General features: G+C 42.9%; 1 protein-coding gene and 1 long non-coding RNA gene across 6 annotated transcripts; one reads left to right on the top strand and one right to left on the bottom strand.

Moving 5' to 3' along the window:
* Positions 1-29,185: 29,185 nt before the first annotated feature.
* Positions 29,186-32,806, top strand: LOC127340720 (uncharacterized). 5 transcript variants are annotated; one of them, XR_011754745.1, is made up of 6 exons: positions 29,186-30,025; positions 30,127-30,370; positions 30,447-30,541; positions 30,640-31,702; positions 31,850-31,941; positions 32,149-32,355. It is a non-coding gene; the product is annotated as an uncharacterized lncRNA (long non-coding RNA). The 5 variants fall into 5 exon arrangements; XR_007874800.1 differs by having other exon boundaries at positions 29,186-30,370; positions 30,640-30,739; positions 31,183-31,702; XR_007874799.1 differs by having other exon boundaries at positions 29,186-30,370; positions 30,640-31,356; positions 31,513-31,702.
* A 17,472-nt stretch (positions 32,807-50,278) lies between these two features.
* LOC127339051 (uncharacterized) lies at positions 50,279-51,542 on the bottom strand. The gene is made up of 3 exons (XM_051364950.1): positions 51,065-51,542; positions 50,961-51,007; positions 50,279-50,845 (listed from the first exon to the last, which is right to left on the bottom strand). The coding sequence occupies exons 1-3, from the start codon at positions 51,540-51,542 to the stop codon at positions 50,279-50,281; spliced, it is 1,092 nt and encodes a 363-aa protein (XP_051220910.1).
* Positions 51,543-72,089: the final 20,547 nt, after the last annotated feature.

Below are 72,089 nucleotides of genomic sequence, written 5' to 3'. Positions count from 1 at the left end.
AGCTAAGTTCCGAGCTTCCTTGATCAGGTCCACAGATAGCTGTCTGGCCTCGTCAGCTGTTTCTTCATTGTAGGCGGAAACTCGCGGTGAATCGTGGATGATGTCGGAGGGAAGCACGGCTTCGGATCCGTATACCAGGAAAAATGGGGTAAACCCTGTTGATCTGTTAGGGGTAGTTCGCAAACTCCACAAAACAGCTTCCAACTCGTCAGCCCAAGCTCCAGCTGCTCGTCGCAGCGGTTCTTCAAGGCGCGGCTTAATTCCTGATAATATTAGGCCGTTAGCCCTTTCAACTTGACCATTGGATTGTGGGTGAGCCACACAGGCAAGGTCCAGTCGAATCCCTACTGTCTCACAATAATCCCTCAACTCTCCTTGAGCGAAGTTTGTGCCATTATCTGTGATTATGCTATGTGGGATGCCGAATCTCATCACGAGGCTGCAGACAAATTTTAGTGCCGTAGCACCGTCGGCTTTTCTCACTGGCTTTGCCTCAATCCATTTGCTGAACTTGTCGACGGCGACCAAGAGGTATTCAAAACCGCCAGATCTTTTTAACTTACCAACCATATCGAGCCCCCAGACCGCAAACGGCCAGGTGATAGGTATGGTCTTCAGCTCTTGGGCTGGAGCGTTTGGTTGAGTAGCATAATACTGGCAACCTCGGCAGGTTTTTACCAACTTGTCAGCATCTTCTTTAGCTGTGAGCCAGTAAAATCCTAGCCGGAAAGCTTTGACAACGAGTGATCTGGGGGCGGCATGATGCCCGCAGTCCCCTGCGTGGATCTCTCTGAGGATCTCAATGCCGTCTTGATTTGAGACGCATTTAAGAAACACCCATGTTGCGCTGCGTTTATAGAGCTGTCCATCAACAATTGTGTAGGATCTTGCTCGTCTGATGATCTGTCGTGCGAGGACCTCGTCCTCTGGCTACTTTTGATCGATGAGGTAATCCAGGAAAGGCTGTGTCCAAGCCGGAGTGATAACCATCACCTCTCTAGCCGGAGAAACTGCCACCTCTGGGTTTTCCGGGTTAGCGCCCTGCACCGTGGGTATCCGTAGGTGCTCCAGGAAAATGCCAGGCGGAATTGGTTTTCTGCCGGATCCGAGCTTGGATAGCATGTCTGCCGCTGCGTTATCGTCTCTCCGGACGTATTTGACTTCGTATCCTAGAAAGCACTTGGCGATCTCATCAACTTCGTCTCTGTAAGCCGCCATGACGGAATTTCTGGCGTTCCAGGTTCCAGCTACCTGCTGTGCCACCAAGTCGGAATCTCCGCAGCAAATGATGTGTTTGATCCCTATCTCCTTAGCGATGCGCAGTCCGTGTAGTAGAGCCTCGTATTCCGCCATATTGTTTGTAGCTTGGAAGTGGATCTGCAAAACGTATTGCAATTCTTCTCCGGTAGGGGATTTCAGGGTGACTCCGGCTCCTGAGCCTTGATGCTGTTTGGATCCATCGAAGTGCATAACCCATGTCTCTGGTTCCGGCTCCAAGCTTATGTCCGGAGCTTCTGTCCAATCTGCAACAAAATCTGCCAAGACCTGGGATTTGACCGCGGTCCTAGCTTTGTAGTTGATGTCGAAGGCGGACAATTCAATGCCCCATTTTGCTGTGCGTCCTGTTGCGTCAGCGTTGTTGAGAATCGTTGACAGCGGAGCCTTGCTCACGACTGTTACTGGATGCTCCTGGAAGTAGTGTCGCAGCTTCCTGCTGCCTAGGAATACTCCGTAGGCTAACTTCTGAAAGTGCGGGTAGCGCTGTTTGGATTCCGTAAGGACTTCGCTAATATAGTAGACTGGCCTTTGGACTCCATATTCGTGACCTTCTTCCTGTCGTTCCACTACGATGACGAGGCTGATGACCCTGTTGGTAGCTGCTAGGTAAAGGAGCATAGGCTCTGACTCCCCTGGAGCTGCTAGGATAGGTGGGGAGGTGAGTATGTCCTTCAACCCTTGAAGAGCTGCATCTGCTGCCTCGTCCCGGACAAACTTGTCTGTTTTCTTCAATAGCTTGTACAGGGGAAGTGCCTTCTCGCCAAGACGGCTAACAAACCTGCTGATTGCTGCGACACAACCAGTGAGCCGTTGCACATGTTTGAGACAAGTTGGCCTTTTTATGCACAAAATCGCCTTGATTTTTTCCGGGTTTACTTCAATGCCCCTGTTAGAGACAATGAAGCCAAGGAGTTTTCCAGCTGGTACGCCAAAGACGCACTTTAGCGGATTCAACATCATCTTGTACCGACGGAGATTCTCAAAGGTTTCTGTGAGATCGCTGATCAAGTCGGATCCTTTCCGGGTCATGACCGCGATATCGTCGACGTAGGCGTGTACGTTCCGGCCAATCTGGTCCTTCAAGCACCGCTGCATCGTACGTTGGTAGGTGGCACCTGCGTTTTTCAAGCCAAATGGCATAGTAACATAGCAGTAAGTGCCAAATGGGGTGATGAATGAGGTCGCCTCTTGGTCAGACTCCTTCATCCGGATCTGGTGATACCCGGAATACGCATCAAGAAAACACAGAAGCTCCGCCCCTGCCGTCGAATCAATGACTTGGTCAATGCGCGGCAGGGGAAACGGATCTTTCGGGCAATGTTTGTTCACGCCAGAGTAATCGATGCACATTCTTAGTATTTCAGAATTCTTTTTGGGTACAAGGACGGGATTTGCAACCCAATCAGTGTGGATTACTTCTCTTACAAAACCTGCCTCTAGTAACTTTGCTAATTCCATTCCTATGGCGTGGCGCTTCTTATCTCCAAAGCGTCGCATAGCTTGCTTCACCGGTTTAGCCCCCGGGTTTATGTTGAGGTAGTGCTCGGCGAGTTCCCTAGGTACTCCGGACATGTCAGAATGTTGCCATGCGAAGATATCCATGTTAGCACGGAGAAACTCGACGAGCGTGTCTTCCTATTTGGGGTCCATGTTGGCTCCGACTGAGACCTGCTTGGTAGCGTCATCTTCCTTGAAGTTGACTTTCTTGGTCTCTATCGCGGCCTTGAAGGAGTTTTTCTGTTCGGAGATCTGCTTCTTGGTGGTCTGCATTTCTGTCGGATCCACCGCTGCTCTGTAGCTTTTCAGCTCTTCTCCAGATATCACGGACTCTGCGAAGGCGGCTTCGCCCAACTCGCACTCATGAGCCTTTTTGTAGTCTCCGGATACGGTAATCATACCCTTAGGACCCGGAATCTTGAGCTTGTTGTAGATGTAGCACGCTCTCGCGTGGAACTTGTGGTAGGTGGGCCTGCCGAAGATGACGTGGTAGGAGCTCTTGAAGGGCACAACTTCAAACGTGATCTTCTCTTCGCGGAAATTGTGAACATCGCCGAAGGCCACGGGAAGTGTGATGCTGCCGAGGGAATTCGCCTTCTTACCCGGAACCACGCCATGAAACTCAGTGTTGCTGTGTTTGAGCTGTTCCTTGGTGAGGTTCATCCGCTCTAGAGTCTCCAGGTACATGATGTTCAAGCTGGCTCCACCATCCATGAGGCACTTGGAGAAGTCATACCCGTCTATGCAGGGACTTACAACCAAGGCGTAGCATTCTTTTGGCACGGCGGCAGGGTGATCTTCCCTGTCAAATGTGCACGGGACTTCCGACCACCTGACATACTGCGGCACAGCCGGAACTGTGGCGTTCAGGATCCGGGTAGCTGACTTGGTAGCGCGGACTGTTGGGGTTCCGAGGAAAGTGTGGTAAGCCCCCACGCTCTTTTTCTCGAATGGGTTGGATTTACCTGCGGGCCCTGCCTTGAGGTCCGGCGAGTTATCATCCTCATCCATCGCCTCGGAACTGTCTTCCTCTTTGTCCTTGTTCTTGCCCTTGCCTCCTTTGCCGCGTGGGCGGTGCTTCCGGGCTCGCTTGTAACCTGCTTCCGGGTCAGATTTTAGATCGTTGACCCAGTTGCAGTTGCGATTGGTGTGAGTGGACTTCCCTGTAGCCGGATCCAGGTGGGCCAGGCAGGGCATGTCTCTGTACTCTTCATAAGTTTGGGGAGCGCGGGTTCCGGCTGCGGTGACTTCGTCACGCTGCTGGCCCCTGCCGGCTCCGCCTCCGCGGCCGCGTCCTCTTCCGCCTCCTTGACCTCCGCGTTGGAACGCCATGGCGATCATCTCGGATCCGCCGCTCTTCTGGTCATCAGGGGGATTTTTCCGCTTGCCGCCGCTGCTGTTACCGTTGTCACGGTTCTTTTTCTGCTGATGCAGGGGGATTGCTGTGGCTGCTAGATCTCCACCAGCGTCGTCATCGGCGGCAGTATGATCACTGGCAATGGATATCATATCATCCAGGGTCAGTTTATTTGCGTTATCTAAGCATGTGAGCTTGTGCCGCAGCAACCCTCCTCGCTGCAATCCTCCTATAAAGGCGTGCATAGCTGTGGTGTGATCGACGTTCTCACACTCGTTCCTCCATGCTAGCCATCGGGAGAGGAAGTTTCTTGACGTTTCTCCCTTCTTCTGGATACATGCCTGTAAGTCGCTTATCGTGGCTGGTCTTTTGTAGGTGCCCCTGAAGTGCTTTTCGAAGGCGTTTTTCAGGTCGAACCAGCAAAAGATGGAGTTCCTTTCGAGGTCGCTGAGCCAGATCCGGGCTGGACCTACAAGGTACAACTGAAGCATGCGGCATGCGATATTAGGGGTTCCTCCGGCGAAGGTTACAGCATTATAGTAATCCTCAACCCAGGTGTCCGGCCTTTCGGTACCATCATATGTCTTCAGGTTTTCGGGTAGCTTGAGGTTCATCCTTGGCATTGGTTCCTCTCGGATCATCCTGCCGAAGCACTTTGGGCCAATGTAGTCGGATCTGTACTCATTGAGGCGTTCTCGGGCGTCACGTGGGCCGCCTCCTGGGTTTTTTGAGCGGGAGCGGGATCTTCGGCCACCGCCTCCGCCGCTAGGTGGCGGTGAAGGGGACTTGCGAGGGGGCCTGTAAGATTTTTTGCTTCCGCCGTCTGAATCCCGGCGGTCTTCCCGAGGCTCGCTCCGACTTCGGTGGCTACCTTCACCTTGGTGATAGTTTCCTCCGTCGTTCCGGCTCCTGTGAGGCTCTGGCTCACGTTCCGCGTTCCGGCCCCTCCTGGGCTCCTGCTCGCGATCATTGTCCCGGCCCCTTCTGGGCTCAGGCTCATGATCGTTGTTCTGGTTCCTACGTGGTTCCGGCGTGCGCGCCCTGGTCCGTGGCGGCGGCATATTGTCGCGGATGTTAATTCCACCAGCCCCATGGGGCCTGGTGTTTCCGGCTGGACTGCGGCGGCGAGGTGGCGGGGTACGCGGGTACCCGTTAGGCGGAGGTGACGGATCCCGGTACTTGTTCCTACCAGTGTACATTGCATCATTTCCCTTCTTTGGGTCTGACGGAGGCGTCTTCGACGGCACTGGGATTGGATTTGGGTGCTCCCTTGCTTTTCTTCTGCGCTCCGTGGATCCGGTGCGCGATTCATCATCAGGGTGGCGATTAATACGGGCGTCCTTCTGCGTGGTGGATACACAGTGATCCGGATTGGATTCCAACCTGCGCGAAGTATCGGCCTTACTCTGCTGCTGCATTGCGGAAGCAACGAGCTTGCGGACGTAATCAATATCAATTTCCTTGTCCTTTTTGTTCAGGATTTCCGCCGCTTTCTGCATGTTATCCTTTGGAGTTGCGAGCGGCTGCTGTTCGACAGGGGTTGCGAAGTTGATCCTGCGGGGAGGGATTGCTTCTCTGACTATCCTATCAGCCTCCGCCTGTGCGTAGGTCATTTTCACCTCCCACTCTTTTTGCATGCTCTTGACTTGCTCGAGTGTTGCGGTGATTTCGCGATCCTGTCTTTCGAAACGGTCCATGAGATGCGCAGCTTCTTCCCTTTCATCCAATATGGCAGCTGCGGTATTGGCAAACTTCTTGGCTGTGGCCAGCATCTCCTTTCTGGTGGCCTCTAAAGCCTCCGGATCTGCGGCGTCGCCAGGCGTTATTGGCTTGTTGAGGACGTCTGACTTTGCGACCAAATCCATGCGTGCTTGCGCAACTATTTCTTCCTTGGACAGGACATCCTCGTAGGGTAGTCCCCGATCCAGCGGAGATCCTCTATTGGACGGTCCCGGATCGGAGGCGGTGTCTTCGTCCTCGGGTTCCTGCTGATCCGGCTGTGCCACGGTTGCGAGAACCTGCCTGGGCTGGGCGGACTCGTCGTCGGGCTGTTCACCGTATCCGTATTCCTTGACCTTCCGATCGAACTCTTCGGTGTCCATGGAATCCCCGGACATTGGGCTTAGGTTGCCAAGGATTGATTCCTCAGTGTTTCCGGCACCCTCTGGACCCGGAGCGTCGCTTTCTCCGACAGCCTCCTGCTGATCCGGAGCGACAGCGTTTTCCGGCGCCTCATCCTGCATGGGGCCAGCTCCGATCTCTTGAGGGGCGGCTCCGGCGGTATGGGCTATGAAGTGCACGAAGTGACACCTTTGCTTCTCTAACACCTGGGAGACCCAGGAGGATCTGCATTGGTCTTCCACCGTTGTTTCCTGCTCAGGGGCGGATTGGGTGGGTTTTGATTTTTTCACATCTAAGGCGGAATCCTTCTTAGGAAGTTCCTGCGACTCAGATCGGATCTTCGCGACTGCGTCCTGCTCAGCGGCGGTCGCGTCAGCGTTACTTACCAGTGGGTTTCCATCGGAATCGACGGTTCCCCCGATGAAGATGTGTATGCCACCAACTGGGACGATGGAGAGCTTGACGGGGTCGGTTTTAGCCGGAATCCAGCACTCATCCGGAGGGACGATCGACAGATTTCCGGCGTAAAGGACACGCCCCACAGCGATTGTGTCGTCGAAGCTTCCCATGGCGGAACCCTCCCGGTTCCGGCCTCCAGACGCCGCAGGCCCCACGGTGGGCGCCAACTGTCGTTGCCTAATCGACGGTACCTCGGAGGAGGGATCCTCACGAGGGGGAGAAGAAGTAGGGGCCATAGGGCGGAGTGCTCTCGGGACGGTGGTACGCGAGTTACCCAGCTTCGGAACACCTGCACGATGACAGGGCCTACTGCTGCTTGTCTGGAATTATCTGGGCGCTTTCGCGTTGTTACAATGAGTTGAGGTTGTGCCTCTAGGGCTCCCGGGATCCGGCTTATATAGGCGCACGGATCTAGGGTTTACACGGAGAGTCCTAGCCGGAATACAAGTTACCTAACTACGGTACAATATCTTGCCGTGTACGTCAAGGATCCGCCTTCCTTCTAGGTCGTGCTGGATCCGGATACTTTATGGGCCTCCACGGATCCGGCCTCCTTTGTAGGTCGGTTGAGATCCGGCTCCTCGTTCCTGGGCTGGACTTCATCCTTCATGATCTACAGCAACTGGACCGCCCGATGGGCCACATGCCTCACCACCAATTATGGGCCACCCGGGCTTGCCGGATCTAGGCCATACCGTTGATATACCCATAAAGTATACCCACAACAGTTAGGAAAGCCGTCCAAGGATGTGTCGCCATGGATGGCCACGAGGATGTGCTGCCGCCGCTTCCTGCTGCAGTTGTCACAAAGATCGCCCATGTGATGACGTCGTTCGTTCCCCAGATACCTAGCGATGAGAACGTCGCTTCTCGGAAACGTTGTTTCATGGTGGAATCCGCCGGAGAAACGCTTGTCGTCTTCAAGCTTTTGAATGGCATAAAGATTTTCAAGATGGAAATGAGCGGAAATGCTCTTCAGCCCGTGCACAGCATAGGCAGCCGGGCCTTATTTATCGGCGGTTGGGAGAGGTGCCTCTCTGTTGATTCTGATAAGTTCCCGTGCTTTAAAGCTAACTGCATATACTTCGTAGATCGTATCAAATCTCCGTCCATTGGCATATATCACCTCAAGGACGGGCAGCAAGGTCACGGAGCAAGCGCCAGCCAAGACGCACCTTCTGTTGATCTTCCCATCTTTCATTTTCATTTTCATGAAGTGAATGTGTATCCTATCACCATTATCCTGCTCCTCTCCATCTACACATTCAACATACAGGCTGCGGAAGCGACCAAGGTATTAGACTATGAAGACGGTATTCTTGAGCAGCTCAAGACTGGTCAACTGTCGTTTTCTGACCTTCTTCTACACATGGAGGATTCTGATTCTGACGATTAAACCGGTTGTTATGCATCAGAATATTTCGTTAAGCTTTTTATGATTTATCCATGGTGCTACTTTTGGTCTTTTCTGTCGTGGTTTATTTATGTTCTGTCTTCTATGCAACAAACAACTTGTTGAGTGATCGAGTTTTGAAAAGTATATCAATGCAGTTATGCGGTACCTGCTACCTTTTGGTATGCAAGCTTTGTTGCAGAGACATATATTCAGTATGACAGATTGACAGTAGATAATATTTGGCAAGAGAAAATACCAGTTTGTAACAGGTCGAGTTCTAAATGATAGATATTGTAGTACTACAACAACAACAACCCAATATGCATGTTTTTGCTGAAGGACATAGAAAGATCCAGCCCTAACCTTAATAAAATTTCAAGGCGTTGTCAAGAAAATGTGATCTTGGGGAACAAAACCAAAATGGTTGCATAGGTCAGAAGCTAACATTATTACAACATCCTTTACATAGGATTTTGTCTATTAGATCTTTCACCACATTTGTAGAAGTTTATGTGCCTCGTCATTTCCGCAAGTGATCAAGTAGCAAAATTGTTTCAGCTCTACAAATTGTTTTTGCTGAAGTTTATGAAGTTGTTTCAGGACGCTGTAGTTTCAGTTATTTCAACTCTACAACTATATGCATGTTTTTGGCTTTTTGCTGAAACACATAGAAACATCCACAGCCTAGATTTGTTTTCTCCCGTAAGTTAGCTTACTGAAACTACTACTTACAAGCATTAAAACAATCGAACCTCCATCAGCTTATTTGGAGTTGAATCACTATATGGTTGACGGAAACATTCACCTTTTGAATACACAAAGAAATACACATTTTTTTGGAAAGAAGACAAAAAAATCCTTATCCATAAATAAAGAAAAAGATGCCTAGTCAATTAGCGAAAAACTGGGATAAACCATATAACAAGAACAAGTGAACAACCAAACCATAGGGCCACACCCACTCGCAACGTACACGGGACCAAGCCCACTTCTGACATGAAGAAAAAAAAACACAAACACCTAATCGGTCTCACAACGCTGAGAAGACGTCGTGGACGCCCATCTAGAGGCTAGAGCTAGGGGAAGAACCAAGGAACAATGGTGTTCCCGACTGAAGGCTTAGAGCATCTCCGGTCGCGTCCCCCAAATCTATTTGGGCGCGCTGGACCAAAAAACTGTTCCAGCCGTGTCCCCCAAAGCCCAATTTTGTTCGGCGCGGTCCGATACAGTGTCCGGCGGTCCGAGACCGTCCCCGTCCCACAGGGGACGCACCGGGCACGCCGGACACAACGAAAAGCGAGGCGAAGCGACGCGGGCCCGACACGTCAGCGGCTCGGAAGGCTAAAACCCCGTCGCCTATCTTTGGTCAAGCGACATTAATGCCGTCCCTGGTTTCCGAGGCGACGCAGGGACGCGTCTCGTCGTGCATGGCCGCGTGGCCGTCCGCGCCGGCGTTATTGCGTGCAACCACCCGTTGCCGCCGCTGTACATTAAGACGCCCTGCAGTTCGTCCCAATCTCTCACCACTCCCAAACCTTCTCGTCGCCGCCGCCTCCCCCCTCCCAGATCTTCTCCTCGCCGCTCCAAAAATGTCGACCTTGTCCTGCTGCAAGATCACCGCGGCGAACGTCTTCGGTCGCGGCAGCCTAACCGTGGCGGAGGCGTGGGCGTTGTACCACACCCGATATCCAGTCCCGCCGGACATGCAGCTGCCAAGCAGCGGCGGTTGGAAGATGGCCGTGAACGGCATTGGCGTCCCGCCGCCGCCAAAGGCGAGCACGGACCAATGGAGGGACGTCATCAAGGCCCGGCGGGCTCAACTCACCGCCGAGGAGCGGGCGGATCCGACATGGGCGGCCAACAACAACGACGACTTGTGGGCGACATACTTCAAGGCCAAGTACGACGTCGAGATGTACATCACCCACGGGTTCGTCGGCGGGCCCAACAGCTGGAACAAGGATGGCCGCGCCCTGTTCTGGGGCGTTCCGGGGCGCACCCTCGAGAACGTCATCCGCGGCATCCGCAATGGCGCTCCATGGTTGGAGACGCTGCCGTCACCGCCACCGTCTCCTCGAGGAGGATCACCGCAATGGCAGCCGAGGAGGACGACGTTGAAAGTGCATGGAGCCCCCATGCGTGGTTTTGGTAATTAATGACAATCCCTATGGACTAATGTTTGCATTGAGTTATATTTGTAGGAGTTGTCCATAGGCAATGCTTGAACCATATGTTGGCTTCAAGGTTGCAATAAGAAGAAATTGATGAAGGATATCAAGTGTCAAGTATGTCTTGAAGATGAAGATGAAGTGAGCCCTCAAGTTACTTCAAGACATCAACATGATGAAGAATGAAGAAATGAAGTGCAAGTTCAAGACAAGCCATCTCGAAGAGATCATTTGCTTGAATCTTGTCATCCATATGGTGATCATGGAAATATGAAGATGCGCCGAAGAAGAAGCTCTCCCATAGTGGAGTATGGGGGAGCAATTCGCATGACTTCATCAAGCAAGCACATTCAAGAAAGGCATTTCATCTTGTTGCGGTCAAGACCGTCATCATCGAGCTCAAGTGGAATGCGCAAGATTAAGGTTTGCTCTTGATAGGGTTTCTTTCTCACCGGTCTCATGGTGTAGTTGGAGACCGGTTTATAGTTTAGTTGCCGTACTATCAAGAGGGCTCTCGAGTGAGTAACTCGATCGTATCATTCAGAGAGAGCTCAAACCTTTGCATCCTTGCATCATCTTTCTTTGTTTTTATTTGGATCTTATCCATGTGATGGTATAGAGCTTGTGCTTATTCCAATGACAAGCTCTAGTTCATCGAGAATGGTTTTTGCACGGGCATCTTGTTGCATTTTCAAGGTTGGAGATTTTACCGGTATGTCCTTTTTAGATAGGTCAAACCTTTCATCATTTATTTATATCCTCCCTTGTTGGACTACGATTGTTCCCTGCATAATCTTGTAGAGTTTGTTCCTAGCTTCAAAACAAGCCCAAGATTATCAAAATTGGAGTCTGGATGCTAAAGTTATGCCCGTTTCAGTTTGTTGTTTCTGCCAGTTTTCGAGGAGGCGGATATTCCGGCCCAAGTTTGGGGCGGATTATCCGGCCCCCGGATTATCCGACCCAAACGAAATATCCGGGCCCCATCCAGGGGCACGTTTTTTCTGGTCCTTAGCCGTTGATGGCGCGTGACGCACACGTCCGTTGGGAACCCCAAGAAGAAGGTGTGATGCGCACAGCAGTAAGTTTTCCCTCAGAAAGAAACCAAGGTTATCGAACCAGTAGGAGATGAAGGCCACGTGAAGGTTGTTGGTGGAGGAGTGTAGTGCGGCGCAACACCAGGGATTCCGGCGCCAACGTGGAACCTGCACAACACAATCACAATACTTTGCCCCAACTTAAAAGTGAAGTTGTCAATCTCACCGGCTTGCTGTAAACAAAGGATTAAACGTATGGTGTGGAGAATGATGTTTGTTTGCGAAAAACAACAGAGAACAGAGATTGCAGTAGATTGTATTTCAGATGTAAAAGAATGGACCGGGGTCCACAGTTCACTAGTGGTGTCTCTCCAATAAGATAAATAGCATGTTGGGTGAACAAATTACAGTTGGGCAATTGACAAATAGAGATGCACATACATATCATGATGACTACTATGAGATTTACTTAGGGCATTACGACAAAGAACATAGACCGCTATCCAGCATGCATCTATGCCTAAAAAGTCCACCTTCGGGTTAGCATCCGCACCCCTTTCAGTATTAAGTTGCAAACAACAGAAAACTGCATTAAGTACTGTGCGTAATGTAATCAACACAAATATCCTTAGACAAAGCATCGATGTTTTCCCTAGTGGCAACAGCACATCCACAACCTTAGAACTTTCTGTCACTGTCCCAGATTCAATGGAGGCATGAACCCACTATCGAGCATAAATACTCCCTCTTGGAGTTACAAGTATCAACTTGGCCAGAGCCTCTACTAGTAACAGAGAGCATGCAAGATCATAAACAACTCATATATGATAGATCAATAATCAACTTGACATAGTATTCAATATTCATCGGATCCCAACAAACATAACATGTAGCATTATAAATAGACGATCTTGATCATGATAGGTGATGGCGCGTGAGACACACGTCCGTTAGGAACCCCAAGAGGAAGGTGTGATGCGTACAGCAGCAAGTTTCCCTCAGAAAGAAACCAAGGTTTATCGAACCAGTAGGAGCCAAGAAGCACGTTGAAGGTTGATGGCGGCGGAGTGTAGTGCGGCGCAACACCAGGGATTCCGGCGCCAACGTGGAACCTGCACAACACAATCAAAGTACTTTGCCCCAACGTAACAGTGAGGTTGTCAATCTCACCGGCTTGCTGTAAACAAAGGATTAGATGTATAGTGTGGAAGATGATGTTTGTTTGCGAAGAACAGTAAAGAACAATTGCAGTAGATTGTATTTCAGATGTAAAAATTGGACCGGGGTCCACAGTTCACTAGTGGTGTCTCTCCCATAAGATAAATAGCATGTTGGGTGAACGAATTACAGTTGGGCAATTGACAAATAAAGAAGGCATAACAATGCACATACATATATCATGATGACTACTATGAGATTTAATCAGGGCATTACGGCAAAGTACATAGACCGCTATCCAGCATGCATCTATGCCTAAATAGTCCACTTTCAGGTTATCATCCGAACCCCTTCCGGTATTAAGTTGCAAGCAACAGACAATTGCATTAAGTATGGTGCGTACTGTAATCACCACAAATATCCTTAGACAAAGCATCGATGTTTTTTCCCTAGTAGCTACAGCACATCCACAACCTTAGAACTTTCTCGTCACCTGTCCTGCATTTAATGGAGGCATGAACCCACTATCGAGCATAAATACCCCCTCTTGGAGTCACAAGTATCAACTTGGCCAGAGCCTCTACTAGCAACGGAGAGCATTGAAGAACATAAACAACATATATGATAGATTGATAATCAACTTGACATAGTATTCAATATTCATCGGATCCCAACAAACACAACATGTAGCATTACAAATAGATGATCTTGATCATGATAGGCAGCTCACAAGATCTAACATGATAGCACAATGAGGAGAAGACAACCATCTAGCTACTGCTATGGACCCATAGTCCAAAGATGAACTACTCACACATCAATCCGGAGGCGATCATGGTGATGAAGAGTCCTCCGGGAGATGATTCCCCTCTCCGGCAGGGTGCCGGAGGCGATCTCCTGAATCCCTCGAGATGGGATTGGCGGCGGCGGTGCCTCAGTATGTTTTCTCGTATCGTGGCTCTCGGTACTGGGGTATTCGCGACGAAGGCTATATGTAGGCGGAAGGGTAGGTCAGGGGGCGTCACGGGGGCCCCCCTTGGGCCGCGCCGCCCTAGTGTGGCGGCGCCCTGTGGCCCCACTTCCTTTCTCCCTCGGTCTTCTGGAAGCTTCGTGGAAAAATAGGCCCCTGGGCGTTGATTTCGTCCAATTCCGAGAATATTTCCTTTGTAGGATTTCTGAAACCAAAAACAGCAGAAAACAGCAACTGGCTCTTCGGCATCTCGTCAATAGGTTAGTGCCGGAAAATGCATAATAATGACATATAATGTGTATAAAACATGTGAGTATCATCATAAAAGTAGCATGGAACATAAGAAATTATAGATACGTTTTAGACGTATCAAGCATCCCCAAGCTTAGTTCCTACTCGCCCTCGAGTAGGTAAATGATAACAATGATAATTTCTTAAGTGACATGCTATCATAATCTTGATCAATACTATTGTAAAGCATATGAGATGAATGCAGCGATTCGAAGCAATGATGAAGATAATGAGTAAACAAATGAATCATATAGCAAAGACTTTTCATGAATAGTACTTTCAAGACAAGCATCAATAAGACTTGCATAAGAGTTACTCATAAAGCAATAAATTCTTAGTAAAGGCATTGAAGCAACACAAAGGAAGATATAAGTTTCAGCAGTTGCTTTCAACTTCAACATATATATCTCATGGATAATTGTCAACACAAAGTAATATAACAAGTGCAATAAGTAAACATGTAAGAATCAATGCACACAGATGACACAAGTGTTTGCTTCTGGGATAGAAGGAATAGGTAAACTGACTCAACAATAAAGTAGAAGATAGGCCCTTCGCAGAGGGAAGCATGGATTACTATTTTTGTGCTAGAGCTTTTCATTTTGAAAACAAGAAACAATTTTGTCAACAGTAGTAATAAAGCATATGTGTTTTGTATAAGATATCTTATAAGTTGCAAGCCTCATGCATAGTATACCAATAGTGCTCGCACCTTGTACTAATTAGCTTGGATTAACATGGATTATCATTGCATAGCATATGTTTCAACCAAGTGTCACAAAGGGGTACCTCTATGCCGCCTGTACAAAGGTCTAAGGAGAAAGCTCGCATTGGATTTCTCGCTTTTGATTGTTCTCAACTTAGACATCCATACCGGGACAACATAGACAACAGATAATGGACTCCTCTTTAATGCATAAGCATTCAACAACAGTTAATATTCTCATAAGAGATTGAGGATTGATTGTCCAAACTGAAACTTCCACCATGAATCATGGCTTTAGTTAGCGGCCCAATGTTCTTCTCTAACAATATGCATACTCAAACCATTTGATCATGAAAATCACCCTTACTTCAGACAAGACGAACATGCATAGCAACTCACATGATATTCAACAAAGGTAAAAGTTGATGGCGTCCCCAGAAACATGGTTACCGCTCAACAAGTAACTTATTAAGAAATAAGACACATAAGTACATATTCTTCACCACAATAGTTTTTAAGGCTACTTTTCTCATGAGCTATATATTGCAAAGGCAAAGAATAGAAGTTTAAAGGTAGCACTCAAGTAATGTACTTTGGGATGGCAGAGAAATACCATGTAGTAGGTAGGTATGGTGGACACAAGTGGCATGGTTATTGGCTCAAGGATTTGGATGCACGAGAAGAATTCCTCTCAATACAAGGCTAGGCTAGCAAGGTTGTTTGAAGGAAACTCAAGTATAAAAGGTGCAACAAAGCTCACATATGAACATATTGTAAGTATTATAAGACTTTACATTGTCTCCTTGTTGTTCAAACACCTTAACCAGAAAATATCTAGACTCTAGAGGAACCAATCATGCAAACCAAATTTTAACAAGCTCTATGTAGTTATTCATTAATGGGTGCAAGGTACATGATGCAAGAGCTTAAACATGATCTATATGAGCACAACAATTGCCAAGTATCACATTATTCAAGACATTATACCAATTACCACATGCGGCATTTTCCGTTTCCAACCATATAACAATGAATGAAGTAGTCCAACCTTCGCAATGAACATTAAAGATAAAGCTAAGAACAAATGTGTTCATAAGAAACAGCGGAGCGTGTCTCTCTCCCAAATAAGGAATGCTAGGATCCGAATTTATTCAAACAAAAACAAAAATAAAAACAAACAGACGCTCCAAGTAAAGCACATAAGATGTGACGGAATAAAAATATAGTTTCACTAGAGGTGACCTGATAAGTTGTCGATGAAGAAGGGATGCCTTGGGCATCCCCAAGCTTAGACGCTTGGGTCTTCTTAAAATATGCAGGGATGAACCACGGGGGCATCCCCAAGCTTAGACTTTTCACTCTTCTTGATCATATTGTATCATCCTCCTCTCTTGACCCTTGAAAACTTCCTCCACACCAAACTCAAAACAAACTCATTAGAGGGTTAGTGCATAATTGAAAATTCATATATTCAGAGGTGACATAATCATTCTTAACACTTCTGGACATTGCACAAAGCTACTGAAAGTTAATGGAACAAAGAAATCCATCAAACATAGCAAAACAGGCAATGCGAAATAAAAGGCAGAATCTGTCAAAACAGAACAGTCCGTAAAGACGAATTTTTTAGAGGCACCAGACTTGCTCAGATGAAAATGCCCAAATTGAATGAAAGTTGCGTACATATCTGAGGATCACGCACGTAAATTGGCAGATTTTTCTGAGTTACCTACAGAGAACCATGCACAAATTCGTGACAGCAAGAAATCTGTTTCTGCGCAGTAATCCAAATCTAGTATTGACTTTACTATCAAAGACTTACTTGGCACAACAATGCAATAAAATAAAGATAAGGAGAGGTTGCTACAGTAGTAACAACTTCCAAGACTCAAATATAAAACAAAAGTGCTGTAGTAAAATAATGGGTTGTCTCCCATAAGCGCTTTTCTTTAACGCCTTTCAGCTAGGCGCAGAAAGTGTGTATCAAGTATTATCAAGAGATGAAACATCGACATCATAATTTGTTCTAATAATAGAATCATAAGGTAACTTCATCCTCTTTCTAGGGAAGTGTTCCATACCTTTCTTGAGAGGAAATTGATATTTAATATTACCTTCCTTCATATCAATGGTAGCACCAACAGTTCGAAGAAAAGGTCTTCCCAATATAATGGGACAAGATGCATTGCATTCAATATCCAAGACAACAAAATCAACGGGGACAAGGTTATTGTTAACCATAATATGAACATTATCAATCCTCCCCAAAGGTTTCTTTATAGCATTATCAGCAAGATTAACATCCAAATAACAATTTTTCAATGGTGGCAAGTCAAGCATATCATAGATTTTCTTAGGCATAACAGAAATACTTGCACCAAGATCACATAAAGCATTACAATCAAAATCATTGACCCTCATCTTAATGATGGGCTCCCAACCATCTTCTAACTTCCTAGGAATAGAGGTTTCAAGTTTTAGTTTCTCTTCTCTAGCTTTTATAAGAGCATTTGTAATATGTTTTGTAAAGGCCAAATTTATAGCACTAGCATTGGGACTTTTAGCAAGTTTTTGTAAGAACTTTATAACTTCAGAGATGTGAAAATCATCAAAATCTAAACCATTATGATCTACAGCAATGGGATCATTGTCCCCAACATTTTGAAAAATTTCAGCAGTTTTATCACAAGCAGTTTCAGCAGTTTTAGCAGTTTCAGGTAATTTTACACGCTTTGCACTAGGAGTAAAAACATTGCCAACACCAATTATTTTACCATTGATAGTAGGAGGTGTAGCAACATGTGAAGCATTATCATTACTAGTGGTGGTAATAGTCCAAACTTTAGCTACATTATTCTCTTTAGCTAGTTTTTCATTTTCTTCTCTTTCCCACCTAGCATGCAATTCAGCCATCAATCTAATATTCTCATTAATTCGAACTTGGATGGCATTTGCTGTAGTAACAATTTTATTTTCATTATCCTTATTAGGCATAACTTTCAACTTTAAAATATCAACATCAGAGGCAAGTCTATCAACCTTAGAGGCAAGAATATCAATTTTATCAAGCTTTTCTTCAACAGATTTGTTAAAAGCAGTTTGTGTACTAATAAATTCTTTAAGCATGGCTTCAAGACCAGGGGGTACACTCCTATTATTGTTGTAAGAATTCCCATAAGAATTACCATAAGAATTACCATTAGCAGAAGGATATGGCCTATAGTTGTTACCAGAATTATTTCTATAAGCATTGTTGTTGAAATTATTACTTTTAATGAAGTTCACATCAACATGTTCTTCTTGGGCAACCAATGAAGCTAAAGGAACATTATTAGGATCAACATTAGATCTACCATTCATAAGCATAGACATAATAGCATCAATCTTATCACTCAAGGAGGAGGTTTCTTCAACAGAATTTACCTTCTTACCTTGTGGAGCTCTTTCCGTGTGCCATTCAGAGTAATTTATCATCATATTATCAAGAAGCTTTGTTGCCGCCCCCAAAGTGATGGACATAAAGGTACCTCCAGCAGCTGAATCCAATAGGTTCCGCGAAGAAAAATTCAGTCCTGCATAAAAGGTTTGGATGATCATCCAAGTAGTTAGTCCATGGGTTGGGCAATTCTTTACCAAAGATTTCATTCTCTCCCATGCTTGAGCAACATGTTCATTATCTAATTGCTTGAAATTCATTATGCTACTTCTCAAAGATATAATTTTAGCGGGAGGATAATATCTACCAATAAAAGCATCCTTACATTTAGTCCATGAATCAATACTATTTCTAGGCAAAGATAGCAACCAATCTTTAGCTCTTCCTCTTAAGGAGAAAGGAAACAATTTTAATTTTATAATGTCACCATCTACATCCTTATACTTTTGCATTTCACATAGTTCAACAAAATTATTAAGATGGGCAGCAACATCATCAGAACTAACACCAGAAAATTGATCTCTCATAACAAGATTTAGTAAAGCATGTTTAATTTCAAAGAATTCTGCTGTAGTAGCAGGTGGAGCAATAGGTGTGCATAAGAAATCATTATTATTTGTGCTAGTGAAGTCACACAACTTAGTATTCTCAATAGTACCCATTTTAGCAGTAGTAAATAAAGCAAACTAAATAAAGTAAATGCAAGTAACTAATTTTTTGTGTTTTCGATATAGAGAGCAAAACAGTAAATAAAGTAAAACTAGCAACTAAATTTTTTGTGTTTTTGATATAAGAGCAAACAAAGCCGTAAATAAAATAAAGTAAAGCAAGACAAAAACAAAGTAAAGAGATTGGAAGTGGGAGACTCCCCTTGCAGCGTGTCTTGATCTCCCCGGCAACGGTGCCAGAAATTTGCTTGATGGCGCGTGAGACACACGTCCGTTGGGAACCCCAAGAGGAAGGTGTGATGCGTACAGCAGCAAGTTTCCCTCAGAAAGAAACCAAGGTTTATCGAACCAGTAGGAGCCAAGAAGCACGTTGAAGGTTGATGGCGGCGGAGTGTAGTGCGGCGCAACACCAGGGATTCCGGCGCCAACGTGGAACCTGCACAACACAATCAAAGTACTTTGCCCCAACGTAACAGTGAGGTTGTCAATCTCACCGGCTTGCTGTAAACAAAGGATTAGATGTATAGTGTGGAAGATGATGTTTGTTTGCGAAGAACAGTAAAGAACAATTGCAGTAGATTGTATTTCAGATGTAAAAATTGGACCGGGGTCCACAGTTCACTAGTGGTGTCTCTCCCATAAGATAAATAGCATGTTGGGTGAACGAATTACAGTTGGGCAATTGACAAATAAAGAAGGCATAATAATGCACATACATATATCATGATGAGTACTATGAGATTTAATCAGGGCATTACGACAAAGTACATAGACCGCTATCCAGCATGCATCTATGCCTAAATAGTCCACTTTCAGGTTATCATCAGAACCCCTTCCGGTATTAAGTTGCAAGCAACAGATTGCATTAAGTATGGTGCGTAATGTAATCAACACAAATATTTTTAGACAAAGCATCGATGTTTTATCCCTAGTAGCAACAGCACATCCACAACCTTAGAACTTTCTGTCACAGTCCCAGATTTAATGGAGGCATGAACCCACTATCGAGCATAAATACCCCCTCTTGGAGTCACAAGTATCAACTTGGCCAGAGCCTCTACTAGCAACGGAGAGCATGCAAGAACATAAACAACATATATGATAGATTGATAATCAACTTGACATAGTATTCAATATTCATCGGATCCCAACAAACACAACATGTAGCATTACAAATAGATGATCTTGATCATGATAGGCAGCTCACAAGATCTAACATGATAGCACAATGAGGAGAAGACAACCATCTAGCTAGTGCTATGGACCCATAGTCCAAAGATGAACTACTCACACATCAATCCGGAGGCGATCATGGTGATGAAGAGTCCTCCGGGAGAGGATTCCCCTCTCCGGCAGGGTGCCGGAGGCGATCTCCCGAATCCCCCGAGATGGGATTGGCGGCGGCGGCGCCTTAGTATGTTTTCTCGTATCGTGGCTCTCGGTACTGGGGTATTCGCGACGAAGGCTATATGTAGGCGGAAGGGTAGGTCAGGGGCGTCAGGGGGGCCCCACATGCTAGGGCCGCGCGGGCCCCCCTTGGGCCGCGCCGCCCTAGTGTGGCGGCGCCCCGTGGCCCCACTTCCTTTATCCCTCGGTCTTCTGGAAGCTTCGTGGAAAAATAGGCCCCTGGGCGTTGATTTCGTCCAATTCCGAGAATATTTCCTTTGTAGGATTTCTGAAACCAAAAACAGCAGAAAACAGCAACTGGCTCTTCGGCATCTCGTCAATAGGTTAGTGCCGGAAAATGCATAATAATGACATATAATGTGTATAAAACATGTGAGTATCATCATAAAAGTAGCATGGAACATAAGAAATTATAGATACGTTTGAGACGTATCAATAGGCAGCTCACAAGATCTAAACATGATAGCACAAGAGGAGAAGAAAACCATCTAGCTACTGCTATGGACCCATAGTCCAAGGATGAACTACTCACGCTTCAATCCGGAGGCGGGCATGATGATGTAGAGTCCTCCGGTGATGATTCCCCTCTCCGGCAGGGTGTCGGAGGCGATCTCCTGAATCCCCCGAGATGGGATTGGCGGCGGCGGCGTCACAGTAACTTTTCTCGTATCGTGGCTCTCGGTACTAGGGTTTTCGCGACGGAGAGAATATATAGGCGAAGGGGCAGAGTCGGGGGACGCTCGAGGGGCCCTCCCCATACGGCGGCGCACCCAGGGGTGGGGCCGCCCCCCCTAGGGTGTGGCCGCCTCGTCACCCCTCTTCGTCTCCTCTTCGGACTTCTGGAAGGCTTCGTGCAAAATAAGACCGTGGGCTTTTGTTTCATCCAATTCCAAGAATATTTCCTGTGTAGGATTTCTGAAACCAAAAACAGCAGAAAACAGGAACTGGCGCTTCGGCATCTTGTTAATAGGTTAGTGCCGGAAAATGCATCAAAATGATGTAAAGTGTATATAAAACATGTGAGTATTGTCATATAACTAGCATGGAACATAAGAAATTATAGATACGTTTGAGACGTATCAAGCATCCCCAAGCTTAGTTCCTACTCGCCCTCGAGTAGGTAAACGATAACAAGGATAATTTCTGAAGTGACATGCTACTATCATAATCTTGATCAATACTATTGTAAAGCATATGAAGTGAATGAAGTGATTCGAAGAAATGGTAAAGATAATGACTAAACAACTGAATCATATAGCAAAGACTTTTCATGAATAGTACTTCCAAGACAAGCATCAATAAGTCTTGCATAAGAGTTAACTCATAAAGCAATAGATTCTTAATAGAAGGTTTTGAAGCAACACAAAGGATGATTAAGTTTCAGCAATTGCTTTCAACTTGTAACATGTATATCTCATGGATAGTTGTCAACATAAAGCAATATAACAAGTGCAATAGGTAAACATGTAAGAATCAATGCACACAGTTGACACAAGTGTTTGCTTCTAAGATAGAAAGAAGTAGGTAAACTGACTCAATATAAAGTAAAAAAGGCCCTTCGCAGAGGGAAGCATGGATTACTCATGTGCTAGAGCTTTTTATTTTGAAAACATGGAAACAATTTTGTCAACGGTAGTAATAATTCATATGTGTTATGCATAAAACCTCCTATAAGTTGCAAGCCTCATGCATCGAATACCAATAGTGCTCGCACCTTGTCCTAATTAGCTCGGATTTCCATGGATTATCATTGCATTACATATGTTTCAACCAAGTGTCACAAAGGGGTACCTCCATGCCACCTGTACAAAGGTCCAAGGAGATAGATCGCATTTGATTTCTCAGTTTTGATAGATCTCAACTTGAAAACATCCATACCGGGACAACATAGAAAACAGATAATGGACTCCTCTTTAATGCTTAAGCATTCAACAACAGATAATATTCTCATAAGAGATTGAGGATTAATGTCCAAGCTGAAACTTCCACCATGATACATGGCTTTGGTTGGCGGCCCAATGTTCTTCTCTAACAATATGCATACTCAAACCATTTAATCATGATAAATCACCCTTACTTCAGACAAGACGAACATGCATAGCAACTCACATGATATTCAACAAAGGTGTAAAAAGTTGATGGCATCCCCAGAAACATGGTTACCGCTCAACAAGCAACTTATAAGAAATAAGATACATAAGCGACATATTCAATACCACAATAGTTTTTAAGCTATTTTCCCATGAGCTATGTATTGCAACGACAAGGAATGAAATATTAAAGGTAGCACACAAGCAATTTACTTTGGAATGGCAGAGAAATACCACATATAGGTAGTTATGGTGGACACAAATGGCATGAGTTTTGGCTCAATGTTTTTGGATGCACGAGAAGCATTTCCTCTCAGTACAAGGCTTTGGCTAGCAAGGTTGTTTGAAGCAAACACAAGTATGAACCGGTACAGCAAAACTTACATAAGAACATATTGCAAGCATTATAAGACTCTACACTGTCTCCTTGTTGCTCAAACACTTTACCAGAAAATATCTAGACTGTAGAGAGATCAATCATGCAATCCAAATTTCAACAAGCTCTACGGTAGTTCTCCACTAATAGGTTTAAACTACATGATGCAAAAGCTTAAACATGATCTATGAGAGCTCAAAACAATTGCCAAGTATCAAATTATTCAAGACCATATACCATTTACCACATGAAGCATTTTCTGTTTCCAACCAAATAGCAATCAACGAAGCGGTTTTCAACTTTGCCATGAACATTAAAGTAAAGCTAAGAACACCAGTGTTCATATGAAAAAGCGAAGCGTGTCTTTCTCCAACACAAGGAATGCTAGGATCCGATTTTATTCAAACAAAAACAAAAACAAACAGATGCTCCAAGTAAAGCACATAAGATGTGACGGAATAAAAATATAGTTTCACTAGAGGTGACCTGATAAGTTGTCGATGAAGAAGGGGATGCCTTGGGCATCCCCAAGCTTAGATGCTCGAGTCTTCTTGAAATATGCAGGGATGAACCACGGGGGCATCCCCAGGCTTAGACTTTTCACTCTTCTTGATCATATTATATCATCCTCCTCTCTTGACCCTTGAAAACTTCCTCCACACCAAACTCAAAACAAACTCATTAGAGGGTTAGTGCATAATCAAAAATTCACATGTTCAGAGAGGACACAGTCATTCTTAACACTTCTGGACATTACCCAAAGCTACTGAAAGTTAATGGAACAAAGAAATCCACTCAACACAGTAAAAGAGGCAATGCGAAATAAAAGGCAGAATCTGTCAAAACAGAACAGTCCGTGAAGACGAATTTTTTCGAGGCACTTAACAGGCTCAGATGAAAAAGCTCAAATTGAATGAAAGTTGCGTACATATCTGAGGATCACGCATGAATTTTTTCAGCATTTTACGAGTTTCTTACAGAGAGATCTACTCAAATTCGTGATAGGTAAAAATCTGTTTCTGCGCAGGAATCCAAATCTAGTATCAACTTTACTATCAAAGACTTTACTTGGCACAACAATATGATAAGGAGAGGTTGCTACAGTAGTAACAACTTCCAAGACACAACAAAACAGTAGTAAAATAAATAAAACAACATGGGTTATCTCCCAAGAAGTGTTTTTCTTTAACGCCTTTCAGCTAGGCGCGGAAAGTGCAAATCAAGTATTATCAAGAGAAGAAGCATCAACATCATAATTTGTTCTAATAATAGAATCAAAAGGCAACTTCATTCTTTTTCTAGGGAAGTGTTCCATACCTTTCTTGAGAGGAAATTGATATTTAATATTTCCTTCCTTCATATCAATAATAGCACCAACAGTTCGAAGAAAGGGTCTTCCCAAAATAATAGGACAAGATGCATTGCATTCAATATCCAAGACAACAAAATCCACGGGGACAAGGTTATTGTTAACCGTAATGTGAACATTATCAATCCTCCCCAAAGGTTTCTTTATAGAATTATCAGCAAGATTAACATCCAAATAACAATTTTTCAATGGTGGCAAGTCAAGCATATCATAGAGTTTCTTAGGCATAACAGAAATACTTGCACCAAGATCACATAAAGCATTACAATCAAAATCATTGACTTTCATCTTAATGATGGGTTCCCAACCATCTTCTAACTTCCTAGGAATAGAAGTTTCAAGTTTTAATTTCTCTTCTCTAGCTTTAATGAGAGCATTTGTAATATGTTTTGTAAAGGCTAAATTTATAGCACTAGCATTAGGACTTCTAGCAAGTTTTTGTAAGAACTTAATAACTTCAGAGATATGACAACTATCAAAATCTAAACCATTATGATCTACAACATTCTGAAAAATTTCAGCACTTTTATCACAAACAGTTTTAGCAGTTTCAGGCTATTTTGCACGCTTTGTACTAGGAGTAGAAACATTGCCAACACCAATTATTTTACCATTGATAGTAGGAGGTTTAGCAACATGTGAAGCATCAACATTACTAGTGGTGGTAATAGTCCAAACTTTAGCTACATTATTCTCTTTAGCAAGTTTTTCTTCTCTTTCGCACCTAGCATGCAATTCAGCCATCAATCTAATATTGTCATTAATTCGAACTTGGATAGAGTTTGCTGTAGCAAATGACTTAATATCTTTATCTTCATTAGGCATAACTTTCAATTTTAAAAGATCAACATCGGAAAGCGAGACTATCAACCTTAGAAGCAAGAACATCAATTTTACCAAGCTTTTCTTCAACAGATTTATTAAAAGCAGTTTGTGTACTAATAAATTCTTTAAGCATGACTTCAAGACCAGAGGGTACACTCCTACTATTGTTGTAAGAATTACCATAACCATTACCATTATTAGAAGGATATGGCCTATAGTTGTTACCAAAATTATTCCTATAAGCATTGTTGTTGAAATTATTATTTTTAATGAAGTTCACATCAACATGCTCTTCTTGAGCAACCAATGAAGCTAAAGGAACGTTATTAGGATCAACATTAGATCTACCATTAACAAGCATAGACATAATAACCTCAATCTTATCACTCAAGGAGGAGGTTTCTTCAACAGAATTTACCTTCTTACCTTGCGGAGTCCTTTCGGTGTGCCATTCAAAGTAATTGATCATCATATCATCAAGAAGCTTTGTTGCAGCACCCAAACTGATGGACATAAAAGTACCTCCAGCAGCTGAATCCAATAGGTTCCTTGAAGAAAAATTTAATCCTGCATAGAAGGTTTGGATGATCATCCAAGTAGTTAGTCCATGGGTAGGGCAATTCTTTACCAAATATTTCATTCTTTCCCACGCTTGGGCAACATGTTCATTATCCAATTGTTTAAAATTCATAATGCTACTTCTCAAAGATATAATTTTAGCAGGAGGATAATATCTACCAATGAAAGCATCTTTACATTTTGTCCATGAATCAATACTATTCTTAGGCAAGGATAGCAACCAATCTTTAGCTTTTCCTCTTAAGGAGAAAGGAAACAATTTTAGTTTTATAATATCCCCATCTACATCCTTATAATTTTGCATTTCACAAAGTTCAACAAAATTATTAAGATGGGCAGCAGCATCATCAGTACTAACACCATAAAATTGCTCTCTCATAACAAGATTTAGTAAAGCAGATTAATTTCAGAAAATTCTGCTGTAGTAGCAGGTGGCGCAATAGGAGTGCATATAAAATCATTATTATTGGTGCTAGTGAAATCACACAACTTAGTGTTCTCAGGAGTATTCATTTTAATAGTAATAAAAACAAGTAAAGCAAACTAAATTAAGTAAAGTAAAACAAGTAACTATTTTTTTTTGTGTTTTTGATATAAAGAAAGCAAACAGAACAGAAAATAAAATAAAGTAAAGCAAGACAATAAACAAAGTAAAGAGATTGGATGTGAGAGACTCCCCTTGTAGCGTGTCTTGATCTCCCCGGCAACGGCGCCAGAAAACAGTCTTGATGGCGCGTGTTGCACACGTCCGTTGGGAACCCCAAGAGGAAGGTGTGATGCGCACAACAGTAAGTTTTCCCTCAGAAAGAAACCAAGGTTATCGAACCAGTAGGAGATGAAGGCCACATGAAGGTTGTTGGTGGAGTGTAGTGCGGTGCAACACCAGGGATTCTGGCGCCAACGTGGAACCTGCACAACACAATCACAATACTTTGCCCCAACTTAACAGTGAGGTTGTCAATCTCACCGGCTTGCTGTAAACAAAGGATTAAACGTATGGTGTGGAGAATGATGTTTGTTTGCGAAGAACAACAGAGAACAGAGATTGCAGTAGATTGTATTTCAGATGTAAAAGAATGGACCGGGGTCTACAGTTCACTAGTGGTGTCTCTCCAATAAGATAAATAGCATGTTGGGTGAACAAATTACAGTTGAGCAATTGACAAATAGAGATGCACATACATATCATGATGACTACTATGAGATTTACTTAGGGCATTACGACAAAGAATATAGACCGCTATCCAGCATGCATCTATGCCTAAAAAGTCCACCTTTGGGTTAGCATCCGCACCCCTTCCAGTATTAAGTTGCAAACAACAGACAATTGCATTAAGTACTGTGCGTAATGTAATCAACACAAATATCCTTAGACAAAGCATAGATGTTTTATCCCTAGTGGCAACATCACATCCACAACTTTAGAACTTTCTGTCACTGTCCCAGATTCAATGGAGGCATGAACCCAATATCGAGCATAAATACTCCCTCTTGGAGTTACAAGTATCAACTTGGCCAGAGCCTCTACTAGCAACGGAGAGCATGCAAGATCATAAACAACACATATATGATAGATCAATAATCAACTTGACATAGTATTCAATATTCATTGGATCCCAACAAACACAACATGTAGCATTACAAATAGACGATCTTGATCATGATAGGCAGCTCACAAGATCTAAACATGATAGCACAAGAGGAGAAGACAACCATCTAGCTACTGCTATGGACCCATAGTCCAAGGATGAACTACTCACGCATCAATCCGGAGGCGGGCATGATGATGTAGAGTCCTCCGGTGATGATTCCCCTCTCCGGCAGGGTGCCGGAGGCGATCTCCTGAATCCCTCGAGATGGGATTGGCAGCGGCGGCGTCATAGTAACTTTTCTTGTATCGTGGCTCTCGGTACTAGGGTTTTAGCGACGGAGAGAATATATAGGCGAAGGGGCAGAGTCGGGGGACGCTCGAGGGGCCCACCCCATAGGGCGGCGCGCCTAGGGGTGGGGCCGCGCCCCCCTAGGGTGTGGCTGCGTCATCGCCCCTCTTCGTCTCCTCTTCGGACTTCTGGAAGGCTCCGTGCAAAATAAGACCGTGGGCTTTTGTTTTGTCCAATTCTGAGAATATTTCCTGTGTAGGATTTCTGAAACCAAAAATGTTAGAAACAGAACTGCGCTTCGGCATCTTGTTAATAGGTTAGTGCCGGAAAATGCATCAAAATGATGTAAAGTGTATATAAAACATGTGAGTATTGTCATATAACTAGCATGGAACATAAGAAATTATAGATACGTTTGAGACGTATCAGCCGTTTTTCGGGGGCCAGATTTTTGCAAATATCCGGCCCCGGATAATCCGGCCTAAGCCTACCCAAACGGTCATATTTCGATGGGAGGGGGTATTTAAGCCCCCCTCTTCCTCCTTGGGCTGTTACCTCTTCCCCTTTGTGCTCTCCACCATTGTTGACCTTGAGAGCTTCCCCTTTCCCTCTACTCCTCCTATGATTCTTGAATCTTTTTGAGGGAAAATGAAGAGGAGATCTAGATCTACATTCCTACCAATCAAATCCCTCTCTTTGTGAGGGGAATCCACTAGATCTAGATCTTGGAGAAATTTGGTGTTCCTCCTCTTATTTGTTCTTCCTCTCTTATTTCCCCAATAGCTTTTGTAGCTTTGTTGGAATTTGAGAGAGAAGGACTTGAGCATCTTTGTGGTGTTCTTGCCATTGCATTTGGTGCATCAGTTTGAGTTCTCCACGGTGATTCGTGGAAGTGAAAGCAAGAAAGTTGTTACTCTTGGGTTCTTGGAACCGTAGACGGATTTGAGGCCTTTGTTGCGATTTGTTGGGAGCCTCCAATTAAGTTGTGGATGCGTGCCTCAAGCTTTATGTAAGGCCCGGTTTCCACCTCGAAGGAAATCCCTTAGTGGAACCGTGACCTAGACCTTTGTGGCGAGGGTCACCGGAGAATAAGGTGAGGCGCCTTTGTGGCGTTCGGTGTGTAGTGTGAGTACCACATCTTGGGGTGAGGCCTTTGTGGCGTTGGTGTACATCGAGCAACCACACCTCAAGGTGAGCCTCTTGTGGCGTTCGGGAGCACTAAGCCACCGCACCTCTCCAACGGAGATTAGCACTCGTAAGAGTGTGAACTTCGGGATAAATCATCGTCTCCCGCGTGCCTCGGTTATCTCTATACCCGAGCTCTTTACTTATGCACTTTACCTTGTGATAGCCATCGTGCTTGAAGTTATATATCTTGCTATCACCTAGTTGCTTATATTGCTTAGCATAAATTGTTGGTGCACATAGGTGAACCATAGTATATAGGTTGTGGGCTTGACAAAGTAAACACTAGTTTTATTCCGCATTTGTTAAGCCCATCTCGTAAAAGTTTAAACCGCCTATTCACCCCCCTCTAGGCGACATCTGTGTCCTTTCAATTGGTATCAGAGCAAAGTCTCTCATTCTTAGGCTTCACCGCCTTGAGAGTAAAGATGTCGGTTAGGGGATTAGCGCACAATAACTTGTTTATATTTGATGGCACAAATTATGATCTATGGAAAATTTATGTGCTTAATATTTTGCGGGATATTCATGAACAAACCCTTGTACATCCTATACCGGCGCCAAAAATTGTCGACGTGTGTTGCCTCATCTGCGAAGTAGTCGTTGTGCAGCATGGTATGCCCCTCCATCCTCTGCCGGGGCTTCGACTTCTTTCTCCCCGGCTTTGATCCTCCGCGGCGGGGCCTCTTCCGCTTCTCCGCCTCCGCAACAATCATGTCCTGGAGGGACGCGATGATCAGCAAATGCTCCCGGATGTCATCGTCGAAGGCTTGCTCGTCCTCCAGCAGTCGGACAAGCATCTCGTCGTCGCTATCCATGTCTGAAGAAAAATTAATGGTTAAAATTGCGTTGCGGCAGACGAGGCAATGAACAGCGGCCAAACGCGCCTCCCTAACAAGTCGTCAAATACCTTGTGTGCGCATAGGTGGGGCGGATTTGACGTCGCGTTTTAGGACGCGCCGGCGAAGCGGCGGCGGCGAAAAGGCTGGCGAGAGAGCCAGCCGCGACGACGGTGCCGACTCTCAAAAGAGATCAACCGTTGAAACGGCTAGCGGCGGCGGAGAGGTGGGAGGCGCGGGAGGGAAGGCGCGACGAGAAATAAAAGGCGCGAACCAACGGTTATGGAAATAGTCGCCTACAAGTGGGAGCCCGCGTCGCTTTTCGTTGTGTCCGGCGTGCCCGGAGCGTCCCCTGTCTAGCGGGGATGGGCTCGGGAGCCAAACACCATATTGGGCTGCGCCGGACAAAAAAAAGGCTTTGGGGCACGCAGATGGGAACGTTTTTTTATCGCACCCCAAATCCATTTGGAGGACGCTTTAGGGGATGCGGCTGAAGATGCTCTAATTATTATATATAAAGGACAGCTGATTTCAAGCCCTTTCCTTAATTTCGCCACTGTTCATGGCTTGATTTTCGTTCTCCCTGTCCATACATACCATGACACGTATCCTGTTTGCCGATCTCCTTCTCATGTGCTGGTAATCGCTTTTTTTTCAAAGATTTTGGTGACCGGCTACCGGTATGTGCAGGTTTGGTGATCTATATGGTGGAGATCTCCGGTCTCCCGTAATTTTTGGCCACGAAAATCTCGAACATTCGGTCAAAGCGGTAGTCGTAGGTGAATAAAGCGGTGGCAATTAATCTGCACAACCGTTTTGCCCTCACTCCCTATTTTTCTCTCTCATCTGTTCTCTTCCTCCCATTACCGCCGGCCATATCCTCCTGCTAGGTCCGGCGACCCGTACCGCCATTCTGCCTACCGAGGCAGCTATCAGGTGCACGCCTTCCTCTCTCTCTCCCAAGGAAGCTGATGGTTTGGAGGAGAAGCTCAGCAGGCCTGCTCTCTTTTCTTATAGGACTTCTTCCCCAATTCCAGGGCAAGCGGCAATACCGGCGTCTGGCCCTGGACGCGTCCTGGCTCCGTCGCGACCGGAAGCGGCCGCGTCAACGGGATGCGGTGCAGGATCGTGAAGGAAAAAATCCGCTGGGTCGTTCTACGTTCTCCTATCCCCTTCCTTATTTTGCGTCTAATCTTATCTTCTTTCTACAGCGATGGTGGCGGCTGCCGGCGGAGGATTCAAGGTAGCGGGGGAGGACATGCATCCGTCGAGGAAAAAAAGGTCAGCGGCTATTGCAGGGATGTCTTATCCTCTCCTCTTTCTCTCTCATGTGGGTGACCTCCATTCCTTTTTGTAGAGGCAACGTCTGAACCAGGGGAGGAGAATAGCAGAAGAACGTGACTAGGAATCGGAGTGGCTGCACGCCGGCGAGCAGCAGAATGATAGACTATGGTTCGTTCTCCTGTTACTCCTATCCATCTCTCTCTCTTGCTTTTCAGCGCCCGTGGGTCCTGCTACATGCTTCATCATCTCCTCCTTTCTTTCTGTAGCACCGGCTCTGTACACTTCTTCTTCCCAGTATGAGGAGGACGACCTGGAGCCTACCTTGCCTTGGATGTGTTCAGCTTTCAGATCATCAAACACTCTAAGGTTCCCATGTTCTTTTATTTTCTCATCCGGATACACGGTACAGGTTTTGCTGCAAATTGACAATGTGTGTCCAATATATTTTCTTTATTTCTTCATAGTTTCTTCTATGAATTGCAGATCAGATCCTCCTTAGTTTATAGTTTACCCTTTCATGATTTCATCCCATTTCCCTCCTACCACTAGCTACAGAAGGCAGAAGTCAACCCTATAAGAGTATACTGAGCTATGACGAGAAAATGGTGCTGCAATTGTTGGGCTAGCTTACCTCATGAATTGCTTTGGAATTTGATTGAATTGTTGAACTTTGACGGTGTGCTTTGGTTGGTTATTTTGCACCCTTTGATATAAATGCTGCTGTGACACAGACTTCAGATTCTACACTGAACGGTGATATGCTCTCAGTCCAACTAAGAAACTAATGCATTTCGTATTCATAAATTCAGGTGTTCTGCAGATTTAAGAGTAGTTTGGCTACATGGGACAGTGGGTTCACATTGTTGTAATTATTTCAGTTTGAGTATGCAGTTCCACTCACAGGCAAGCAGCCAAGAATCCGACTATTGTTCTGTTGGACGCACTTGGTTGCTTCCTCTCCATCAGCGTCATCCGTTTTAGAGGTCAGATACTCATTTTTTAGATTGGAGAAAGGCAAGAACCCAAACACATGAAAGCATAGAACCAATATGTGGATAACTCATTTGTGTAAGATTAATGGATTTCTGAGAAATCGGTTGTTGGTTTCTTGCTCTTTCTCATCTAACAATAATTTTCAGGTCACTGATCACAACTTTTTAAGTTAGTCACTCTGATTTGACACTGCGGCGGCGGTGTTGTTGAGAGAGCCTTGCTATGTAGGGAGGCATTATTTACCGTGGACTAAAGATGGTTGGTGGGATAAAGGAAAACACAAGTGATGCATTATCTATGGGGGCAGACATTCATCCTACATCATTGAGTTACTATGTAGGTCCCTCTATCTTGGACCAGTAAAGCGTATATGCTCTTATTTCGTTACTATATGGGTTTATGTTTCTTTTGAAGATAAGATGGACTAGGTACCTACCGTCTAACAGAAAGTTGCCATTTGAGTCGATCCATGTTTTCATGCAGATTTCAGAGCATGTATGCAGTGGAAGAAGAGCACATCCTTCGAATCTGATTTTGGGTAGCTTGATCTATCAAGAGAATAATAGAATGACAAGGTAATTGTCCGAATGTTTTTTCCATCTTTTTTGTGATACCTGGAGTTTCTCCAATATGACCATATGGTGTATGTTGTTGTTTATGGACCAGGAAACTGAAGTAGTGAGTCTATAGATGCTGAATTCACATCTATGCCTGCCTTTTGTTTTGCCGATTTGTCCGTGTCTCATTGGTCTCATGCAAATTTCCGTTTTCTTATTCTCTAGGTAACTGGACAGAAAATGCCCTTCTACAGTTCCCCGATCAACCCAAGAGCGTTAAACCGTTCTGACAGTGCCCCGTCCAGTTAAGATGCATCTACAATAGAGTATAATCGCAGAACTATAAAATTTATTCTGAAAAGAATGTTGTACTAACAATTTCAGTTCTGATGTGCTTTGGTCTATTTGGTGTGGTTGAGAAACGAATTCAACTTTCAGAAAATAAGCTGGACAAGCATTGATATAATCTGGAACAAGGTGGTGGCAGATGCTAGAAGATGACCGAGCATTGATATAATCTGGAACAAGGTGGTGGCAGATGCTAGAAGATGAGCGATGCTTGCAATCATTCTCACACTTCAGTGCTCGACATGAACCTGAACCTGCTACTGGTAGCAGAAACAATGTGCGAATTATTGTGAATTGTGCCTACATATGAACTATGCAAGTCTCATGAAGATGTTGGAGCGATCCCCTCTTATAAATTAACTTTTCAGCTGGTTTTTCTTAAATCTCATGTGTGTGTTTCGCTTGATGGGTCAGATTTAATATCATTTCTGTTTTTTTCTTGATGGTTGAGATTTAGATTTGTAACTGAATGTTGTGTGAGATCTATTCTGGTTACATATCAATGGAACCTGGGGCGACCTCTATTCTAGAAACACTGCTGGCGAAGACTTCAATTGCTGGTGTCATAACCATACAAATACATCTAAATTAAAAGAAACAGAGCATAAAAAGAGAGTACCTTCTGAATTGGTTTTTGATGTTGCATGTTTTGATCATCCACAGCTTATGGTTTTGTGGCGACATCACATCTGAGCAATCACACTGTTAGTCTGGACTCGATTTGGCCTGCTGGTGCCTGCCGGTGGTTGCCTAAGTCCAGCTCCTCTTCCTGCAGCTCCAGTGCCACCTTTTCTCTACTTTGGCCTCACAAGCAATATGATGTCTTGCTATTGCTCTCAACGACGCTGCTCCACGTCTCCCCGCCAGCAGTGCATGTGGCGACCGTCGCATGCGACGATGACCGGCACAGCGCGCTCTCCTTCGCCCTTGAGCACGTACATACTTGGCCCTTGAGCTCTGCACATCAATGATGAGGCTGAGCTTTGGCATAGTGAGCCTTACCGGCACCATGCGTGCACGCTTTCAGCCACCCAACTACATCCTGGTCATGGCCGCTGGCAAGCTAAGCTCATGACTGGGCACTCCCCACCGCAGCGGCGGCTCATGACTCAGACTCCGAGCACGTGCCCGGCCATTGCGCTTTGCGGGAGTCCCGTCTGCTTGGCCCGCCTCGCCAATGCCACCATGCTATCACTGCGATAGCAGATTTCGACGGCCACACCGACGTGGGTCGGATCTTAGAGAGGAGAACGGGGATAAGGATGGAAAGGCACCTAGACTAAGACAGATAGTGATGGCCTGATGGGTCGTGGTAGTGGCAACACTCGCCACATTCGGCCTCACGGGCTCACAGTATGTGCGTGACATGTGTAGGTGATATGGACTGGTGTAGGTGACATGTGTTACCCTATTTTTATCTCCCTATCACACTTGAATAATTCAATAAATATAGCTGACAATAAAATTAACCTCATCTTCATTTTCGTTATTCTATTAGTACTATCTTATTTACTGAACTTTCTAAAATATTGATTTACCCTTTTTACGAAGGGAAAATGTTCCTTCATAGATTTAATACAATCTTATTCTTCTTCCAACCTAATAGCTTGGAATATGCTAAAAAAACTCAATTGCTTCGAAAGCAAATTACCAAGATTCGTATGTAAAAGTTAGACATTCCTATTTGTAGGTCATTTAAGTAAAGAAATATTCATTTGTATTATGAAAAAAAAAACACTTAAGTTCGATAATCAGTTGTACAAATTGATTTACTTTACTCCATGTTCTGGTTTATTTTAAATAGCATATGCTCATGGGTTCTAATACACAACTTCACAACAGATAACATGAAATTGATAATTGTGTTTTGCCTAATAAGCTCAGATTTGCAATTTAAGTTCACAAGTTTGAGAGAATCATACGTGCAGTGGGCTACACAATCAACCTTTCTCTGTTCTCGATCTATCAAGCCCAATTTTGAAATTTTTAAGTCAAAATTATAGATATAGTTTGTTCGTTACATTCAACTCTTTTGTCCTCGCATGCCGTCGCATGTATAACTGCTTTGAATTTTCAAATCTATTTCACACCACTTATGATTTCTAAGGGCAAGTATAATATTTCATAAATATCTGCAACTATTAAGACACACAACCGAACTCAAGTACTTAGCACCTTCTGAAATAGTCGTAAAAAAAAGTAGCACCACGGGCGCGGCGTGCCGCCGCGCCAATGCGTCCTAGTACCATTAAAAACAACAACCGAAGCTCCCATGAAAGATCCCTGGCTATCCCTGCAAATGACCCCGACCGCTTCTCGGTTCTACGTTTTGGTCGTAGTTCAATTTTGCTACACCATCTGGAGGATGCAACCAACGCCTTCTAGTCCCACTTGGTACTCTATCAGAGCTGTGAAAGCTATACCCGGGAACCAGATTATAAACACGTTCGACGTCTCTTAGTTAGGCCATGTGGTACAATACCTGATCATATTTGATTCCTAAAAAAGTTTAAATTTTTTAATATTTTTTTAATTTTTCTAATTATAGGGTTGTGTGACAGCCAGAGCTCCTTTGTATTTTCCCGTTCGATGTCTTTTTTTTTAGGTAAAAACTTATATTAAACCGAGCAAGCAAGCCGCCTCATTAAAAACCTTCCAGTCCCCTTCGGTACCCTGGTAAGGAAAAGAGTGCATAAAAAACTTGCTGCCCCACATCATAGTACAGTTACATCGAACAGGAGAGCAGGAAGGATAAAGCTAGGGGGATCGTCGACCCAATTAGAGCTAGATCTAGTAATAAAACTATCCCTAGCTAAATCATGAGCTACTGTATTTGTATCTCTCCTACAATGTGAAAAACCCACTGTCCCTATGCTTGCAGCTTGAGCTAAGATATCCGAGTATATAGCAGTAGCCTCATTCCACATGCGATTTTCACCTTTACAAATTTGGATAACCTCAATTGAATCTGACTCCGCTTCGACCGAGTTACACACCAATCGCCCTAGACTTAGTCTCGATCGAGAAGGCCGCGTCAACATTCAGTTTCAGATTGCTAGCACATGGTTTTAGCCAAACATGTTTCTTAACAGATGACTCTAGGGTCATAGCCTTTCCTGAATTTGATGTAATAGCCCTGATAGAATTAATACAGTGGCGGACTGGTGGTACATGATCTCCATGTGATTGGCGGCGACGAAGCCACCAAATATACCAGCATCCCACAGCCACCAATTCTTGTATTTTAAGTCCATTATAGCCAGACACAGCCACCTGAGGTGATTTAAGAATAAGCTTTAATGCATGTGACCCTGAACGCCCATCACTTGTTGCTCTGTCTATTAAATCCGTTATTCCAAGTCCTTCCCAAATCTGAGCAGCTCTCTGGCATTTAAATAACATGTGCATGATATCCTCCGCTTCCAGGTTACAAATCGGACAGAGATCAGACGTACCAATATGTCTTCGAAAAAGGATAGCTTTTAGGGGAATGATTCCGTGCATAATTCTCCAAGAGTGAATTTTTACCTTTGCAGGGACCGCTAATTTCCAAAGAATTCTCCATCTTGGATTGTTGAGGGAGGTACCCGTAATAAGAGAACGACATGTAACTGTTGGAGATATGCCCAAGAGGCAATAATAAAAGTGGTTATTATATATCTTTATGTTTATGATAAAAGTTTATATACCATGCTATAATTGTATTAACCGAAACATTGATACATGTGTGTTATGTAAACAACAATGAGTCCCTAGTAAGCCTCTTAACTAGCTTGTTGATTAATAGATGATTAGTTTCATAATCATGAACATTGAATGTTATTAATAACAAGGTTATATCATTATATGAATGATGTAATGGACACACCCAATTAAGCGTAGCATAAGATCACGTCATTAAGTTATTTGCTATAAGCTTTCGATACATAGTTACCTAGTCCTTTTGACCATGAGATCATGTAAATCACTTATACCGGAAAGGTACTTTGATTACATCAAACGCCACTGCGTAAATGGGTGGTTATAAAGGTGGGATTAAGTATCCGGAAAGTATGAGTTGAGGCATATGGATCAACAGTGGGATTTGTCCATTCCGATGACGGATAGATATACTCTGGGCCCTCTCGGTGGAATGTCGTCTAATGTCTTGCAAGCATATGAATAAGTTCATAAGAGACCACATACCACGGTACGAGTAAAGAGTACTTGTCAGGAGACGAGGTTGAACAAGGTATAGAGTGATACCGATGATCAAACCTCGGACAAGTAAAATATCGCGTGACAAAGGGAATTGGTATCGTATGTGAATGGTTCATTCGATCACTAAGTCATCGTTGAATATGTGGGAGCCATTATGGATCTCCAGATCCCTCTATTGGTTATTGGTCGGAGAGAAGTCTCAACCATGTCTACATAGTTCACGAACCGTAGGGTGACACACTTAAGGTTTGATGTCGTTTAAGTAGATATGGAATATGGAATGGAGTTCGAAGTTTTGTTCGAAGTCTCGGATAGGATCCAGGACATCACGAGGAGTTCCGGAATGGTCCGGAGAATAAGATTCATATATAGGAAGTCATTTTCTAGGTTTGAAAATGATCCGGTATTTTCTCTGGAAGGTTCTAGAAGGTTCTAGAAGAGTCCGAAAGAAATAAGGATGGAAGGTGGAGTCCCAGAGGGACTCCACCCACCTTGGCCGGCCAGCCTAAGGGAGGAGGAGTCCCAAGTGGACTCCCCACCATGGTGGCCGGCCACCCCACCAAAGAAAGGGGGGAGTCCCACTCCCCCTAGGTTTGGTCACATGGAAGGTTTTTGTTGGGGTCTTATTCGGACACTTTGACCTAAACCTTGGGGCTTCCACCTATATAAAGAGGGGAGGAGAGGGGCTGGCCGGCCACAACAACACCACCATGGCCGCACCCCTCAAGGCTGCCCTAGCCGGCGCCCCCTCTCCCAAATCCTAGCGGTTCCCTCCTACCTCTCTCTCCCGCATACGCTTAGGCGAAGCCCTGCCGGAGTTCTCCATCGACACCGCCACCACGCCGTCGTGCTGTCGGGATTCCAAGGAGGATCTACTACTTCCGCTGCCCGCTGGAACGGGGAGAAGGACGTCGTCATCAACGCCGAACGTGTGACCGAGTACGGAGGTGCTGCCCGATTGTGGCACCGTGATCAAGATCTTCTACGCGCTTTTGCAAGCGGCAAGTGATCGTCTACCGGAGCAATAAGAGCCTACTCTTATAGGCTTTGGAAATCTTCAAGGGTGAGTCTTGATCATCCCCTCGTTGCTCCCGTCTTCTAGATTGCATCTTGGCTTGGATTGCGTTCTCGCGGTAGGAAATTTTTTGTTTTCTATGCTACGTTATCCTACAGTGGTATCAGAGTCGTGTCTATGCATAGATGGTTGCACGAGTAGAACACAATTGTTTTGTGGGCGTTGATGCTTATGTTGTCTTTAGTTCGAGTACTTTGCATCTTTGTGGCATGGTGGGATGAAGCGGCTCGGGCAACTTTACATGATCGCGTTCATGAGACTTGCTCCACGTTCGACATGCAACTTGTATTGCATAAGTGGCTTTGCGGGTGTCTGTCTCTCCCACCATAGTGAAGATTCAATTTAATCTTTCTATTGACAACACTAGTATCACCGTTGTGGTTCATGTTCGTAGGTAGATTGGATCTTACTCGAAAACCCTACACCACGTAAAATATGCAAACCAAATTAGAGACGTCTAACTTGTTTTTGCAGGGTTTGGTGATGTGATATGGCCATGATGTGATGATGAATATGTATGAGATGATCATTATTGTATTGTGGCAACCGGCAGGAGCCTTATGGTTGTCTTTAAATTTCATGTTGAGTAGTATTTCAAAGTAGTTGTAATAGTTGCTACATGAGGTGAACAACCATGAAGACGGCGCCATGTACTTTGACGCTACGCCGACGATGATGGAGATCATGCCCGTTGATGATGGAGATCATGTCCGTGCTTTGGAGATGAAGATCGAAGGAGCAAAGACAAAAGGGCCATATCATATCACATATGAATTGCATGTGATGTTAATCCTTTATGCATCTTATTTTGCTTAGAACGCGGCGGTAGCATTATAAGATGATCCCTCACATTAATATCAAGATAATAAAGTGTTCTCCCCTCGTGTGCACTGTTGCCAAAGTTCGTCGTTTCAAAGCATCTCGTGATGATCAGATGTGATAGATTCAACGTTCATATACAACGGATGTAAGCCATGTTGCACACGCGGAATACTTGGGTTTGCTTGACGAGCCTAGCATGTACAGACATGGCCTCGGGACAACGGAAACCGAAAGGTTGAACACGAGTCATATGGATGATATGATCAACATGTTGATGCTCACCATTGAAGCTACATCATCTCACGTGATGATCGGTTTTGGTGTAGTGGATGTGGATCGTGTACCACTTAACAACTATGAGGGATGTTGTATTAAGTGGGAGTTCATTAGTAATTAGATTAAAACATGAACTAATTATCATAAACATAGTCTGAGTAGTATTTTGAATTAATTTTGTAGTATTGGCATCCGTATTCTACCATGCGCTAGTCTTGTAATTGAGATAGAAATCTTGTTAAAAATCGACAAGAAACTTTACGGACTGGTACCGTATTGTTAAAGAATCAAGAGATGATTAAGTCCTATTGCAAACTTTTAGTAAACCTCACATTGTTGATTCATAGAGCTATGGTTTCAATTAGTACCTAAAATTATCTTGTCTCCGTGAAACTTGAAGTTCAAATCTGTTTGAAAAGTAAGGAGCTGAAAATTTGGTTTTCAGAAATAATCAAGGTATGAGATATATGTGATATCTAAGACCTTATTGCAAGATGATAGAATATAATTTGGTGAGACTACATAAACTCATAAGTTTTATGGGAATGTACGAAGGTTGAAGACGCAAGGCGTCCTAATCCTCCAACTATTGGGGCACTAACGATATTCGCATATCCATGAAGTGATCATCCTTAGTATGCACCGTTGCTAAGACTCGTCGTTTCGAAGCATCATGTGATGATCGGGTGTTATAGATTCTACGTGTGCATACAACGGGTGCAAGCCAGATTTGCACATGCGAATACTGAGGTTAAACTTTACGAGCCTAGCATGTACTGACATGGTCTCGGAAAAGTCATCATGATATGATGGATAAAATTATGAGTGAAATTGTTCATCATATTAAAAAGTTACTAATAGTGAAATCTGAAACACTTGTCATATGATGATCAACTTCAAAGTAAGAACCTCAAGGTTATTGGTATTTGACCAACAAACCTAGAAGTTATTGAAGGTGAAGTGTTTTCTGAATAATGAGGAAAGCTAAAAGAGAAACTACAAAAGATATTTTGGCAAAAAGAAAAGAAAAGACTAGAAAGTCTAGCTCAGGTGTATATACATGATATACATGTTATGGTTGTATTCCTAATTTGGTCACACAATGAAATTCTTGGGTATTAGTACCACATTGGTTGGTATGAAGTGTCATACAAAACAACGCAATACAAGAATAAAATGACCTAAGTGACTAATAAGGAATATGGTAATAATGCACATCTGGAACATAATAAAGTGTTATTATGCTTGTCATTGGCATTCTACCTAGCCCTTATAATTTATAATAAAGAACTTAATAATTGTTATTTTGCTCTGGTCAAATAAAAACAATGAGTTATTCAAATTATGACATTACTCCATGTACGATGGATAAGTTATTATAAATCTTAATGGTGAAACACACATACATAACACTGACGCTAAAATGCCATAAGGCAAATGATTTGAATTCCACTTATTTGAGGAACCGCCATTTAGGTCATGTTAGAAAGGAACGCATGAAGGAACTCCATGCAAATGGATTTTTGGAGTCATCTGATTTTTTGAATCGTTTGACGCTTGCAAATCTTTTCTAAAAAAAAGAATGACTAAAATACCGTTCATAGGCCAAGAGTTGAACGAACAACTGACTTAGTGGAAACATACATGATGATGTATGAGGTTCACTGGGCATAGTTGTGTGCGGGAGATTCTTCTACTTCATGAAAACTTCCAACAATGAATTGAGTATATATGTGGATATATTCGATAAGGAAGAAGTTTGAAACATTTGAATGGATTCAAATAAATATCAGCATGAAGTGGAAATCATCGTAATAGAAAAGTCAAATATCTATGATTGGATCATAGTGAAAATATTTGAATTACGAGTTTTTAGCGAACATCTAAGAGAGTTATGAAGTTGTTCTACAACTCACGTTTCTTGGAGTATCATAGTGATGATGGAGTATCCGAGAGATGTATCTAAACCTTGTTGGATCAATGATGAGATAAAATATTGATGCCATTATATTTTTGTGGATTATGCTTTAGAGACTACCGCTTTTACACTAAATAGAGCATCATCATGATCCGTTGAAATGACACCATACGAGTTATGGCATGGGTATGAACCCTAATAGTCCTTTCTTAAATTTTGGTATGCATAGCATAAGGTGAACCAAAATCGGATGAATGTCTTTGTTGGTTATCCCAAAGAATTAATTGGGAATTCTTCCCACTATGAAGTAAAATACAAAAGTGTTTGTTCATGTTACTTGCTTATTTCCAAGAAATTGTTTTCTAGCGAAGTATTTGAGTGGGAGGACAATAGAACTTGATAAGGTTTATGAACCTAAGCATAATGATCAGAGTAGCGCAGCATCGGAAATTGATTCCGGAAGCGGCCACGACAATCATGGCTTCCATGACTACAAAGTGTTTTAGCCATGGAGATCGAAGTACTTATTGAACCTTGTAGGTATGGTTTACTTTGTGATCAAATAAATGATTTGTGAATAAAGGATTGATTTTGAACAATGATAAACCAACTACAAACAAAAGAAGTTATGATGGGCCCTGACTCCGTTAAAATGGCTATACGCCATGAAATCCAAGATAGATGAATACTTTTTGAAAGTAAATGGATCTATAAAATTGATGGACTTGGATGGAATATCCTTGAATAAGCTCGACTTGTCGAAAAGTTGTTTACGATAAAGTTCAAAGAGTTGACTACGATAAGATTAGATCTTCCGTAGAAATACTTATAGTCTATGTGGATTATTCTAGTAATCACTACATATTTCTTTTATGAGATATGTTAGTAGGATGGCAAAATATATTACTTAACAGAAGTGTGTATTAAAGGTGTATACAAGATACAACCAAGAGTTTTGCTAGTCCGTAGAATACTAGATAGGAATACAAATTTCAATTGGATGAAGTGAGTATTGCGGAGTTGGAATCTTCACCGGATGAAATGATCAAAGAGTTATGATTTCATCAGAGACGATGAAGAGGCTTGCATTTGCAAGAAATTAAGTGGGAGCGCTGAGACATATTTGTAATACTTTACGTAGATGACATATCGTTGATTATAAATCATGTAATTATATAATTGATTAAAAGGTTTCACTGAGAATTAAACTTCAATGAAAGAATATGGACTGAAACATATTTAGTGTCAAGATCTATGAAGATAGATTGAAACACATAATAAGTTTAAGTCAAAGTACATAGAAAGGATATTGAAGTAGTTCAATATAGAAATATTAAGGAAATGTTCTTGTCATGTGAAGTTTTAACAAGACTTGAGTGTATCTGACACTCAATGAGTAAAAACACATGAGTGATTATGAATCACGAATAATATGTACACAATCAGATGTCCTGTGCTCTAAAATGTTAGGAGCATATACCAGAATGATTCATGTGATAATCATTGGACAAACAGTAAGAAAATCCCTGTGTGCTTTAGAAGAACCAAGGATACATATATAGTTTTATATAAGGCAATGACAAACAAATCGTTGTAAGGTGTTGCACCGATATTGGTTTGGTCACATATATAAATAAATTTCAATCTCAATTAGGCTAAGTGTTATTTAAAAGGTAGCACAATACTAGATTTAGAAGAGTTCTAAAATATTGTGACGGATTCTACAAAAGTAGGCAGAGTATATCATTGTTTTGACAATCATTGAGGATGTTAAGTCAAGAAGTTCTTTGTGAACTTGGTGTAGTTCCGATAGTGTCAGAACTTTGAAGCTATATTGTGTATGCCAATATTAGTGACATATTTCAGACCGCGGAATTAAGGTTCCACCAGAAGACCAAACATATTTGATGCCGACTCATTTGGAAAATGAGTGATGCGTAAAGACGCAAATGAATTGCAAAATACATACGTTTCTGAGTGTGTCAGAACCGTTGACTAAAGCTCTCCCTAGGGCAAAGTATGACCAACACCAGAATGCCATGGGTGTTAGGTACCTTACAATGTAATCTAGATTATTGACTCTAGTGCAAGTGGGAGACTGTTGGAGATATGCCCAAGAGGCAATAATAAAAGTGGTTATTATATATCTTTATGTTTATGATAAAAGTTTATATACCATGCTATAATTGTATTAACCGAAACATTGATACATGTGTGTCTATTATATACTAAAAGCAAAATAAGGGTATTTTTCGAGGCACCAGGTTAATCCACATATGCTAAAATATTATGAACCATTGATTTTAATATTAACGTTTGAGATTAAAAGACAAGAAACGTTACGCACAATAATATATGGGTATAACATTATGCTTATGGCACGTAAAGACATTTTTCTCTTAGAATAGACATGAGACGTGCAGCTTGTATTTCTCCAAAAACAAAAACGATCTCTATTTTTCTTTCCTTATCTCTTTCTTTGCTGGCCCGCAAGAAATATATCACGTTCCACCAAATCTAATGTTTCCGTTCTCTGCTGGTCATTCCTTTTCTCTTTTGGTGATAAATCAGTCCGTACAGTTTTAAAAAAAGAGAGGAGATAAGAGCCCATCTCTCATACGTATCTTTTTTCTAGGAGCCTTATAATTTATTGTTGAGAGTAAAAAAAACATTGTCCGTGTATTATAATGAAACACAACGTCCACCTTTTTAGAGGCCTAAAGTTTATTGTTGAAACTAGCTCTTAGTACTACACGTGAAAGGCATGTCTTTAAATGTAGAATGTGCATACAAAATAAAAATAATATATCACTACTATTTATATTTAGAGGACTTTGAAAGTGTACAACTCTTAACTCTTATAATTATTACAGCAAATATTATTTGGTTTCTAGGACCGCGTGAGGTGCCGACGTCGAAATATCGGGACCGTTGGCGTACTGGCCGGCCAACCCAGCCCCTCAGACAGCTCCTCGGCGTACGCCACGAGGTGCCGATGGTGGCCCTCGGCGTGCACTCAGCCATCGGCATAGCCGCCGGGTGCCACCCCGGCTTGGCCGTGCCCTAACAAAGCCGTGACGGTGTCACGTCTATGCCGAGGGTGGCCGTCGGCATAGTACACGTCCACTTTTTCAGCTCTTTTCCCGCTAGGATGATGTCAGACACTATGGCTATGCCGGCGGCCTAGCCCTCGGTGTAGACACGCCACTTGGCCGCCTATGCCGACGGTGCGGCCCTCAGCGTAGAAGGGGCCAGGGTCGCCCAGGACGCGCCACGTGGCCGCGTACGCCGACGGTGTTGCCCTCGGCGTAGCTCTAATGGCCGTCAGACGGACGGCGCCGGGTGGCGTGCTACGCCGAGGGCCAGTACGCAGATGGGGCGCCGACGGCCACCTGGGCCCTCCCAAGGATTACCTTGCCCGAGGGGCTACGCCGATGGCAACCCTCGGTGTTGCGTGCGCCGACGGCCAGGCTAGGCTACGCCGTGGGCTGGCGGCCGTCGGCACCTCACGCCATTTCTGTACTGGACGGACTCTTCGATTTTATTTTGAGAAACAGTATAAAGATATATGCGCTCATAAATATGTACATACACTTATCTCTATATTTTTTTCCCTTTCCCCTTTGCTGATCGACCCATCAACTTAGCACCTCACGCACAACAATGTACGTGTATAAAAATAGACGTATTGCATGTAAGTACTCTCTCAAAGAAAAAAAAAAAGAGGCAGTCAAACAAAAAGCATGTACCTGTATCGTTGCCTTTGACGTTTTTCATCTAGAAAGGTGTATTTTTTCTTTGTAGATATATATAATATGCTGACACTACATATGTGATAAGGAATTTTTCTTTCCTTTAATTATACGGGTGTGAGACTTGGGTCTTTTTTTTGTGCGTGAAGGACGTGTGTGAGAAAATGGTACCCACCTACTTCCACACGATTATAACACGTGAAAGGGAGACCATTCAATTTCTAGCCGTTTCTACATGCATACTCTAACAAAATATGATTGTAACAAATGTATATGTAAGTGAGTTGTAGATTTACAAATTAATAAGCATCACTCATTTGTAACAAATGATCCATAGTGATTTTCACCAACTAGATATCACATCGACCTAACCCTCATTAAAATTAAGTTTAATTTTGGTTTTCAGAAATAAAATATATGCATGCATGATTAATTTAAACTTTAGGACTATGGAATCTGGCGAACGTGATATTTCTAGAACGGCGGCGTGGCATGATCTTGGAAGCTCCTTTAAATCTGTACAACGGTGCTTTTTGAAAAACGCCACGGGCAAACACGGGCACGTTCGGCCCTCAGAATATCACAAACTTTAATACTGCCATCGTCATCTTACTAAGAGGTAGATCGACATACGGATGTGTCGATTTCTGAAATGTCATGTATTTTTTCTTTTAGTTTGGTAAATAAAAGGAAAATAAGTTTGAACTTAAATAATCTGAAGATAACAAACATAACATTTCATACATAATAAGATGATGCCCTCGCATTGCGAGGGCCACCTTGCTAGTTATGTAAACAACAATGAGTCCCTAGTAAGCCTCTTAACTAGCTTGTTGATTAATAGATGATTAGTTTCATAATCATGAACATTGGATGTTATTAATAAAAGCAAAATAAGGGTATTTTTCGAGGCACCAGGTTAATCCACATATGCTAAAATATTATGAACCTTTGATTTTAATATTAACGTTTGAGATTAAAAGACAAGAAACGTTACGCACAATAATATATGGGTATAACATTATGCTTATGGCACGTAAACACATTTTTCTCTTAGAATAGACATGAGACGTGCAGCTTGTATTTCTCCAAAAACAAAAACGATCTCTATTTTTCTTTCCTTATCTCTTTCTTTGCTGGCCCGCAAGAAATATATCACGTTCCACCAAATCTAATGTTTCCGTTCTCTGCTGGTCATTCCTTTTCTCTTTTGGTGATAAATCAGTCCGTACAGTTTTAAAAAAAAGAGAGGAGATAAGAGCCCATCTCTCATACGTATCTTTTTTCTAGGAGCCTTATAATTTATTGTTGAGAGTAAAAAAAACATTGTCCGTGTATTATAATGAAACACAACGTCCACCTTTTTAGAGGCCTAAAGTTTATTGTTGAAACTAGCTCTTAGTACTACACGTGAAAGGCATGTCTTTAAATGTAGAATGTGCATACAAAATAAAAATAATATATCACTACTATTTATATTTAGAGGACTTTGAAAGTGTACAACTCTTAACTCTCAGCAAATATTATTTGGTTTCTAGGACCGCGTGAGGTGCCGACGTCGAAATATCGGGACCGTTGGCGTACTGGCCGGCCAACCCAGCCCCTCAGACAGCTCCTCGGCGTACGCCACGAGGTGCCGATGGTGGCCCTCGGCGTACACTCAGCCATCGGCATAGCCGCCGGGTGCCACCCCGGCTTGGCCGTGCCCTAACAAAGCCGTGACGGTGTCACGTCTATGCCGAGGGTGGCCGTCGGCATAGTACACGTCCACTTTTTCAGCTCTTTTCCCGCTAGGATGATGTCAGACACTATGGCTATGCCGGCGGCCTAGCCCTCGGTGTAGATACGCCACTTGGCCGCCTATGCCGACGGTGCGGCCCTCAGCGTAGAAGGGGCCATGGTCGCCCAGGACGCGCCACGTGGCCGCGTACGCCGACGGTGTTGCCCTCGGCGTAGCTCTAATGGCCGTCAGACGGACGGCGCCGGGTGGCGTGCTACGCCGAGGGCCAGTACGCCGATGGGGCGCCGACGGCCACCTGGGCCCTCCCGAGGATTACCTTGCCCGAGGGGCTACGCCGATGGCAACCCTCGGCGTTGCGTGCGCCGACGGCCAGGCTAGGCTACGCCGTGGGCTGGCGGCCGTCGGCACCTCACGCCATTTCTGTACTGGACGGACTCTTCGATTTTATTTTGAGAAACAGTATAAAGATATATGGGCTCATAAATATGTACATACACTTATCTCTATATTTTTTTCCCTTTCCCCTTTGCTGATCGACCCATCAACTTAGCACCTCACGCACAACAATGTACGTGTATAAAAATAGACGTATTGCATGTAAGTACTCTCTCAAAGAAAAAAAAAAGAGGCAGTCAAACAAAAAGCATGTACCTGTATCGTTGCCTTTGACGTTTTTCATCTAGAAAGGTGTATTTTTTCTTTGTACATATATATAATATGCTGACACTACATATGTGATAAGGAATTTTTCTTTCCTTTAATTATACGGGTGTGAGACTTGGGTCTTTTTTTTGTGCGTGAAGGACGTGTGTGAGAAAATGGTACCCACCTACTTCCACACGATTATAACACGTGAAAGGGAGACCATTCAATTTCTAGCCGTTTCTACATGCATACTCTAACAAAATATGATTGTAACAAATGTATATGTAAGTGAGTTGTAGATTTACAAATTAATAAGCATCACTCATTTGTAACAAATGATCCATAGTGATTTTCACCAACTAGATATCACATCGACCTAACCCTCATTAAAATTAAGTTTAATTTTGGTTTTCAGAAATAAAATATATGCATGCATGATTAATTTAAACTTTAGGACTATGGAATCTGGCGAACGTGATATTTCTAGAACGGCGGCGTGGCATGATCTTGGAAGCTCCTTTAAATCTGTACAACGGTGCTTTTTGAAAAACGCCACGGGCAAACACGGGCACGTTCGGCCCTCAGAATATCACAAACTTTAATACTGCCATCGTCATCTTACTAAGAGGTAGATCGACATACGGATGTGTCGATTTCTGAAATGTCATGTATTTTTTCTTTTAGTTTGGTAAATAAAAGGAAAATAAGTTTGAACTTAAATAATCTGAAGATAACAAACATAACATTTCATACATAATAAGATGATGCCCTCGCATTGCGAGGGCCACCTTGCTAGTTATGTAAACAACAATGAGTCCCTAGTAAGCCTCTTAATTAGCTTGTTGATTAATAGATGATTAGTTTCATAATCATGAACATTGGATGTTATTAATAACAAGGTTATATCATTATATGAATGATGTAATGGACACACCCAATTAAGCGTAGCATAAGATCACGTCATTAAGTTATTTGCTATAAGCTTTCGATACATAGTTACCTAGTCCTTTTGACCATGAGATCATGTAAATCACTTATACCGGAAAGGTACTTTGATTACATCAAACGCCACTGCGTAAATGAGTGGTTATAAAGGTGGGATTAAGTATCCGGAAAGTATGAGTTGAGGCATATGGATCAACAGTGGGATTTGTCCATTCCGATGACGGATAGATATACTCTGGGCCCTCTCGGTGGAATGTCGTCTAATATCTTGCAAGCATATGAATAAGTTCATAAGAGACCACATACCACGGTACGAGTAAAGAGTACTTGTCAGGAGATGAGGTTGAACAAGGTATAGAGTGATACCGATGATCAAACCTCGGACAAGTAAAATATCGCGTGACAAAGGGAATTGGTATCGTATGTGAATGGTTCATTCGATCACTAAGTCATCGTTGAATATGTGGGAGCCATTATGGATCTCCAGATCCCGCTATTGGTTATTGGTCGGAGAGAAGTCTCAACCATGTCTACATAGTTCATGAACCGTAGGGTGACACACTTAAGGTTTGATGTCGTTTAAGTAGATATGGAATATGGAATGGAGTTCGAAGTTTTGTTCGGAGTCTCGGATAGGATCCAGGACATCACGAGGAGTACCGGAATGGTCCGGAGAATAAGATTCATATATAGGAAGTCATTTTCTAGGTTTGAAAATGATCCGGTATTTTCTCTGGAAGGTTCTAGAAGGTTCTAGAAGAGTCCGGAAGAAATAAGGATGGAAGGTGGAGTCCCCGAGGAACTCCACCCACCTTGGCCGGCCAGCCTAAGGGAGGAGGAGTCCCAAGTGGACTCCCCACCATGGTGGCCGGCCACCCCACCAAGGAAAGGAGGGAGTCCCACTCCCCCTAGGTTTGGTCACATGGAAGGTTTTTGTTGGGGTCTTATTCGGACACTTTGACCTAAACCTTGGGGCTTCCACCTATATAAAGAGGGGAGGAGAGGGGCTGGCCGGCCACAACAACACCACCATGGCCGCACCCCTCAAGGCTGCCCTAGCCGGCGCCCCCTCTCCCAAACCCTAGCGGTTCCCTCCTACCTCTCTCTCCCGCATACGCTTAGGCGAAGCCCTGCCGGAGTTCTCCATCGACACCGCCACCACGCCGTCGTGCTGTCGGGATTCCAAGGAGGATCTACTACTTCCGCTGCCCACTGGAACGGGGAGAAGGACGTCGTCATCAACACCGAACGTGTGACCGAGTACGGAGGTGCTGCCCGATCGTGGCACCGTGATCAAGATCTTCTACGCGCTTTTGCAAGCGGCAAGTGATCGTCTACCGCAGCAATAAGAGCCTACTCTTATAGGCTTTGGAAATCTTCAAGGGTGAGTCTTGATCATCCCCTCGTTGCTCCCGTCTTCTAGATTGCATCTTGGCTTGGATTGCGTTCTCGCGGTAGGAAATTTTTTGTTTTCTATGCTACGTTATCCTACAGTAACACCATTAAATTGGCGTCTCCATTCAACATGATAAGCTGAACGAACAGAGAACACCCCAGATTTAGTACCGTGCCATGCAATAAAATCCTCAAACGCTCCAATATTAAGAGGAATTTGTAATATCCGTGATACATCAATAGGGCTGAAATTATCTTGGAGAATGGCTTGGTCCCAAGTACCAGAAATTGGATCAATCAACTCATCAACTTTCCTAAGAAGACAATCTCCCCATGGGGACATAACATTGCGATTTGGGCTACTGGGTATCCAAGGATCCCTCCAAATATCAACTCTGTCACCATTGCCCACTCTCCATATGCAGCCTCTTTTAAAAGTCTGAATACCTGCGACAATGCTCTGCCAAGTAAAGGAAAAGCCCGCTTTTGGGCCAGCCTTGAGAATATCCCCCTCCGGGTAGTATTTGGCACGCAAAATGTAAGCACACAGTGAGTTTGGGTCATCAATGAGCCTCCAAACTTGCTTAGATAACATAGCCAAATTGAAAGAGTGTAGATCCCGAAATCCCATACCCCTTCCTTCTTAGGAAAGCACAACTTCCACCAAGAATACCAATGCATCTTCTTACCATGGACATCATCACCCCACCAAAACTGAGCTATCACATCAGTCATCTTCTTACAAACATTCTTTTGGATCAGGAAAACCGACATAGCATATACCGAAATACATTGAGCCACTGCTTTTATCAAGATCTCTTTTCCACCAATAGAAAGTTGTTTTTCCTTCCACCCTTTGATAAGTTGGATGATTCTTTCCACCAGATGCATAAAACAATCACTTCTGTCAATTCCAACCAAGGCAGGAAGGCCTAGATACTTATCAGAAAGAGCTTCAGTGTTGATATTCAAAGTATTACAAATCTGAACTCTATCATCAATATGTGTATTAGGACTAAGAAGATACTTGATTTGTCCACACTTACTAGCTGCCCCGAGTTTGCACAATAGGAGTCAAGCACTTGCTTCAAGGAGATTGGATTGTTCGAATCTGCTTTCAAGAGGATCAAAGAATCATCAGCAAATAGTAGGTGTGATACTGATGGTGCACCCCTGCACACTTTAACCCCTTCAATGCCACCAATCTCTTCAACATGCAACAAGCAACTTGATAAGCCCTACGCACAAATAAGGAACAAGTAAGGGGACAAGGGATCCCCCTGTCGAATACCCCTGGTTGGAACAAAACCATCAGTCATCTGAGAATTAAATCTAACAGAGTAGTACACTGATGACACACATGCCATTACCAGATCAACCCACTCCAAGTGAAACCCAAGCCTCATCATCATTTTTCTCAGAAAATCCCATTCCACTCTATCATATGCCTTATGCATATCTAGCTTCACAGCACACAAACCAGACTTGCCAATCCTTTTATTTTTTATTTTATGGACACATTCATATGCCACCAACACATTATCAGTAATAAGTCTTCCTGGGACAAACACACTCTGAGTTGGGGAAATGATATCAGGTAGAATTACTTTTAGTCTTGCAGCTAGCATCTTTGAAATTATCTTATAGACCACATTGCAAAGTGAAATTGGTCTGAACTGAGCAACCTCCTCCGGATTGTCCACTTTGGGAATTAAGACAATCACCGTCTCATTCCATCCATCAGGGATGTTCTTATCATTAATAGCTTTTAGCACTGCCACTGTAATATCAGGCCCCACCAAGTGCTAGAATTTTTTATAAAACAGAGCATGAAGTCCATCTGGCCCTGGGGCTTTAAGATCACCAATAGAAAAATTGCTTTCTTCACATCATCAAATCATCATTCATTTGTTGAGTTACCTTTGGATTTATCATCTCAAGAAAACCAGGATCAACAGCAATATTATCTGTGGAGAACAGATTAGTAAAATAGTTCTGAATGACTGGATTTAAATTATCATTACCTTCTACAAAATCACCATCTGTGTTTCTTATCTTTTTGATGCAATTCCTTTTCTTTCTGGCTGTGGCGAAACTATGGAAGTAAGAGGTATTCTGATCCCCATTTTTGAGCCAATTTGCTCGAGATCGCTGATTCCACCGGATTTCCTCCTGTTCTAGCAGCTTCTCTATTAATTCAGCAATTTCCTTCTTCCTCTGATCATTCTCCTGGTTAATAGGCCCTCTCATCACCGTCTCCAATTCTCGTTGGGCCGATCTGAGGCGCTTCTTGGGCCCCCGCAGCGCCCGCTGATCCCATGCATGCAGCCCAGCATGCATGGCTTTCAGTTTAGTGAGGACGTCGATCAGATCCGCAGACCCCGCCGCTGCCTCCCACTGTTCCTTTACAATCTTTGCAAAATTGTCCTCTCTGAACCACTTTGCTTCAAATTTATCTGATTTTACCTGGTGGTGCGAGTTTGGCACAGTATAATACTCCATATCTAGCATCAAAGGACGATGATCCGAATGGTTGTACTCAAGATGAAGAATCGCAACATCACTATGCATTTGGCTCCAGTTTGTATTTCCCAGAGCTCTATCCAGTCTCGAACGCATGTTCCCTCTATGCCATGTAGAGGTCTGATACGTCTCCGACGTATCGATAATTTCTTATGTTCCATGCCACATTATTGATGATATCTACATGTTTTATACACATTATATGTCATTATTATGCGTTTTCCGGAACTAACCTATTGACGAGATGCCGAAGGGCCAGTTGCTGTTTTCTGCTGTTTTTGGTTTCAGAAATCCTAGTAAGGAAATATTCTCGGAATCGGACGAAATCAACACCCAGCATCTTAGGATTGCATGAAGCTTCCAGAACACCCGAGAGCCGCCAGAGGGGGGCCACAGGCCCACCAAACAGTAGGTCGGCGTGGCCAAGGGGGGCCCGCGCCCCCCTGTTGTGTCGTCGCCTCGTTGACCTTCTGACGCCGCCTCTTCGCCTATATAAAGGTCCCTGACCTAAAACACGATACGGAAAAGCCACGGTACGAGAAACCTTCCAGAGCCGCCGCCATCGCGAAGCCAAGATCTGGGGGACAGGAGTCTCTGTTCCGGCACGCCGCCGGGACGGGGAAGTGCCCCCGGAAGGCTTCTCCATCGACACCACCGCCATCTTCATCAACGCTGCTGTCTCCCATGAGGAGGGAGTAGTTCTCCATCGAGGCTCGGGGCTGTACCGGTAGCTATGTGGTTAATCTCTCTCCTATGTACTTCAATACAATAATCTCATGAGCTGCCTTACATGATTGAGATTCATATGATGATGCTTGTAATCTAGATGTCATTATGCTAGTCAAGTGGGTTTTACTTATGTGATCTCCGGAGACTCCTTGTCCCACGTGTGTAAAGGTGACAGTGTGTGCACCGTGTGGGTCTCTTAGGCTATATTTCACAGAATACTTATTCACTGTTATGAATGGCATAGTGAAGTGCTTATTTATATCCCTTTATGATTGCAATGTGTTTTGTATCACAATATATCTGCGTGCTACTCTAGTGATGTTATTAAAGTAGTTTATTCCTCCTGCACGGTGTAATGGTGACAGTGTGTGCATCATGTAGTACTTGGCGTAGGCTATGATTGTGATCTCTTGTAGATTATGAAGTTAACTATTGATATGATAGTATTGATGTGATCTATTCCTCCTTTCGTAGTGTGAAGGTGACAGTGTGCATGCTATGTTAGTACTTGGTTTGGTTATGTTGATCTGTTATGCACTCTAAGGTTATTTAAATATGAACATTGAATATTGTGGAGCTTGTTAACTCCGGCATTGAGGGTTCGTGTAATCCTACACAATTAGTGGTGTTCATCATCCAACAAGAGGGTGTAGAGTCTAGCATCTATTTATTTATTCTGTTATGTGATCAATGTTGAGAGTGTCCACTAGTGAAAGTATGATCCCTAGGCCTTGTTCCTAAATATCGCTATCGCTGCTTGTTTCATTGTTCTCGCATGTTTACTTCCTGCAATATTACTACCATCAACTGCACGCCAGCAAGCACTTTTCTGGCGCCGTTACTACTAGTCATATTCATTCATACCACTTGTATTTCACTATCTCTTCGCCGAACTAGTGCACCTATTAGGTGTGTTGGGGACACAAGAGACTTCTTGCTTTGTGGTTGCAGGGTTGCATGAGAGGGATATCTTTGACCTCTTCCTCCCTGAGTTCGATAAACCTTGGGTGATCCACTTAAGGGAAACTTGCTGCTGTTCTACAAACCTCTGCTCTTGGAGGCCCAACACTGTCTACAAGAATAGAAGCACCCGTAGACATCAAGCACTTTTCTCGGGCGCCGTTGCCGGGAGGAAAGGTAAAAGGCACTCATACTCCGGTCCCGTAAAGTACTTTCTCATTGCCGTTGTGTGTGTGCTCGAAGCTATTTCCTTTAGGTCCTGCAATTGCATCTTTTTGTTTCTTGTTTACACTAGTTAGGCATAATGGACAACAATGAGCTTCTTATTCTATTTCCTGATTTAAGACATGGATGGTTTGATGCGAAAATTAAAAAACCTATGGAACATATTAGTATGAACGCTTTGAACACCATTGTTGCTAATGATATGGAAAATTCTAAGCTTGGGGAAGCTGGCTTTGATGAGCATGATATTTTTAGTCCCCCAAGCATTGAGGAGAAAATTTACTTTGATGATACTTTGCCTCCTATTTATGATGATTATAATGATATTGGTCTTTTAGTACACTTTGTTATGGAGGATAAATTTGATTATGATTACAATATGCCTCCTATATTTGATGATGAGAATAATAATGATAGCTACTTTGTTGAATTTGCTCCCACTACAACTAATAAAATTGATTATGCCTATGTGGAGAGTAATAATTTTATGCATGAGACTCATGATAAGAATGCTTTATGTGATAGTTATATTGTTGAGTTTGCTCATGTTGCTACTGAAAGTTATTATGAGAGAGGAAAATATGGTTGTAGAAATTTTCATGTTACTAAAACACCTCTCTATGTGCTGAAATTTTTGAAGCTACACTTGTTCTATCTTCCTATGCTTGTTACTTTGCTCTTCATGAACTTGTTTATTTACAAAACTCCTATGCATAGGAAGCATGTTAGACTTAAATTTGTTTTGAATTTGCCACTTGATGCTCTCTTTTTCTTCAACTACTATTTCTTGCGAGTGCATCATTAAAACTGCTGAGCCCATCTTAATGGCTATAAAGAAAGAACTTCTTGGGAGATAACCCATGTGTTTATTTTGGTACAGTACTTTTACTTTGTATTTATGTCTTGGAAGTTGTTACTACTGTAGCAACCTCTCCTTATCTTAATTTTGTTGCATTGTTGTGCCAAGTAAAGTCTTTGATAGTAAGGTTCATACTAGATTTGGATTACTGCGCAGAAACAGATTTCTTGCTGTCACGAATCTGGGCCTAATTCTCTGTAGGTAACTCAGAAAATTATGCCAATTTACATGAGTGATCCTCAGATATGTACGCAACTTTCATTCAATTTGGGCATTTTAATCTGAGCAAGTCTGGTGCCTCAATAAAATTCGTCTTTACGGACTGTTCTGTTTTGACAGATTCTGCCTTTTATTTTGCATTGCTTCTTTCGCTGTGTTGGGTGGATTTCTTTGTTCCATTACCTTCCAGTAGCTTTGGGCAATGTCCAGAAGTGTTAAGAATGATTGTGTCACCTCTGAACATGTGAATTTTTATTATGCACTAACCCTCTAATGAGTTTGTTTTAAGTTTGGTGTGGAGGAAGTTTTCAAAGGTCAAGAGAGGAGGATGATATACTATGATCAAGAAGAGTGAAAGCTCTAAGCTTGGGGATGCCCCGGTGGTTCACCCCTGCATATTTTAAGAAGACTCAAGCGTCTAAGCTTGGGGATGCCCAAGGCATCCCCTTCTTCATCGACAAATTTATCAGGTTCCTCCCTTGAAACTATATTTTTATTCGATCACATCTTATGTACTTCACTTGGAGCGTCTGTGTGCTTTTGTTTGTGTTTTTGTTTGAAAAAATGCTTGTGTGGTAGAGAGACACGCTCCGCTGGTTCGTATAAACACATGTGTTCTTAGCTTTTAATGTTCATGGCGAAGGTTGAAACTGCTTCGTTCATTGTTATACGGTTGGAAACGGAAAATGCTACATGTATTAATTGGTAAAATGTCTTGGATAATTTGATACTTGGCAATTGTTGTGCTCATGTTTAAGCTCTTGCATCATATACTTTGCACCTATTAATGAAGAAATACATAGAGCTTGCTAAAATTTGGTTTGCATAATTGGTCTCTCTAAAGTCTAGATAATTTCTAGTATTGAGTTTGAACAACAAGGAAGACAGTGTAGAGTCTTATAATGTTTACAATATGTCTTTTATGTGAGTTTTGCTGCACCAGTTCATCCTTGTGTTTGTTTCAAATAACCTTGCTAGCCTAAACCTTGTATCGAGAGGGAATACTTCTCATGCATCCAAAATCCTTGAGCCAACCACTATGCCATTTGTGTCCACCATACCTACCTACTACATGGTATTTCTCCGCCATTCCAAAGTAAATTGCTTGAGTGCTACCTTTAAATAATTCAAAATTTATCACCTCTGATTTGTGTCAATGTTTTATAGCTCATGAGGAAGTATGTGGTGTTTATCTTTCATTCTTGTTGGGCAACTTTCACCAATGGACTAGTGGCTTCATCCGCTTATCCAATAATTTTGCAAAAAGAGCTGGCGCGGGGTTCCCAGCCCCCAATTAATCAACCTTCATTAATAATTCTCTTCACATGTTTTGCTCTAATTCATCAGTAAGCAACTTAATTTTGCAAATAGACACTCCTTCATGGTATGTGAATGTTGGAAGGCACCCGAGGATTCGGATTAGCCATGGCTTGTGTAAGCAAAAGTTTGGGAGGAGTGTCATCCATAAATAAAACTAAAATACATGTGTAAACAAAAGAGAAGAGGGATGATCTACCTTGCTGGTAGAGATAACGTCCTTCATGGGAGCCGCTCTTTGAAGGTTTTTCTGGCAAGGGGGTTAGAGTGCCCACTACCATTCGTTGACAACAACAAACACCTCTCAAAATTTTACTTTTATGCTCTCTTTATGTTTTCAAAACCCAAGCTCTAGCACAAATATAGCAATCAATGCTTCCCTCTGCGAAGGGCCTTTCTTTTACTTTTATGTTGAGTCAGTTCACCTATCTCTTTCCACCTCAAGAAGCAAACACTTGTGTGAACTGTGCATTGATTCCTACATACTTGCATATTGCACTTGTTATATTACTTTGCATTGACAACTATCCATGAGATATACATGTTATAAGTTGAAAGCAACCGCTGAAACTTAATCTTCCTTTGTGTTGCTTCAATACCTTTACTTTGATTTATTGCTTTATGAGTTAACTCTTACGCAAGACTTATTGATGCTTGTCTTGAAAGTACTATTCATGAAAAGTCTTTGCTTTATGATTCATTTGTTTACTCATGTCATTACCATTGTTTTGATCGCTGCATTCATTACATATGCTTACAATAGTATGATCAAGGTTATGATGGCATGTCACTCCAGAAATTATCTGTGTTATCGTTTACCTGCTCGGGACGAGCAGAAACTAAGCTTGGGGATGCTGATACGTCTCCGACGTATCGATAATTTCTTATGTTCCATGCCACATTATTGATGATATCTACATGTTTTATGCACATTATATGTCATTATTATGCGTTTTCTGGAACTAACCTATTGACGAGATGCCGAAGGGCCAGTTGCTGTTTTCTGCTGTTTTTGGTTTCAGAAATCCTAGTAAGGAAATATTCTCGGAATCGGACGAAATCAACGCCCAGCATCTTAGGATTGCATGAAGCTTCCAGAACACCCGAGAGCCGCCAGAGGGGGCCACAGGCCCACCAAACAGTAGGCCGGCGCGGCCAAGGGGGGGCCCGCGCCCCCCTGTTGTGTCGTCTCCTCGTTGACCTTCTGACGCCGCCTCTTCGCCTATATAAAGGTCCCTGACCTAAAACACGATACGGAAAAGCCACGGTACGAGAAACCTTCCAGAGCCGCCGCCATCGCGAAGCCAAGATCTGGGGGACAGGAGTCTCTGTTCCGGCACGCCGCCGGGACGGGGAAGTGCCCCCGGAAGGCTTCTCCATCGACACCACCGCCATCTTCATCAACGCTGATGTCTCCCATGAGGAGGGAGTAGTTCTCCATCGAGGCTCGGGGCTGTACCGGTAGCTATGTGGTTAATCTCTCTCCTATGTACTTCAATACAATAATCTCATGAGCTGCCTTACATGATTGAGATTCATATGATGATGCTTGTAATCTAGATGTCATTATGCTAGTCAAGTGGGTTTTACTTATGTGATCTCCGGAGACTCCTTGTCCCACGTGTGTAAAGGTGACAGTGTGTGCACCGTGTGGGTCTCTTAGGCTATATTTCACAGAATACTTATTCACTGTTATGAATGGCATAGTGAAGTGCTTATTTATATCCCTTTATGATTGCAATGTGTTTTGTATCACAATATATATGCGTGCTACTCTAGTGATGTTATTAAAGTAGTTTATTCCTCCTGCACGGTGTAATGGTGACAGTGTGTGCATCATGTAGTACTTGGCGTAGGCTATGATTGTGATCTCTTGTAGAATATGAAGTTAACTATTGCTATGATAGTATTGATGTGATCTATTCCTCCTTTCGTAGTGTGAAGGTGACAGTGTGCATGCTATGTTAGTACTTGGTTTGGTTATGTTGATCTGTTATGCACTCTAAGGTTATTTAAATATGAACATTGAATATTGTGGAGCTTGTTAACTCCGGCATTGAGGGTTCGTGTAATCCTACATAGTTAGTGGTGTTCATCATCCAACAAGAGGGTGTAGAGTCTAGCATCTATTTATTTATTCTGTTATGTGATCAATGTTGAGAGTGTCCACTAGTGAAAGTATGATCCCTAGGCCTTGTTCCTAAATACTGCTATCGCTGCTTGTTTACTGTTCTACTGCATGTTTACTTCCTCCAATATTACTACCATCAACTGCACGCCAGCAAGCACTTTTCTGGCGCCGTTACTACTGCTCATATTCATTCATACCACTTGTATTTCACTATCTCTTCGCCGAACTAGTGCACCTATTAGGTGTGTTGGGGACACAAGAGACTTCTTGCTTTGTGGTTGCAGGGTTGCATGAGAGGGATATCTTTGACCTCTTCCTCCCTGAGTTCGATAAACCTTGGGTGATCCACTTAAGGGAAACTTGCTGCTGTTCTACAAACCTCTGCTCTTGGAGGCCCAACACTGTCTACAAGAATAGAAGCACCCGTAGACATCAAGGTCCCCCACATAACCAAGGTCATATAGTTCACAATCATCAATCACATTATGGAAATCCTGCATATACCTTGAGGGTCGGACACGTCCCCCTTCCTTCTCTTGATCAAATAAAATTTCATTAAGATCACCCATACAACCCAGGGAAGACTATTATTTTGATGGATTGAACGGATTCTGTCCCAAGTCTTGTACTTCTCTTCCCATTTGAATTCCCCATACATTCCAGTTAAAGCGCCAAACTTTATTTGCATCCTCTTCAATACGTACATCAATGAAGTTTGGCTCAACCCTGATTTGATAGAGTTTAATTTCCTTTCTCCAGAACATTAAAATTCCTCCACGCCGACCATCAGACTCTTGCACAATTTTTAAATCCATTTTCACTTTTCTCTTAAGACACTCTGCCGGATAATCTTCAAGATGGGTCTCCGACAAGAACACCACATCGGGGTAATGGCGCCTCATAACATCAACAAGCGCTCGAACTGCCGCGGCATTACCCAAACCGTGATAGTTCCAACATAATATTTTCATTGCGACCGGACGGGATCCTCAAGGGGACCCGCCGATCCTAGTGAAGTGGAATCAGTTCCGTCCTTCTTTGAACTCTTCTTGCGATCCTTTACATGTTCTAAGTCAGATTTTCCCCTGGTGTATACTCATCTGTCACCATTGCAGCCGCTCCATTAGGAACAACAGGCTCCCTCAGACATCTTGTCGGTTACTGCTTGTCCTTTAATTGGCCCAATTCCAGAGCTCTTTTGGCTTGAGGGTTTATGATCCCATGTCCATCAACCTCCATGTTTTGTCCTTTGACACGACTAGAAGCCGTATCCGATAGCTCATGGTCAGAGGTATTACTTCCCCGACCTCCAATCGCATTATGACACCACGGTATGAAGCTTCGTCCACGTCCCATTGTATCTCTAACACCTCCACCTTCCCAACCCCGGCCACTACGACCAGTACCTCTTCCACCTCCTCTGTTACCACCAAGACCTCGACCATGCCAAGTATCCCAATCAGCCTTTAGGAAGTCCCCCCACTTGAGCTTATTTTCATCATGCTCTCCCGAGCCACACTCCAGATGTGAGTGCCCCAAAAAGCCACATGCACCACAGAACCTTGGGATCTTTTCATACTGAATCTGATAGTACTTGATAACCCACAAGTATAGGGGATCGCAACAGTCTTCGCGGGAAGTAAAACCCAATTTATTGATTCGACACAAGGGGAGACAAAGAATACTTGTAAGCCTTAACAGCGGAGTTGTCAATTCAGCTGCACCTAGAAACAGACTTGCTCGCAAGAGTTTTTCAGTAGTAACAGTTTTATAGCAGTAGCAGTAGTGAAATAACAGCAGCAGAGTAACAAAGGTAGCAGTTGTGATTATAGTAAACAGCAGGATTAAGATACTGTAGGCACATGGATGGATGAACGGGCGTTGCATGGATGAGAGAAACTCATGTAACAATCAAAGCAGGGCATTTGCAGATAATAAAACGGTATCCAAGTACTAACCAATCAATAGGCATGTGTTCCATATATAGTCGTACGTGCTCGCAACGAGAAACTTGCACAACATCTTTTGTCCTACCAGCGGTGGCAGCCGGGCCTCTAAGGATTCTACTGGAAATTAAGGCACTCCTTTTAATAGAGCACCGGAGCAAAGCATTAACACTCCGTGAACACATGTGATCCTCATATCACCGCCATCCCCTTCGGTTGTCCCAATTTCTGTCACTTTGGGGCCTTAGGTTCCGGACAACAATACGTGTATACAACTTGCAGGTAAGATCATAAAGCAATGAATATCATCATGAATCGATAACATGTTCAGATCTGAAATCATGGCACTCGGGCCCTAGTGACAAGCATTAAGCATAACAAGTTGCAACAATATCATAAAAGTACCAATTACGGACACTAGGCACTATGCCCTAACAATCTTATGCTATTACATGACCAATCTCATCCAATCCCTACCATCCCCTTCGGCCTACAGCGGGGGAATTACTCACACATGGATGGGGGAAACATGGCTGGTCGATGGAGAGGCGTCGGTGGTGATGATGGCGATGATCTCCTCCAATTCCCCGTCCCGGCGGAGTGCCAGAACGGAGTTTCTGGTCCCGAGACGGAGTTTCGCGACGGTGGCGGCGTACTGGATGTCTTCTGGCAATTTCGACTAACCCCCCGTGCGTTTTTAGGTCGAAGGCATTAAGTAGTCCGAAGGAGGGCGTCGGGGGCCAGCCGAGGCCGCCACACACTAGGGTCGCGCGCCCCCCTCCTGGGCCGCGCCGGCCTAGTGTGTGGGGCCCTCGGGCCCCCACCTGGCTTGCCCTTCTAGCTCCGTCAGTATTCTGGGAAAATAGGACCTTTCGCATAAATTCCGAGGATTTTCCTGAAAGTTGGATTTCTGCACAAAAACGAGACACCAGAGCAATTCTGCTGAAAACAGCGTTAGTCCGTGTTAGTTGCATCCAAAATACACAAATTAGAGGCAAAACAATAGCAAAAGTGTTCGGGAAAGTAGATACATTTTGGACGTATCAACTCCCCCCAAGCTTAGCTTATTGCTTGTCCTCAAGCAATTTAGTTAACAACTGAGTGCGATAAAAGAACTTTCACGAACACATTTGTTCATATGATGTAAATATTCTCATGATATGGCAAGTACGTAAGCAATTCATAACAGAGTACATGTAAATAAAATCATCTAATAGCTATGTCAATCATGGAAAAGGTACCAACAAATTAATAATGAGCATCATGAATCATGTCTATCAGCAGGATTGCAATGTTCATAGAGTGATATGATAAAGTGGTATCTCGCTTGCCCGTATTTGTACAGCAAAACATAAATGCTCGGGCACCTTTGAAGTTCATGGGAAGAGTGGAAGTAGAGATTATCAAAGATAAAAGCATCAAAGTTATACCACAATTAACCACATTTTGGGACAAGCATATTATACTAAGAATGACAGTTGTGCTCTCAAGAAAGTGCTCAAAGAAAGGATGGAGACTCAATGTAAAAGTAAAAGATTGACCCTTCGCAGAGGAAAGCAGGGATTAACATGTGCTAGAGCTTTTCATTTGTAAAACAGGAGTAAAATTATTTTGAGAGGTGTTTGTTGTTGTCAATGAATGATAATGGGTACTCTAACTACCTCGTCAACCAGACTTTCAAGAGCGGCTCCCATGAAGGATGTTATCTCTACCAGCAAGGTAAATCATCCCTCTTCTCTTTTGTTTACACACGTACTTTAGTTTTATTATGGATGACACTCCCCCCAACCTTTGCTTACACAAGCCATGGCTAACCAAATCCTCGGGTGCCTTTCATCAATCACATACCATGGAGGAGTGTCTATTTGCAATTTAAGTTGCTTACTGATAAATCAGGGCAAAACATGTGAAGAGAATTATTAATGAAAGTTGATTAATTGGGGCTGGGAACCCCGTTGCCAGCTCTTTTTGCAAAATTATTGGATAAGCGGATGTGCCACTAGTCCATTATGAAAGTCTGTCAGGAGTAAATGACAAGATTGAAAGATAAACACCACATATTTCCTCATGAGCTATAAAACATTGACACAAATTGAGAAGCATTTTGAAGGTTTAAAGGTAGCACATGAGAATTTACTTGGAATGGTTTGAAATGCCATGCATAGGTATTTATGGTGGACACTCTGGAATAACTTGGTTTTCAGGTGTTTGGAAGCACGAGCAGCGTTCCCAGTACAAGTGAAGGCTAGCAATAGACTGGGAAGCGACAATCAAGAGAGCAGTAACTGTCATAACCATGCTTGCGACAAAATAAATTAATGGAGGCATAAAAGTGATACAAGAACTCTGAGATAAAGTAAATCATTGTGGCTTAATTGACATTTTGTTCAGTCATATGCATGCGTGAGCATGTGCCAAGTTGATTCAAGAAAATTATTCAGAGGAGGATACCACAATGTCATACCTATCTATGAATAAAGCAATGCAAGCAAATACTTATGACATGCTACTCATATTAATAAATTGGAGCTAATCATGAGAGATCATGAACTACTAGACTTTCTTAAATGACATATACCTCACATGAACCAACTAAGCATGCTCACATGGATGAGTATATGCACAAAAATGAAAACAAATAGAGTTCATACCAGCCTCTCACCACAATCAGATTGTCGAATATCGTCATTATTGCCTTTTCACTTGTGTAGCTTGAATAATATGGAATGAAAAACCACGCTCCAGCCACCGAAGACCATTGAACTCATAATGAACTTTACAAAACCAAAGAAGAACAGCAAATATTTTTGGTGTTTTCGAATTAGAAACAAGAACAAAAGGAAACAAGCAAACAAAGCAAAATCTTTTTGGGTTTTCTTATAGCAAACCAACAATAGCACACAAAGCAAAATCAAAGCAAGAAACCAAGATAAACAATTGGTGAAGAGAAACAGCAGAAATATTTTTGGTCTTTTTGTGTTTTAGGAAAGAAACAAAGCAAAAACAAGAAAAATGAAAACTAAAAGAAACACAGAAAAGCAAGATGGCAGAAATCTGCCAAAACTTGACAGCAGTACAGTAATCGATTTTTAAGAAATTCTTCCGCTGCTCAGCTCGGAAAGTGTTCAACTAATGAAAGTTAGATAACAACCTGGGGAACATGCACAAAAATTGGCAGCTCAAAATAACGTTCTGGCTGCGCACACTTATTTTTTTAGTAACAGTCCAGAATCTGTTTTCAGGCAGCACTTCCCCAAATATCATCTTCCTCTTATTAGAAAACCACTCTAAGAAACCAAGCAAGTATGTACAAGTATCCAGCAACCATAATATGCAAATAATGAGTGATGCCGGTATACCTCCCCCCAAGCTTAGGCTTTTGGCCTAAGTGGAGATCAACCCCATGGTGCCCATGAAGTAGCACCTCCGTAGTACGACGAAGATGGATCATATTCCGGGTATGTGCTAGAGGAAGCACCCGGATACGTGACGGTGTAGTCGTAGGAGGGCTCGGCATCCTCGGAATCATGCTGCTGGTGGAAGTTGTGTATCTTTAGCTGCTCATCCACCTCCTCCTTAGAGCGCGACCATGGTTTCCTGGCGATACTGAACAAATCTGGTTGGGGCAAAGGGACTTCCTCCCTCTCTTCCCCGTCAGCAAACAACACTCTATAGACAATATTATCTAAACTAGAGTCAGTTGTAACAAATTGATGACTCTTCATAGCAGCAATATCAAGCCTTACAGGGGTTAGTTTCATATCAGTAGGGTCAAGAGGAAGTTCTAGATATGCTAAAATGCGTGATGCAATAGTTCCTCCAAATATAGGCCCCTTGTTAGACAAGCGGCGAGCAACAAGAGCACCAAGATGATAAGGCGTGTCCCCATTGAGTGCAGCAATTAAGAAAGCAAGATGATAGCTAGATATATTACTAGTGTTCTCCCTACCAAGAATGCTAGTGGCAATGTAATAAGCAAAATACTTAATGGCGGGGAGTTGAATGTTTCTTATCTTGCCACGCTGAATGGTGCGACAATCATCATTGGTGATTCCTCGATAGAGCTCCAGCAATTCCTTGGGTTTGTCCTCAATCTTCCTTGCTGTACCTACAGGGGCAATACCCAATGCAGCACAAAAATCTCCCAACTTCATAGTAACAGGTTTACCATAGATCTTGAATGCAACTGTCGGGTGATAGTGCTTGTTGTTGAACTTGAAGCTCTCCACAAAGATTTTAGTGAGCATGTAGTATTGCTCACTCTCATCTCCCACGTAGGTGGTAAGGCCTGCCTTACCGACGAGGGTCAAGAAATCATCCAACAACCCTGCATTACTCAAAAAGTCATAACATGGGAAGGATGAAGCGTTAGGAACTCCATGGTCCTCCTCGGGTTCGAAGCTCGGTGCGATGAGGTCCTCATTATAGGATTGCCTGAATCGGGTGGCGGTCCTAGAAGTCCTCCTTGAGCTTGTCGCCTCCCCTTGGAACACTTCTCCAAAGTTAAAGTTGTCCATCTCCCTTTTCTGAAAATTTTCAACAATCATTATAAAATTTGATTTGGTGACATATAATTGAGGGAAACTACCATAGGAACTTGCTAGAGTACTAATCATGCATCAAAACTAGTTTTTACCACTTAGAACAAGCATGCAAGCTCACTAAACATGTTACCTACAACAGCAAAATATTCAAGATATACTCAACCAAACAAAATTCTACTTGGATAATCGGAGGAGTCACATACCGGAGAGCAAATGTGCCAAATTTCAGACAGAAATCTGGGCCGAGCAAAGAGATCGAGAAATCTGGAGCTCTTGAGCAAAAACACGAGTGAGAGGAACCTGGTGCGAGTTTTTTCGGGAGAGAGAAGAGAGTGGGAGGAAGAGATGATGTAGTGGGGCTAGGAGGGGCCCACATGCTAGGGTGGCGCGCCCCCCTCCTTGGCCGCGCCGGCCTATGGGGTGCCACCCTGGGGTGCCCCACTGGTCATCCCCAGGTGTTCCCAGGTGCCTCGTCGAAAAATAGGACCAATGGTATAATTTTTGTGAATTTTTGAAAACTTTGAAAAATGCACATTTCTGGGTGTCAAAATTATTATTACTGGGCAGGAATTTTTTTGAAATCTCTAATTAACTAAAGAACTTTGCAAAACAAAAGTGCTACAACAAGTAGAACAAGTGGAGGGAGAAAGAGATGTTGTTTAGTTCCTCTATGCATATAAAATGAATTTGTTAACAAGGTTGATCGTCTTGCCAGCAAATAAATTTTACATAGCATATGAAGAAATAAACCTCAAATCAATCATGTTACCTTGTATTGTATTGATATGGATCCAATCACAAGAGTTTGATATTCTTCTTTAGGCTCATATATAGGACAATCAATAGTTCCCACTTTGATAGTTCTCACATTAGAAATTGTATTAACTCCACATGCTTTCTCAATCCTCTTGGGAAAATAAACGGTATGCTCCTTGTCATCGACATTGAAAGTAACCTTTCCTTTATTGCAATCAATAACAGCCCCTGCGGTGTTAAGAAAAGGTCTCCCAAGAATTATAGACATATTATCATCTTCAGGCATTTCCAACACAAGAAAATCAGTTAATATCAAGCAATTATTAGTAACTTGAACAGGAACATCCTCACATATATCAACGGGAATAGCAGTAGATTTATCAGCCATTTGCAAAGATATATCAGTCGGTATCAACTTATCTAAATAAAGTCTCTTATAAAGAGAGAAAGGCATAACACTAACACCTGCTCCCAAATCACATAAAGCAGTTCTAACATAATTATTCTTAATAGAACAAGGAATAGTCGGAATACCTGGGTCGCCAAGCTTCTTTGGAACCTTACCATTTAAAGAGTAATTAGCAAGCATAGTGGAAATCTCCTCATTAGGAATTTTCCTTTTGTTAGAGACAATATCTTTCATATACTTTGAATAAGGAGGCAATTTAATAGCATCAGTCAAAGGTATTTGCAGGAATAAAGGTTTCATCCAATCACAGAATTTGTTATAGTGTTCTTCTTCCTTTGATTTTAGTTTCTTAGCAGGAAAAGGCATTTGCTTTTGAACCCAAGGTTCCCTTTCACTACCATGTTTCTTAGCAATAAAATCTTCTTTAGTATACTTTTTATTTTTAGCATGCTTTTCAGGTTCTTCTTCAACCTCTTCTTTATCAGAAGCATCATTCTTACCATTATCTTTATCATGTTCATTACCACTTTCAGTTTCAGCATCAGAAATAGAAATACTATTAGGATCATTAACAGGCTCAGAGGATTCTACAACAGTTTTATGTTTCTTTTTCTTTTTCTTAGATGGAGCACTAGTTTCAGTTCGTTGAGAATCTTGTTCAACACTTTTGGGATGCCCTTCAGGATATAGAGGATCCTGGGTAGAAACACCGCCTCTAGTTGTTACTTCATAAGCATGCTTTCTTTAGAATTATCTTTTAACAAGTCATTTTGCACTTTAGTGAGTTGATCAATTTGAGTTGGAACCATTTGAAAATGTTTAACAAGCATCTTAACATCATTGGAGGTTCTCTCCACAATACCATGCAATTCACCAATAGCTCGAGAATTTTCCATTAAATGATTCTCTACTCTCATATTGAAATTATTTTGCTTAACAATGTAATTATCAAACTCATCTAAGCATTGAGCAGGAGGTTTTGAATACGGAATATCTTCTCTAGTAAAGCGTTCAAGAGAGTGTACCTCAATCATGGATGAAGGGGGAGTGATCTTACATGAATCTTCTATGGGAGGTAAATTCTTCACATCTTCGGATTTAATACCCTTCTCTTTAAGAGATTTCTTGGCTTCCCTCATATCTTCATCATTTAATTTAATCATACCCCTCTTCTTCAATATCGGTGTCGGGGTTGGTTCAGGTGTAGACCAATCATCATGATTCCGGCCTATTCTCGCCAATAATTCTTCAGCATCGTCTGGAGTTCTTTTCCTGAAAACACAACCAGCACAACTATCCAGGTATGCGCTAGACTCAATAGTTAGTCCACTATAAAATATATCAAGTAAATCATGCTTTTCCAAATCATGGTCAGGCCGAGCTCTAATAAGAGAGCAAAATCTAGCCCAAGCCTCAGGCAATTTCTCTCCATCTTCCTGATCAAAATTATAAATTCTCTGCAAAGCAATATGTTGAGCACTAGCAGGGAAGTATTTCCGGAAGAAAACATCAAGCAATTCTTTTGGACTATTAATAGAATCAGGTGGCAAACTATTATACCAAGATTTAGCATCATCCTTTAATGAGAAAGGGAAAATTTTAGCAACGAAATAAGTACGCTTCTTAACATCATCAGAAAACAAGCTACTAAGAGTAGATAGCTCAATCATGTGTTCTACAGCACTTTCTTTTTCAGTACCACAAAAAGGTGTTTTCTCCACAATAGATATATGAGACAAATCAAGAGAAAAATCATAATCCTTATCCTTAATGTTTATAGGAGATGTGGTAAATTTAGGATCAGGAGACAGTTTATATCTAACAGTATGTTGTGCAAGCAACTTTTTAATTTTTCTTGCATCAGTAGTAGCATTGCATTTATCAATAAAATCATCATCAAGCTCTACATAATCCTCATCAAGATTATCACTAGAGTATTCAACAGACTCAGGTGAATTAACAGGTGTAGCAGCATTTTCATTAGGAGTTTCAGCATTTTCAATTTGTCTAGACCTAACAATTGTAGCATCTAGAAAAGATCCCAATGAACCACTATCATCAAGCACAGCAGAAGCATCATCAATATTATAAGAATTTTCAGATCTAGCAGAAGTACCAGCATGTGAAGCATGAGGTGGTGAAACAAGTTTATCAATCACAGATGGTGAATCAAGAGCAGCAGAGGTACTCAGAGTTGTACCTTTTCTTGTAGTGGATGGTAATATGGCGACTTTAGTATCGCGAGGTTTACCCATGATGCAGAATTTGCAGCGAACAATATCAATCCAAGTGAACTTCCAAATAAAGCTATGCTCCCCGGCAACGGCGCCAGAAAATAGTCTTGATAACCCACAAGTATAGGGGATCGCAACAGTCTTCGCGGGAAGTAAAACCCAATTTATTGATTCGACACAAGGGGAGACAAAGAATACTTGTAAGCCTTAACAGCAGAGTTGTCAATTCAGCTGCACCTGGAAACAGACTTGCTCGCAAGAGTTTATCAGTAGTAACAGTTTTATAGTGAAGGATAACGTTGCATAGAAAACAAAAAATTTCCTACCGCGAACACGCAATCCAAGCCAAGATGCAATCTAGAAGACGGTAGCAACGAGGGGTTTATCGAGTCTCACCCTTGAAGAGATTCCAAAGCCTACAAGATGAGGCTCTTGTTGCTGCGGTAGACGTTGATACGTCTCCGACGTATCGATAATTTCTTATGTTCCATGCCACATTATTGATGTTATCTACATGTTTTATGCACACTTTATGTCATATTCGTGCATTTTCTAGAACTAACCTATTAACAAGATGCCGAAGTGCCAGTTGCTGTTTTCTGCTGTTTTTGGTTTCAGAAATCCTAGTAACGAAATATTCTCGGAATTGGACGAAATCAACGCCCAGGGTCCTATTTTGCCACGAAGCTTCCAGAAGACCGAAGAGGAGACGAAGTGGGGCCACAAGGCGGCCAGACTACAGGGCGGCGCGGCCTAGGTCTTGGCCGCGCGGCCCTGTCATCTGGGCCCCTCGTGCCCGTTCCTGACCTGCCCTTCCGCCTACTTAAAGCCTCCGTCGCGAAACCCCCAGTACCGAGAGCCACGATACGGAAAACCTTACTGAGACGCCGCCACCGCCAATCCCATCTCGGGGGATCCAGGAGATCGCCTCCGGCACCCTGCCGGAGAGGGGATTCATCTCCCGGAGGACTCTACGCCGCCATGGTCGCCTCCGGAGTGATGTGTGAGTAGTCTACCCCTGGACTATGGGTCCATAGCAGTAGCTAGATGGTTGTCTTCTCCCCATTGTGCTATCATTGTCGGATCTTGTGAGCTGCCTAACATGATCAAGATCATCTATCTGTAATTCTATATGTTGCGTTTGTTGGGATCCGATGAATAGAGAATACTTGTTATGTTGATTATCAAAGTTATATCTATGTGTTGTTTATGATCTTGCATGCTTTCCGTTACTAGTAGATGCTCTGGCCAAGTAGATGCTTGTAACTCCAAGAGGGAGTATTTATGCTCGATAGTGGGTTCATGCCTGCATTGACACCTGGGACAGTGACAGAAAGTTCTAAGATTGTGTTGTGCTGTTGCCACTAGGGATAAAACATTGATGCTATGTCTAAGGATGTAGTTGTTGATTACATTACGCACCATACTTAATGCAATTGTCTGTTGCTTTGCAACTTAATACTGGAGGGGGTTCGGATGATAACCTGAAGGTGGACATTTTAGGCATAGATGCAGTTGGATGGCGGTCTATGTACTTTGTCGTAATGCCCAATTAAATCTCACTATACTCATCATGATATGTATGTGCATGGTCATGCCCTCTTTATTTGTCAATTGCCCAACTGTAATTTGTTCACCCAACATGCTGTTTATTTTATGGGAGAGACACCTCTAGTGAACTGTGGACCCCGGTCCAATTCTCTTTACTGAAATACAATCTACTGCAATACTTGTTCTACTGTTTTCTGCAAACAATCATCTTCCACACAATACGGTTAATCCTTTGTTACAGCAAGCCGGTGAGATTGACAACGTCACTGTTTCGTTGGGGCAAAGTACTTTGGTTGTGTTGTGCAGGTTCCACGTTGGCGCCGGAATCTCTGGTGTTGCGCCGCACTACATCCCCCGCCATCAACCTTCAACGTGCTTCTTGGCTCCTACTGGTTCGATAACCTTGGTTTCATACTGAGGGAAACTTGCCGCTGTACGCATCACACCTTCCTCTTGGGGTTCCCAACGGACGCGTGTTGAATGCGTATCAAGCAGCTTTTTCTGGCGCCGTTGCCGGGGAGATCAAGACACGCTGCAAGGGGAGTCTCCACTTCTCAATCTCTTTACTTTGTTTTTGTCTTGCTTAGTTTTATTTGCTATCTTGTTTGCTATATCAAAAACACAAAAAAATTAGTTAGTTGCATTTACTTTATCTAGTTTGCTTTATTTACTGTTGCTAAAATGGTCAACCCTGAAAATACTAAGTTGTGTGATTTCACAACCACAAATAATAATGATTTCTTATGCACACCTATTGCTCCACCTGCTACTACAGCAGAATTCTTTGAAATTAAACCTGCTTTACTGAATCTTGTTATGCGAGAGCAATTTTCTGGTGTTAGTTCTGATGATGCTGCTGCCCATCTTAATAATTTTGTTGAACTATGTGAAATGCAAAAATATAAAGATGTAGATGGTGACATTATAAAATTAAAATTGTTCCCTTTCTCATTAAGAGGAAGAGCTAAAGATTGGTTGCTATCTCTGCCTAAGAATAGTATTGATTCATGGACTAAATGCAAGGATGCTTTTATTGGTAGATATTATCCCCCTGCTAAAATTATATCTTTGAGGAGTAGCATAATGAATTTTAAACAATTAGATACTGAACATGTTGCTCAAGCTTGGGAAAGAATGAAATCTTTGGTTAAAAACTGCCCAACACATGGACTGACTACTTGGATGATCATCCAAACCTTCTATGCAGGACTAAATTTTTCTTCACGGAATTTATTGGATTCAGCTGCTGGAGGTACCTTTATGTCCATCACTCTTGGTGAAGCAACAAAGCTTCTTGATAATATGATGATCAACTACTCTGAATGGCACACGGAAAGAGCTCCACAAGAAACCTTTGGGGAGAGTTGATAATGTTCGCATTACCGTTAACAATAACCTTGTCCCCGTTGATTTTATTGTCTTGGATATTGAATGCAATGCATCTTGTCCCATCATATTGGGAAGACCTTTTCTTCGAACTGTTGGTGCTACTATTGATATGAAGGAAGGTAATATTAAATATCAATTTCCTCTCAAGAAAGGTATGGAACACTTCCCTAGAAAGAGAATGAAGTTACCTTTTGATTCTATTATGAGAACAAATTATGATGTTGACGCTTCATCTCTTGATAATACTTGATACACACTTTCTGCGCCTAGCTGAAAGGCGTTAAAGAAAAGCGCTTATGGGAGACAACCCATGTTTTTACCTACAGTACTTTGTTTTTATTTTGTGTCTTGGAAGTTGTTTACTACTGTAGCAACCTCTCCTTATCTTAGTTTAGTGTTTTATTGTGCCAAGTAAAGTCTTTGATAGAAAAGTAAGTACTAGATTTGGATTACTGCGCAGTTCCAGATTTCTTTGCTGTCACGAACCTGGGTCTACCTCCTTGTAGGTAGCTCAGAAAATTAAGCCAATTTACGTGCATGATCCTCAGATATGTACGCAACTTTCATTCAATTTGAGCATTTTCATTTGAGCAAGTCTGGTGCCATTTTAAAATTCGTCAATACGAACTGTTCTGTTTTGATAGATTCTGCCTTTTATTTCGCATTGCCTCTTTTGCTATGTTGGATGAATTTCTTTGATCCACTAATGTCCAGTAGCTTTATGCAATGTCCAGAAGTGTTAAGAATGATTGTGTCACCTCTGAACATGTTAATTTTTATTGTGCACTAACCCTCTAATGAGTTGTTTCGAGTTTGGTGTGGAGGAAGTTTTCAAGGATCAAGAGAGGAGTATGATGCAACATGATCAAGGAGAGTGAAAGCTCTAAGCTTGGGGATGCCCCGGTGGTTCACCCCTGCATATTCTAAGAAGACTCAAGCGTCTAAGCTTGGGGATGCCCAAGGCATCCCCTTCTTCATCGACAACATTATCAGGTTCCTCCCCTGAAACTATATTTTTATTCCATCACATCTTATGTGCTTTGCTTGGAGCGTCGATTTGTTTTTGTTTTTTGTTTTGTTTGAATAAAATGGATCCTAGCATTCACTTTATGGGAGAGAGACACGCTCCGCTGTGGCATATGGACAAGTATGTCCTTGGTTTCTACTCATAGTATTCATGGCGAAGTTTCTCCTTCGTTAAATTGTTATATGGTTGGAATTGGAAAATGATACATGTAGTAATTGCTATAAATGTCT

This window comes from Lolium perenne, chromosome 3, assembly GCF_019359855.2.
Source record: "Lolium perenne isolate Kyuss_39 chromosome 3, Kyuss_2.0, whole genome shotgun sequence".
Taxonomy (NCBI): domain Eukaryota; kingdom Viridiplantae; phylum Streptophyta; class Magnoliopsida; order Poales; family Poaceae; genus Lolium; species Lolium perenne.
Note: the sequence above shows the minus strand (reverse complement) of the source record. Positions and strands in the feature narration are given on the sequence as shown.

Coding starts and splice junctions, on each gene's coding strand:
- LOC127339051 (XM_051364950.1), bottom strand. CDS start 51,542: ATGGAGTATTATACTGTGCCAAACTCGCACCACCAGGTAAAATCAGAT. Junction 51,008..51,064: donor AGATGGTGATTTTGTAGAAG/GTAATGATAATT, acceptor TGTTCTCCACAG/ATAATATTGCTGTTGATCCT. Junction 50,846..50,960: donor TTGAGATGATAAATCCAAAG/GTAACTCAACAA, acceptor AAAAAATTCTAG/CACTTGGTGGGGCCTGATAT.